A 72,089-nucleotide genomic window follows, 5' to 3' on the forward strand; every position below is an offset into this window, starting at 1 on the left:
CGACGACCCGACGGCTGGCCACCTCGGCTTTTCCCGCACGCTCGCGAGGATACAAGAAAGGTACTACTGGCCACACCTTATTGCCTACGTCACTTGCTACGTGAGGACATGCCGGGACTGTCAGCGACGCAAAACACCGCCGAAAAGGCCAGGACTTCTGCAGCCCATCGAACCACCTCGTCGACTGTTCTAGCAAATAGGTATGGACTTACTGAGACCGTTCCCGACGTCGACTGTCGGAATGAAGTGGATCATCATAGCTACCGACTACCTCAACCACTGCGCCAAAACAAGGGCCCTGCCCAAAGGCAGTGCCTCCGACGTAGCCAAGTTCTTCGTTGAGAACATCGTTCTGCGACATGGTGCCCAAGAAGTCCTCATCACCGACAGAGGTACGAGCTTTACTGCTGACCTTACTCAGGCGATCTTGCAATACAGCCAAACAAACCATCGCCGGACCACAGCCTACCACCCACATACAGTGCGCTCTGTCCTATCTGACTTCTTTTCTGAAACGTTTTGCGCACAAACAACGTGCTTTTCCTTTTAGAACCCACAGACCAATGACCTAACCGAGCGTCTAAATAAGACCATCGGCGAAATGCTAGCCATGTACGTCGAGGTCGAACACGAGACGTGGGATGCCATCCTTCCGTACGTGACCTTTGCATACAACACGCCTGTGTAAGAAACGACGCAGATGACGCCATACGTGTTCTTATACGGAAGGAACCCGGCAATGACGCTGGACGCCATGCTACCCAACGTCACCGACGAAGAAAACCTCACGTGAATGTCTACCTTCAGCATGCCGAAGTGCAACAACTCGCCCGTCTACGCATCAACAATCAGCCGACGACCGACAGCCGCCGTTACAATCTTCGACGACGCTTCGTGGAATACCAGCCCAGCGACCGTGCCTGGGTCTGGACGCCGATACGCCGACGTGGACTTAGTGAAAAACCTGTTCGGCGATACTTCGGGCCATACAAGGTGCTTCGACGTCTCGGCGCTCTAGACTACGAGGTCATCCCTGATGGCATCACGAACTCTCAGCGACGTCGCGCACGACGCGAAGTCGTCCATGTTGTGCGCCTTAAGCCGTTTTACACGCGTTAGCGAACCTTAGGACTGATTTTTCCTTTATCATTGTACTCTCTTTGTGTATGCACTTTTTTCCCATTCCATTTTCTGTTACGAGCATCGGGACCATGTTTTTTCAGAGGGGGGCAATGCCACGCGCGCTTCTATTATTATTTTTATGTTACTCCGTGCCCCGCCACGATGGTCTAGTGGTTATGACGCTCGACTGCTGACCCGAAGGTCGCGGGATCGAATCCCGGCCGCGGCGGCTGCATTTTCGATGGAGGCGAAAATGTCTGAGGCCCGTGTACTTAGATTAAGGTGCACGTTAAAGAACCCCAGGTGGTCAAAATTTCCGGAGCCCTCCACTACGGCGTCTCTCATAATCATATCGTGGTTTTGGGACGTTAAACCCCAGATATTATTAATGTTACTCCGTTGCACGCGTAGCCGCTGCCTTGTGCAAGGCACGCCCTAATGTCTGGGAACCTTCCAGATTATTTTAGAATCTTCTAATAGGCTGGAACTGCAAACACGAACAGTTGAGATTATTCTGGACCTAACGCGGCCACCAGCGATAAGGCTTGAGTATTCGATGCCGTATGTGTAATAGCCGCTATGTATAACTGAAAGATCAGATTATCGACGGCCGACGCTGTTTGCCGCTATCAGTATACAGCTTGCATTGCTTGCAGTTTGACTTTCCGTTTCCCGGCCACAAGTGCGGCCAAATAATCAGTTTGCGAATTCTGCTGGAGTCTTCTTCACCGTCACGACCACGTGACAATATAAACTGTGCATCACCTGTGGCTCATACTCCCATCTGCCGTGGTATGCGGGTATGTGTCACACGCGCCTTAGGGAAAGGAATTCGTGATGTACGCGAGAAGTGTTTCACACTATTCATGTAAATGACCTGTTAATTGTGTTCACTATACACTAATGTCATCCCATGCGAGTTTTGGTATGTGTTAAATTGAGGAGTCAACCACGAGAGCTCCCAGGCGTAGGCGGCAAGATCGATAGATAGATAAACAGATAGAAATCGTCAAAGTGGCTTTGGTTCGCTAAGAAAGGCTTCGCACTTAAAAAGCTAAAAGCCCTTCTCAATCAACTTCACCACACACCTGGTTCTGCCGGTGTTATCACTGGTGCCCGCTATTTAGCGGGACCCGCCACGGTGGTCTAGTGGTTATAGTGCTCAGCTGCTGACCCGCACGTCGCGGGATTGAATCCCGGCCGCGGCGGCATTTTCGATGGAGGTGGATAGGCTTGAGGCCCGTGTACTTAGAATTACGTGCACGTTAAAGAATCCCAGATGGTCGAAATTTCCGGAGCCCTCCACTATGGCGTCCCTCAGAATCATATCGTAGCTTTGGGACGTAAAACCCCAACAATTATGTACATATATACCGGGTGTCCCAGCTATCTATAGCCAAGGGGTAAAAATACATTATTAGAGGCAGGCGAGTGAAGTCAGTTGCAAATTACTGACAGTCACCTTGCGCACGGTAGGAAATGTTTCTGTTTTATAATTAATTTATTAATTAGAATTATTTAACTAAAATGCTAAATATTGACTTTAGGCAAGAAAGACGACTTGCAAAGGTCGAGAGCGTCTTCAGAAACCACCATTGCATTATATGCGGTAAGAAGGTCTCACGTATACCATTTTTTCCAAGCTAGCTACAAGGAAAGACCGCGAAATACAAAAAAAAAAAAAATAAAATAACCACGTGACTAGCGCATTTGCACGCAGCAAAAGCCGTGGTTTGAGCGAACGAAATCAGCTGTGGCCGCGACTCGCCCGCTCCGTTGCAGCGGTAGGCCGATAAGCTAACGGTGGTTTCTTGGCCCGCGCTCGCTACAACTTGCACCGTCACGCGCGCCAACTGGCTGTTGCGGGCTAAGAAACCACCGCCAACTTATCGACCTACCGCTGCAACGGAGCCGGCGAGTCGCGGCCGCAGCTGATTTCGCCCGCTCAAACCGCGGCTGGGAGCAACACCTTTGCTGCGTGCGAATGCGCTTGTCACGTGGCTTTTTTTTGTATTTCACGGGCTTTCTTTGCATATTGACGTGAACAGCGCGTGTAAACACAAGGACGAAGAAACGACGAGGACTAGCGCTGGAATACCAACTTGCCCGGTCACACACCTTGCTTTCTTTGCAGCTTGGAAAAAATGGTATACGTGAGACTTTCTTTATCGCAAAGAAGACGCTCTGTTTCTGAAGACGCTCTCGAACTTTGCAATTCGCATTTCTTGCCTAAAGTCAATATTTAGCATTTTAGTTACGTAATTATATTTAATAAATAATTACAAAAAAATATTCTGTAGTGCGCAAGGTGACTGTCAACAATTTGCGACTTATTTCACTCGCCTGCCTCCAATATTGTTTTTTTTTAACCCTTGGCTAAAGATAGCTGGGACACTCGGTATATCTAGCGGGCATCCGTAGCTCTAGAAAGCACTCATGTTTCTGAGGGCGCTTTGTTCTGGTACGGCAAACGTAGCCATAAATTATTCCGAACGTTTGAAAGCCTTCACAAAAATAGCTGCGGTTTATTTTGGTTTCGTTCCTTTCTTGGTTTCTTTTCTCTTTTCTTTCTTTCTTTGCCTTTTTGTTGTTCTCATTAACTGGAATGGTACAAGGCTTCGACAGTTTCCTGTAGGATTTTTTTTTCTGCCACAACATTTCTTTCGTGTTACACCACGGTACGAGGACAACGTATACACTTACAATTACAATGTTTCGAAAACCACACGCCACTGGATAAATAGCTCGTCACATACTGAATCACTGGTGAAAGATATTGTAATGATAAGACTAAGTTTCACACGGTAATTAATGAACGTAGCAGTAAACTCGTCCTGATTCAATACAAAACTTTCCGGATGAGGCACAAACGGTCTATGTAATTTCCTTCACTTAACAGGCACGAGCGACCAAAAGTCCCGCCGTGACAAACAGTGTGCAAGTGTTTTCGTGAGTGTCGTAATGTGTATAAAGAAGAGATGACAGCTGGACTTCATGCTTTTATTTCAAGAAAAGGTGGTAGCGGCCGAGCTTGCGCGTTTAGTCAACGTCGTTGAGAGAGGAGTCTAGATCGGAAGACAGCTGGTTGAACAAGTCACTGCCTGCCGGCTTGCCACCAAGATTCGCCTCCTCTTTTCCATCGTCATCATCACCCTGTAGGATGTGGATAATATACGCTATTTTCTCAGCGTACTCTGGAGGAAGTCCATATTTGGATGACGTAACCGCAAACGCTGTAGCGAAACTTTTCAAGGCCTTCACGGTGTCTCCATCGGATCTTGTGTGGTATGCCATACGGCTAACTCCATTCCCATCCGTGAGCTGCTTGGGGCTTCCCATATTGCCAGCACTCGAATCCTTTGGCCACTTGTCATGTCCAGCCTTTGACATTCCTGAAGGGCCTGGAATGGAATCGAGGTTATCGATGGATGAGAATGCGCCGCTGGTTGTGCGTTCAGACGTGAAATCCAGGGAAGTGCCGCTGCCGTTTCCTGGACGATGCTCGGGCATTGACGATGAAGCCGGGGACTCATGTTCGATGATCACTTCACTGCTGCTGCAGTTCTCGGAAGGAAGTTGTACAGGAGGAGTTATCGTGCCTCGGCGAAAACCTGAAGTGACCGGAAGCCCTCGCTGCATTAGTTCATTGCGTTCGAAACCCAAGCTATGCTCACGCGTGAAGCTGTCGTAAATCATTGGCTCGCAAGGGTTCTTTACGCCCAGCCGCTCCTCTTCGAGCCCGTGCATCATCCACCTAATCAGCCGTAGCAGATCTTTTGCTTCATACTCAATGTATGCGAGATTGCGCAAGTCACTGGTGTTCGTGTCGTCCATTTCGTTCTCGCAGACGGTCAGTAGTTCTACAAGCTTCTCCGCTTCGCTTTGTAGTTGTCTTTCCAGCATGATTCTCGCCTGGAGACTCTCGGGATGCTCATATGCTTGGGTCGCATTCACTAGAGTTCTTACGGCATCGGCTCGTTGGTTTAGGTGGAACTGCAGAGGGTGCGATGACACGTCCGCGGACATCACAGTGGGTCGATGCGGCCGATTGTCCAAGCCGCTCATCCTGCAGGATGCTGGCAGGCTTTTGGTGGTTGGCAAGCTGTTTGGATCTTGATCGCGTAGCTCAACCCACTACGGGGAATAGACCATGCCTCGGGAGGAAGAAGGTAGAAAAAGAAAACAGTTGAATAGAAATGTTTTAAATCAAGCAAGAATATGAGATTCGCAGTCTTGTTCTTATGGAATGGTTTTAGCGCTTTGGGCGTTTGATCAGTTTTGCGTGTTTTCGTCTCCTTACGGTGTCCGACCCACTTTAGATGATTGGCTAAGACTCGGCGAAAGATGAAAGGCTAACGCTGGGGGGGCTCATGCTACATGAAACTAAACATAAAGCTATACCTATTTGTATTAAAAACAGATGAATTGAATGTACGCATGGGCATTTATTTGTCAGGTCAACCACCGTTTTTTTTTTCGTTTTTTGCTGTCCGGAATATGGTTGAAAATTATCCCACATTGTTGCTGAAGTCGGAAAATAATTTTTTGCGTTTATTATCGAGCCAATAATTTTCTTACCTTGCGGTGATACTTCATTATTTTTAAGACGAGATCCTTACTTGCCTCATCAAACGCGAAAACTGACCGTCGGCGGCGTCGGCATCCCGCCTCGGCGGAATCAACACGAGTTATGAAAAATGTCATCACGTGATCACGTCACCATATGACACCATCATGACGTCACATATCGTCAAAATTTGTGGCGTCTTCATGACGTCACAGTCATCACATGACATCGTCGCCTTTCACTGCCTGAATGATCGGTGGGCCGACCAAGGAGGCATTGTAAAACCAGGTCCGGTGCAGACAGCTTGCAATGCCTCCAATCCTGGAGGCAGTGCAGTACCACGGTAGGTTGAGAATTATTAATTAATTGTTGGAGTTCAACGCCCCAAAACCATGATACGATTGTGAGGGCGGCTTTGCTGGCAAAGAGAAAAAAAAAGGACGAATTGACAATAACGTACAAAACTGGAATAGAAATCATGTTTATTTTCAGCACGCATGTTACAAGGTTAAAAGTTACCCATGGGTTTACAAGCAAAAACAAAAAAAAAGCTCTTTCAATACGACTTTTGGGGTGGAACATTTTTAGCGAACTCGCAAATAGTCGTATTTCCATTTATAATCTTTCTACCCCTTTTCATGGACCTGTGCAGAGAACGGAAGTGCAGACGTTGTCTGGCTAAGTGCGAAAAAAATTGGGGACAATGCCAACTGGAAGCGATCTTTCTTTGTTCCTGTTTATCCCCACTTGAAGTCAAAACTGCCATGTCGGCCTTCAGGTAGGAAGTGACATGGGGAGGGGTTCTGACGTGGCATAGAGTTAATATACTGACTCTAAAGAAAAAGCTCCCCATACGGCCCATGCATTGAAACCTATAACCGCATGGGTTCCGCCATGATGGAACAAAACGATCGTTGCCAGGGTTGCCAGATCCTGAGACGCTCGCTATATTTGACGGTGGTAATCAGTTTTAATCTACCAACCTAAGCCAGCTACGCGCTGTTCAGAGAACATTTTGATGCATGAAGCCGTGTGTTAGTGTACGCGGTTGTCTGTGCAGCTGGTCCGGTTGATAACAGCTAAAATTTCCACCTGTTTGTGCATGGTTTTTACTAGGCACTCCCTACCAAATTTTCACCGTTCGCTGGCACAAAGGTCACTCGACAGATTCGCAGCTCCAAGCAAAGTCCGTAGGCCGTGGTCGCGCGCTGATTCCAGTTGCAATGGCGAGACACCTGTATCCACGTTCTTTTTCAGCTCATTGCTGCCGTACTTCAGCGCACAGAGCCGTAAAGCAGAACAATCTCGATTGCAGCATGCAGCGGCGAATGTGAGTGAGACATCTCCCGAAAGCTTCAATCGAAACTAAAGTTACACGGCCCACGAAGCTTTATCGCCGTTAAAAAGTATTAAAAAAAATCGGTTGCGACTAGTTCGTACATAACTTTCAGGGCTTGTCTCATCTCTTCTTTGCCGTCCGTCCTGGTTTGCACTGATGCACTGAAGTTTCCAGCTCGAAAGGAAAAAGGGCTCTCACATGAAGTCGAGTGGTATGCGGCGACAGAAAACGCACACAACGGGACACTATGACAACTACGAGATACACGTCGCGAACGAAGTTTCAGGGGCTTTGACACGACGCGCAAACCGGCGCAATCGGCCGCAAGCACACGCTCGCGTACTCGCGAGTGTTGATATGGTGGTGCCATCTAGTTAACCAGCCTGCAAACGCTCCTTTCCGCGCGCAGTAAATTTCAGAAATAGCCGTCGTATTCTTTCGTAGAAGTATTCAATATAAACACAAAACAATATCCGCAAGTCTTTAATTGTGCAGATGCGTCTCTAAGATTGATATGTGATGGCAAGAATGACAACGTTCCAAGATGTCAGCGTTCTTGTGGTTATAGGTCTCGCGGCCCAGCTTTTCCTCTAGAGTCAGTATATTAACTCTATGTAACGTGGTGCCGGAGGCCACACAACACTGCCCCGCGAGTCGCATGCGGACCCCGTCCTAGGCTACTGCATAAGGTACCCGTTGAGTTTTTTTCCGGCTGAGCTATAGAGGTCAGTGGTCACCTAAAAATTTCACTGTATCTTGGAGTCGTGGAGATGGTTTGTTAGATGTCCATAAGCTGATATGCCTGGAAAAATAATCAATTATTTGAATATTTAATTACGTCAAGAGATTTTAGCATAAGCAATAAGTAGGCAAAATTAATCGCTTGAATGTTTTTGTGTGTAGAAAAAATAAAAAGTCAAATAAGTAAATATAAGTAACGGTAGCCAGGGCAATAGATTAGACGCTCGAAAGATTTGAATCGTTGAAGGTTCGGCAGGTCGTTAAAAAAACCTGTAAAACTGCATTTAGTTTGCGAAGAGCTCGGTATTCATAGTGAAAGAAATTTTGTTTTGTGGTGGGCGTAAAAATATGCGTGAACCACCATTGCATAACCCTAAGTCCCTTCTAAAGAACCGAGGAGTGAAAAGGAGGTTTCAGTTTTAAACTTTGAGGAATGAATTTTTGATATTAAGTGCGAATGCACTTTATAAGCGATCCTGAATCCGCCGTCCCATAGCAACGGCGCGAGGAGCGGAGAGGAGCGTCTGTAGCAACGGCGCAGCGACGTCACACCCCACGTGACTGCGCGCGCTCCGCCTCCTCAGCGCGGTTTGCGCGGGCGCGCGCCGGCTCCGCACCGCTCTTCTAGGTGGCATTGGGTGCAGTGCTTCGCCGCTCCTTCTCTCGCCGTTCGCTCTCTCTCCTCCCTGCGCCCCACTCTACCGTCCGCTGGCAGGGCGCCTCTCAAGAAGAAATGTGTGCTCGAGACGCCGCTGTGAAACGCCAACGGCGACCACAAGGCTGAGATTATGGCCGTCAGGTACAATGACAACACAAACAGGTGCTGATGAATGTGTAAATAAATGGTTACGGTACAAATCCTCGTCTCGTCATTAATTTACGCCATTAAAATTACTGCGCCGTGTACTCTCGGCGCAAGAAATGCATTCGCATTTCCTCACGATTCCCTTCGGGGTGGTGGGGGCATTTTTTTATTGTTTATATATCGTGAATAGCAGTCAGACATAAAATGCGGTACGAAGCCTCGATGTCCAGCCAGTGGGCATATAGCAAAAATCAGTTGTGAAGTGGTCTCCAAAATATATTCACCAGGCTTTGGCGTTGATTAACTTGGTTATTATACGAAAAGTAGTAAAGTGATTTGAAACGCCAGAGCCTTGAAATTTCTGAAATATAGAAGCCACCATATGTTACACGTGCCTTTTTCGACTGTAGATGATGGTACGAGGATGACAGAGCGAAAGCAACTCCCTTGGTTCAGGAAGCCGAATGCTTGCTGGAAAGAAAAATAAAGAATAAAGGCATCGAGGGCAGCGGAGATAGCGTTTTGAGTAACTTTCCGGCTCATCTCAGAGCACTGGGTCGTTGAATCTTGAACGATCAATTACATTTACAACCTGAGAAAAATAGGTATGGCGCAAAAAAAAAAAATGCCAGGCCTGCGCTGAAACCGCAGCACAGTCACAGCGAAAGCTGGAAGAGCGGCGTTTCTAGAGCCCGTTAAGCTCTCTTGGGGCTACAATACAAGTACACTAGAAAGGTACCCACTACGCCATAAATCACAATTTTTTTGAAGTTGGGAAGCACCTACTAAACCATTATTCGTCATTCTGCGGAGAAGCCAGGCACCAGCTACACGTCTGTAAGGAATTATGTGCACTTTGTTGACGCGACGACTGATGACGATGAAGAATTATGGCTCAGGCCTTTGTAATGGGTTGCAAACTTTAAACGGCCCACCAGTTATGTAATTGCATTGGGTGACACCTGGACGCTATTTCCCTCTCCCGTCATGATGTATAACATACGTTGACGTGGGAGAGCGACGGAAGGAGGGGGGGGGGGCGAAGAACTTTACTGAGACCCCGAGGAAATGGATCATGCGCTTATGGGCTTCCTTGGCAACCAATACAAGTGCACTTGCGAGGAACCCACTACGCTATAAATCATTGTAATTTTTGAGAAGTAGGGCAGCAGGCACTGTGCCATTTTTCGTCATTCTACGGAGAGCGTTGGTACCTGCTAAACGCATGTAAGGCATTATGCGCACTTTGTTGATGCTGTGCCTGATGACGATGAAGAATTATGGCAGAGCCCTTTGTAATGGGTTGGAAGCATTCAACAATCTACTCGTTGCGCAATTCGCATTGTGTGACTCCTGGTTACAGAATTCGCGGTCTGCGACGCTTGGTGCTTATTTTACTCCTCTACCACGCTATATTGCATATGCTAATGTGGTTCCTTCCCGACATGACGCCTGTATAGGACCCTTTTGCAAAGCATTTTCATGCACCGGCATGGCTCGAAGACGACGAAGACGACGGATCGAACGGATCCCCGATCGCTAAAGCGCCCTCGATCCCCTTTAGCTAAAAAAGGTACTACCCAATCAACTCAAAGACTAAAAAGTACCAGAAAGATACCCTGTCTAAAGCCGATTTTCTAAAAGAAAGTATCTTAAGCAAGGCAGTAGCCGAGTCCATCTTAGCGAAACCATAGGGTCACTTAAAATTCTTCACTGGAATTGCCGATCCATTCACTCAGCTGTAACTGATTTGATATATTTGGCATCGAAATTCACTCCAGATATCATTGCCCTACAAGAAACCTGGCTTTCAATGAATCAGTCTTTTCGATTAAATAGATTCAGATCTTTCCGGCTAGATCGCCCTTCGAAAGGCGGAGGTCTGGCATTTTTTATCAATAATAGAATAAGTCTCAAGGTGAAAATTGCATATAAGCATATGTCACCTGAAAGCGAAATTTTTGCTCTGGAAATAACGTTGCCAGGATGCCAGCCCCTCTTGTTAGTCAATGCGTACTTCCCTGCAGGTGTGCAAGAAACTCGTTGCTTGGACGCCGCAGTAACATCTATTTGTAAGGATAAAATTGTGGTGGGCGATTTTAACTCGCACCATACGTGCTGGGGTTTTCGCACTGATCGGTGTGGTAAACGATTGTGGGAGTGGACAGCAGATAACAATCTGCGTTGCCTGAATTCGCGAACGCCTACATTTATTTGTCATCGATCTCGCTCAGCCTTGGATGTAAGCTTTGTGAGTTCGTCACTCACTAATGCATCATGGACAGCCTTGGAGTGTGCCACCAACAGCGATCACTTGCCAGTGATGTTTGAGATTGTTTGCACAATAACACCGTCATGTTCTCAGACTCGAGTATTTATTAATTATAGCAAATTTAAAAAAGATCTAGAAACTGCTTTGACAACCCATTCCGAAGAACGAGAAGACACAAAAGCTATGAGACTAAGTGCATTGATAAAAAGAGCGTACAAAAAGGCAGAATTTGTTGTCGAAACTGTAAAGAGTACCGCCCATAGTCCTTGGTGGAATTCAGACTGTGCATGTGATTTCCGACGACGACAGGCAGCTTGGAAAAAACTTCTGTATAACCAGTGCCCCCAAAATTGGTCTGATTACAAGTTTTACGCTGCAAATTTTAAACGCACAGTTTCTTTAGCTAAAGAGGAATATGATAGGAAACACTATGATTACCTGTCAAAACCTAAGAATAAAAATGCGCTGTTTAGATTTATGAGATTACGTAAAATTCTGCCATCTCCAATTAACATAGATTATGAAATTATGTCGTCAGAGGAAATGAAGAAATTTTGGAAGTTATAGGTAGAGGACTGGAGTGTCGATTTACATCAACTAAGCCGTACAGTTTGCAAATACCAGCGTTAATGACAGATTTTGCCAAAGTTACATGGGAAGAATTGGCTCAGGTGATTCAAGATTTGCCCTCGTCAGCTCCAGGTCCGGACGGAATTACAGTTAATATGATAAAAATACTATTCAAATTGTCACCATGTGACCTCCTAAACACTGTGAATTATTCGTTAAATTACACCTGGATTCCATACGATTGGAAACTAGCTAAAATAATTCCGATAGAAAAACAACCAGGATTAGGCTATAACATAGAAAATATACGACCTATTTCTCTTACATCGAATATGGTAAAACTCAGAGAAAGGGTGTTACATAAAAGAATTACAGTCTGGCTGGCAGAAAACGTAGTACTAAATCCAAATCAAATTGGTTTTAGAGCAGAGTGCTCAATATGGTGCGCACACGCAGATTTAGAAAGCCGCATTCAACTTGCTCGAAAAAGAAGGTAACACGCTGCTCTAGTGACACTAGATATAGCCAAAGCATATGACAGTGTGGAACATTCAGTATTATTAGACATCTTACAGAGCCACAATCTACCACAATATATGATTACATGGCTGAGGGAATTTTGAAGGCTAGAGAATTTATTGTTTTAAGGATGGAAGCGCATCGTCAAAGTTTAAACAGACTCGCGGAGTCCCCCAAGGAGCAGTCTTGTCTCCTGTATTATTTAACATATTAATGAGCTCAATCCCCACTTGCCAGGACGTGCAAACATATATTTATGCAGACGATATGCATTCTTCGCGGCAGATAGTGACATTCATTCTTTATATAAAAAATTGCAGACATATATAAATATGCTAGAGATATGGCTAGAGGCAATTTGCATGACCTTAAATGTAAATAAAAGCGCACTGTTAATATTTCCATTAACACACCCCATCTCAATTTCAATATGTTATAAACAAGAGCCCATTCCACAGGTTGAGTCGCTTAAATATTTGGGGATAATTTATAATTGCAAGCTAAACTGGACTCCTCACATAGAAAGTATTGCAATCGTAGTGATCGCAACAATCCTAATAGTCACCGAGACAGGAGTGGTGAAGTTTTAAGTGGTATTATAGATAATGCAGGGCTCATTGACATCGGTACTTTCGGTCAAATAACTGCGTCTACTCGACTTCAGGGAAGCTCTTCTGCTCGCCTTGATCGAATTTACGTATCTTCATCACTCCTACCTCGGGAACTTTCGTGCAGCACTGAGCCAGTTTCATTTTCGGATCACTGTATTGTTATCGCAAAAATTGGTGCAAGCCGCCGAACTCACTTCCGACCACAGTGGGCACTTTGGAAGATGAACTCGGACCTCCTAAACGATCAGGAATTCAATAATAGAGTTAAAGAGGCAATGAGAAATTCTTTTTCTAAAGGATTACATGTATTCGCTGCTTGGGAGCTTTTTAAGCAAGAGGTTCGTGCACTAGCTATAGAATGTGGATCTGTCAAATCGTACTATCGAAAGAACGAGGAAAAGAGATTATTTGAAAGTCTATGTAACCTTTACGAGATTGAATGCGAAAAACCAGGCGCATACATTAATGAAATAGAAAGCATTAAATGCCAGCTACAAAATTATGATGCTGCTCGCTACAGAGGTGCACGTATTCGATCTCGGAACAGCAGGACTTTGAATTCTGAGCTACCGACACGTCAAGCTTTACTTGATGAGCGGCGCCACGCAATGTCCAAGCTTATTCCAGATCTGATTTCTAACGGTGCTGTTCTAACAGATACAGCAGACATTATCTTGCAATTCGAAAGGTACTACAAGGTGTTGTTTAGTGCTCTTCCTGATCACCATGGTGGCGAAAACAAAACAAATTTTGTTTCTCTGTTAAGCCCATTGAGCGAAGATGATTGCGCAATCATTAGTAGTCCCATCACGTTAGAGGAAATTAAGCAGGCCATTGAGCAACTACCTTTGTCAGAAACACCTGGCCCTGATGGGATTCCTGCTGAATTTTACAAATCATTCAAAACAACTCTCAGTACTATTCTGCTGGATATATTTAGACAAAGTTACGTCATGCAGACTCTCCCGCAGTCTTTTTGCAAAAGCCATACTGTTCTCATTCCAAAAAGTTCTGAAAAGGAAAAACTTCGTTCTGTTGAAGACTACAGGCCAATAGCGTTGACAAATGTTGACTACAAAATGTTTGCTAAGATATTATCAAATCGGTTACAGTTTGTGATGTCAATACTTATTGGTTCTCATTAGACATGTGGAATTAGGGGTCGCTCCATACAAACAAATATTCACATCGCTCGAACACTTCTTCAGTATTGCTACAGTTGTCAAGGGCAGCTTGCTATGCTACAGGTAGACCTTGCCAAAGCTTTTGACCGTGTTAGTCATACCTTTCTGTTTTCCCTTCTGCAACATGCAAATGTTGGCTCTGTTAAACTTTGTTACAATGACTGTTCAACGCAACTAATTATTAATGGCCATCTGTCAAAACCGGTATCTATTTGCTCTTCTGTAAAGCAAGGCTGCCCAATGTCCCCACTGCTGTTCGCACTTTATCTTGAACCGCTATGCCTGAGCGTAATACGATCGAATAGTATTCGCGGCTTCAATATATTAGGCAATGAAGTTAAGGTATTGGCTTATGCAGATGACGTAGCTTTCTTTTGCTCAGACAAACGAAGTATTGAGAATGTGGTATCTACAATAAATAAATTTGGCATTGTATCAGGTGCTCGTTTAAACACATCTAAAAGTTTAGGATTATGGTTTGGATCATGGGGTAGTACGCCGGAGAAGTTCGCAGGAATTAATTGGACTCGTATTCCACCAAAGTACCTCGGTGTGCCGCTAGATGCGTACAGATTCAGCGCACGATACTGGAAAGAACGTGTTTGAACGACAGGCCCAGACTTACGTTCCACATCGCCTTTCCATCTTTGGGAGAGCTAAAGCTTGCAATACATTTTTAGCCACAAAGCTATACTATGTATTGCAACTTATTCATTGCGCTCGATCTTACATACAGCGCTTTCATCGGACTTTCGCAACTTTCGTGTGGTCTTCGACGTTTGAACCAATGAGACGGGACAACCTATTCAGGCCAGTTAAGGAGGGAGGGCTGGGTTTAGTTCATTTATATCTATCGCAAATTGTTTCACGGTTCTACTTTTTTCGCGACAGTTCGCATCCCATTATTCGATCATTCTTGCAGATTACGTTTGTTAATGCTTTACCTGACTTGATTGTTTCCTCAGATTTCTCTGTACGCCCGTGTTTGTGGGGATTTATGCAGGAAGTTTTCATCGCTGTACGGTTTCTCAAGGTCCCGTTTTCCATAGAATATCTATACACAGTATCACGCAAGCGACTCTACAAGGATTTGTTATCCATGCTTTTTCCACCTCCACTTTACCGCTCAATATATTCTCACCTTCCAGGACATGATGTACTAAAACGAGTTCGGAAAATGCATCTTTCTCCTGATACAAAAACCTTCTTTTACAAACTCCATACTGATACACTGCCGGTGAAATCATGGTTGCAGAGGAAAGGTATTTTTGTTTCTTCAGTTAACTGTCGTCTCTGCGATGTACCAGAGACAGTAGAACACTGTTTTATTAGCTGCAAGGATGCCATTCTGTTTTGGGACATCCTTCAACGAACTGTTCAAAAATATTTTAACATTAACTCGCATACTATACGTTACCTTCTCCCAACGTCTCTTGATGAAGTGCCCTTTGACATGTTTTTCCTTATGGGACTGCACAGTCTGTGGAAAACGCGCATGCAAGACCGTAATGCAGAACCAACCGCTGCTTCAAGTATGCATTTCATGCGTATGGCTCTCCATCTAAAGGACATTTACGAAGAACTTGACATAAGACTGGACTGGCACCCCATCTTGATGAGGTGTTGATCCTTACCAGCCTCCACGTATAACAAGCTTTGAAGAGTGACTTTTCCTTCTTCTCTGGACTTGCACAGTATATATGCATGTAAGCTTTTGAATGCTTGTGCAGTGCTTGTGCGATTATTGTGCGATTATTGTCGCTAAGTGAATGCATCACTACGTCATAGCGTTTGTGATAATTTCAAATACGCATTATAATAAATACCATGAAAGAAAAAAAAAAGCACCGGCATGGCTCAGAGGTTGAATACTGGGCTCCCACGCAGAGGGCCCAGGTTCGAACCTCGTTTCATACTGGAATTTTTTTCTTATTTCGTTTTTTTTTCTTATTTCGAGCGATACTGGTTACGGACACCGGCGGCGGCGGCGGACAACTACTGCGCCAAAAACGGCCGGTGAAATGATCTCATAACAGCTTTCGCTGTAAAAAATGTCGCCAGGCCTTCGCAGAACATCAATTCAGCGACTTCGCACATCTAAGATTTGGCTGGAATAAGCAGTGGTGTGTATCACGGCAAGTAGAAATTACTTTCACCAGACTACGCTGCAGAATTCCGCAGTTGAATTATTATTTACACAAAGCTGGACCCAGCGCGTCTCCGTTATGTCAGTTTTGCGGTGAAATAGAAACAATAGAGCATTTCTTTTTATTCTGTCACCGGTATTCTAATCAGCGAAAAAGATGCCTCGTCGCTCCCCTTCAAAAGTTAGGATTACAAATCAATGTTCCGCAAATTTTATCATCTGGTGGCATTACGTTAGGTTATAGCCACAGGGAGGTCCACTCTGCAGTGTTTGCTTACATGCAGGAAACCAAAAGATTACCATGCTAGTTTATATTGGCTTATTTTCAGTACTAATTCCAACCGGTGTTACATCCGTCAAACATCACACCTGATAGACTGACTGTGTGCTCTGCAGAATTTTCAAGTATTAGCTCTGTTTTTTTTTTTAAATTACAACGTTTATCTTTAGCCTCAAGTATTTACCTCAAAATCCTGCCGCCCGGTTCTTGGCCCATCCCCCTTTGTGGGTAAGCGCCACTAGTAAGAGGTCATCATCATCATCATCATCATCACACGCAGCAGAGTCACAGCGAAAGCTGGAAGAGTGGCCTCTGTAGAGCCTGTTGTAGACTGTTGGGGCAACTAATGCATGCACACGTGTAAGGTACCCACTACGCCATAAATAATCGTAATTTTCATGAAGTAGGGAAGCCCCCACTATGCCATTATTCTGCGGAGAAGCGTGGTGCCCGCTACACGTCTGTAAGGCATTATGTGCACTTTGTTTGGGCTGTCGCTGATTACGATGAACATTTATAGCTGAGCCCTTTGTAAGGCTTGTAAGAATTGAACGACCCACTTGTAGAGCGATTTGCATTGTGTGACGCCTGGTTGTTAATCTACTCTCATGCGACGCTATGTTACACACATTAACACGATTCTTTGATCAACATGACGCCTGTATAGAGTATTTTTGCGAAGGAATTTCAAGCACCTACGTGGCTCTGTCGAGGGCCCAAGTTCAAATCCCGTCTTATCCTACACATTTCCTTCTCATTTAAATTTTTGTTATTTCGCGCGTTATAGTGGTTATGGACACCGGCGGCGGCGGATAACTACGGCGCCATAATCGACTGTTGTGATCTCATAACAGTTTCCGCTGGAAAAGGACGGTGACGAAGTGAAGACACGAACTGACAAACACATGTTTGTCACGACCCCATCTTTTTTGTGCCATACCTATTTTTCTCAAGGAATAAACCAACTAGGTCAGCACAAAGCCCTCCGGAACATTCACAACCACCTTAGACTTGTGCTCAAGTTCACTATGTCGCTATTATCATTATTAGTAAAGGAATACCTCTAGTACTTCTGTTTAAACGAATCAACGCCTTTTTAGAAATGATTCAGGTTTAAATAATTTCTCGTGCGTAAAAATCTCAATAGTTTTATATCCCACGAAGCGTTCTACCTTTATTGTTAGTTTGATAATTAATTAATTGCTTTCTTTACACGCTAACGTTTACTGCAATTAATTTGTTTCTATGCAGTCAGCAGTCACATGCAATGAATCACCGTAAACTGACGGAATAGCTGCAGCAGATGACGCATTCTTTCTACGTGAAGTGGGTGGGGTATATGATGAAATGAGCAGTCGTTCCACATTTTGCAGGTGAACGACCTGCCGAGCTGTTTAGCGCACTACACAGGATGTGACACATAATTTTGAACGAATGTACGGACTCATTTATTGTCTTGATTGGTGGTCATCATGACGAAAGGTACACACTCCTATTAATGTCTCGATGTCTGGATGTCTAATGACTTGAGCGGTGGTCGTCGCTTGCCTTGTTCGATGGGTCATTATTTTTTGGTCATAACTGTGACGACGGTGGCCTTGCGGTCGCTATGGTACACCCTGATCGGCTCGGGTGCAATCTTGTACACGTTCTTTGCCAGAGTCAATAGGGGATATTCATATTGCTTGGTGCGCAGGCAACACTGGGCGCGTCCGCCATTTTTTGTTGGGCGCCGTCGCCGAATCGTCTGCTAGCGTCTCCCGAAGGAGAGGCCACGGAGAGACTGAGCCGTAGTCGCTGGCGAAGCTTTCTGACCAAGAAAGTGCGGCTGTTTCTTTCATAACCCAGCGCCGAACGGTGAGCGGTACTGTGCTGCCACATATAGACGAGAACTCAATATCGGAGCTCTGCGCACTTAAAAATATATCCGGACGGCATGTGCAAGGGGCGCACCGCTTCTTAAAGCCGAACTGCTGTTCGCCCGTGACTCGCCGAACTGCCGAGTCACGGGCGATGGCCTGCTTGCTGGCCGACCTTGTCACCAAGGGGTGAAATGTGTAAGCGATAAATTCCGCGCATGTGGTGTTGGCTCCTGACACCGTGAATGAACACGCGTGGAAGAGAAAGTAGGAAAGCAGTGTTTCTCGGAATATCTGGGCTTTCCGTTTAGGCCCTGCCCGGTGGGCGGTGGCCAAGCAATACTTACGCTCTGGTTGGCCGCCGTGGTCAAGGGATGGACAAAGAGCGGCCACCGCCCATTTTTTTTTGTTCTTGGCAGGAGATATCGAGCTGCACGAGTGCGGCACGGGAGTCTGGGCTGTAATCAGCGTTGCTGATAGATCGGTGAGGCTCCGTACTATGTACTTAAGGCTAGCCTGGGCTGAAATCATGTGTTCATGTGTTAATAGATCAGTGAGGCTAGCGGCGAGCGCAACGTAAGACAGTCTGGGCTCTAACTTCTTCAATAAGTAGAAGAGTGAGACTGTGTGTTATTCCTGTTTAATCTTTTGTATATTTCTAGCTCATTTGTATCCATTATTTTACGTTCACATAAACTACTAAATTCATCTAACCACCACTGCTGCCTACGTGTGAGTGCATCATCGCTGCCGATCATCAACGAAGATCTCCGTGATCGACAACGAAGGACCATCAAAACTTTACTGGCGCAGTCGACAGGATCGGCAAGCCACACGAAGAGCAACTGCAAGGTGTCCATCGAGCCAGAGACGCACGACTGCAAGGAGGTGCCAGCGAGTCCCACCGCCATCGAAAGTCGTCGGGAGCCGAACCACAGCGGAGGCCCTCAGCAGAAACGGGTGATCGGGATTCCTTACGCTTTGTTTAAGTTGGCATGGCTGTTGCTCTGTGAGGCTAGAGATGATCACGCGCAGAGTGGCAAGCGCTGTGGGGTAAAGTGTGGGCGAGGGTGGTGCATCTGAGCAGAGAGAAAATCAGAGACAGCAGGAGCTACCGAACATCAGAGAGACTGAGTCTGAGCAGTCGGTCACCGGAGATGGTAGTGGGGCGCTAGGACGCTCTACAAGATCCGGATAGGTCAGATCCAGAGGGAATAGCAGTACGATGCCTGCAGCTCGAGCTAGAAAAAGTACGCCTACAGCTTGAATGTTAACGCGTAGCCCTACGCAGAGCAGAGATTGAGCAATCGAGTAGGTTGCCTTCGATGTCGGGAACGAACGACCGCCGCCATACCGGCATTGATGGAGTATCACAATGCGCTAAAATGCTGAAGGCATACAGGTTGCCGTGCGACGCGGATGTCCCGATGTGGTTCGATGAGGTGAAAAAACTGTTTTCATCCTTCCAGGTACCGGAGGGCAACCGAGTACATTTGATAATGCCTGCGCTGTCTTAGCGAGTCCGCTATATGCTGTGTAGCTTGAGTGAAGAGGAGTGTGTGGATTATGAGATCGTGAAACGTGCGGTACTAAATGAACTGAAGCTCACCCCAGCTCAGTACTTAGACAGGTTTCAAAAGGTCACGAAGAAAAGAGAGGAAACATGGGCTCAGTTCGCTTCTCGAGCCAGAACGTACTTCGCGTATTACCTGCAATCTCGTAATGCGGATACTAAGAAAGTGGTTGCTGAGATAATGGTCCCTGACAGAATGAAGGCGAGTTTGGGCCTGGAAGGTCTAGAGTATGTTCTTTTGCGGGAGGGCGAAGAGTGGTTCAAACCTGTAGAGGTCGCTAAAGTTCTCGAGACTTTTGAACAGGCGAAAGGAAAGGGTCGAGCAACTAAGACGGTTGGAGTGCCAACTGCTCCGCTGTTAGCCAGGAAGACCGGCATAGAAAAGGCCAATGTAAGGTGCTACATTTGTCGCGGTCAGGGTCACGTGGCTAGGGATTGTCCTCAGGCCTCAAGTAAGGAGCAGCAGGCGAAGTTGACCACTGTGCCTAAACAGGGAGTCCATAATGTCGCCATTGTTGGTAAGTTACCGCCACCCGAGCAGGAAAGGGTGCTGAGTGCGAGGGTGGAAGTAGTCGAGCGAAGTGCTGGCTCGGGCCGGTCGAAACTGGAACTTATCCCGATCACGTGCGGTGGCATAACTACTGAAGCTGTGCTGGACACAGGCAGTGAAACAACGGGGATGCGTGAAGGGATACTTCCGCAAAGGTTAAAGGATTCATCGGGCGCAGTAAGGCTCCAGTCGGCGTTTGGAAAAACCATCCAAGCAACTTTGGCTACATTGCCAATAGCTTTAAACTACCCGGGAGGGGTGGGACAACAACAGAAGGTTGATCTGGTGTCTGCTATTACTGACCAGCTCGCGGATGGAGTTAACTGTGTGCTGTCAAAAGAGGATTGGGAGTTACTGCATGCACAAAAATACAATGGGAGTGAACGGGAAAATGTTACGCATGTCGTCAGTGCAGTGGGACTTCGATCAGGTGAAATGAAAGACAGCGATACAGTAGTTTTAAACTGTGGCTGCGGTGAAACGGTTGATGAGGTTCAAGAATCGGGAGAAAGTGGTCCCGCTTTTGCCGATCAGGTCACTACTCAGCGAGAGCAATTTAGAGCTGAGCAGCTTTCAGATGATAGTCTTCGAAGGTCATGGGAGGATGCAAGGAAAAAGAAAGCTGGCATGTTTGTGGCAAATGGGCTCTTATACCATCAGGACCCTTTAGCGGGAGTCAAGGTCAGACAGTTAGTCCTGCCGGTTGAAAGGCGCGCGAGGTGTTGGAGCTGGCGCATGAGTCCTTATGGGGTGGACACTTGGGGTCAAAAAAGACCAGGCAACGCATAAAGTATAGTTTCTTTTGTCCAGGAATGGAAAGGGATATTGTTGAGCATTGTAAGACATGCCATCAGTGCCAGACGCGGTCTGATAGAAGGCAAAGTGACAAGATACCCATTACGCCACTCACGCGGCCGGAACACCATTCCAGGTGGTTAATGTAGATGTCATCGGCCCTATCGATGTGCCGTCGACGAGAGGCCACAGATATGCCCTGTGCCTCGTTGATCTGTGCACTAGATGGCCTGAGGTGGTGCCACTCCGATCGTTGACTGCAAAGGCCACATGCGAGGCATTACTGGAAATTTTTAGTCGCACCGGTGTTCCGGAAATGGTCTGTTCTGATCAGGGCACAAACTTTAAATCACAAATGACACAGTTGATGTTGGAAAAATTGGGCTGTTCACCCAGGTTTTCCACCCCTGAACACCCCGAGAGCAATGGCGTGGTGGAAAGATGGAACATGGTTCTCAAAAATATGCTGTATCATGTAATAGAACGTGACCAAAAGAATTGGGACAAGCTTGTCCCATTTGTGCTGTGGGCGTACTGCGAAGTGCCACATGACACCACAGGGGTGTCGCCATTCAGGCTGCTGTATGGCAGAAACCCGACCGGGCCTCTATCAATTTTGCAACAGACTTGGACGAGTGAAGTAATTGTGCCGGACTCTAAGAGAGAAACCATCGAAGTATTTGCAACAACTGCGTGAGCAACTAGATCTTGCCGCGAGTGTAGCGGAGTTGACAAGCACTGCAAACCAGGGCAGACATGCTGAAGTGTACAATAGGAGGGCGCGAAGTAAAAAATTTAATGTTGGAGACCAAGTGCTGCTGTTTGATACAGCTAGGGCAACAAAGATGGCGGCCAGGTGGTTGGGGCCGTTCACGATAACAGGTAAAGAGCGGGAACACTCTTATCGCCTACAAATGAATGACGGAAAGTCCTCGGTGGTGCATGCAAATCGGCTCAGTCCCTACTATGCTAGAGTAAGCCACGTTGGGGTGGTTTTTGAGGAGGACGAAGAGTTTGGTGACGTGGAGTACGCGCCACAGGCGGTGCCTACTGCAGATAGAGAGAGTGTGACACCCCCCGAAAAGCTGGATCATTTGCGTCCTGACGCGCGGAAGGAGATTGAGAGGGTACTTCAGAAACATCGCTGTGTTTTTGATGGAAAGCCTGGGATGGCTCAGGTCGGCATCGTATTGAGTTGGAGGAGAGTTGTAAGCCCAAAAGGACATTCCCTTACCGAGCTCCAGAGCTGTTAAGGAAAGAGGTTAGTCGGCAGGTTGGAGAACTTCTTGATCTGGGGCTTATATACCCAGTGGAAAGTGAATTCGCACACCCGGTTGTGTGTGTGGATAAGAAAGACGGGTCAATGCGCATGTGCATTGATTATAGGACGTTGAATGCTCTCACGCGCGTGGATGCCTTTCCAATGACTAATCCGCGAGAGCTAATTTTTGAGAGTGGGTCGCGCAAATTTCATAACTGTAGTCGACCTCAGGACAGGGTACTGGCAGGTGCCAATGGATCCCCAAAGTGAATATCTCACGGCGTTCGCGACACACGACGGGCAGTACGCATGGAGGGTAATGCCCTTCGGTTTGAAGAACTCAGCAGCTACCTTTCAGCGGATGGTTAATGCATTGCTGTCAGCACATCAGGCTTGTGCATTCGCGTATCTTGATGACATAGCAATTTTTTCAGACACATGGGAGGAAGACCTTCGCCATGTGTACACCGTGCTTAGGATTCTTGGTGATGCCGGTCTGAGGGCAAGCTCTGAAAAATGCCAGGTAGCGCAGACACATATCCGTTATCTCGGACGACATCTGGTTGGCTCGCGAACTCACGGCCCAGACCCAGAAAAAATAGCTGCTATCAAAGGCCTTGTACCGCCGCGCGCAAAGAAGGAAGTGAGAAGCCTCTTAGGGCTTTGTGCGTATTACCGCGAGTGTGTCGAACTACGCGGACGTCACGGGCCCGCTCATAGCGTTAACTAGGCGGGGGGTGCCAAATGAAATCCCATGGGGAGAGGATGCCCAGTAGGCGTTCGATAGCTTAAAGACCTCGTTGTGCCAGGCTGTCGCCATGAACACTCCTGACCCTCATCAGCCATATTGGCTCTTCACGGATGCGTCAGCCACGGCAGCCGGAGCCTGTTTGGCTCAAATGTCGGCAGACGGGAAAGAAAAGCCGATAGCGTTCGCTAGCCATCGATTTAAGCCGACACAGGAGCGCTGGTCAACGATGGAAAGGGAGGCGTTTGCAATAATAAGGGCGCCCAAGAAATTTGACTAATGGCTCTTTGGAGCAGTGGTGAATGTATTCTCTGATCATAACCCTCTGTCCTACCTGACCACCAGCACTCCGCAGGGAGCTAGGCTAGCTAGGTGGGCACTTTCATTGCAGCGATACAATGTCACGGTGCGCCATCGGAAAGGCGCGCATAATGCCAATGCGGATGCACTGTCAAGGCTTCAGAATGGCTCATAGGAGCCAGCTCAATAACGAGCCATGCTGGCTTGGACGGGCGTGAATGTTCCCGTTTACCTCAAGTGTGGTGTGTGCTGAACTATCGAACTGCACGGAACTCTTCGTGGTGAATTGGACTCTTTGTAGATATATATATATATATAGCTGTATCTAGAGCGCTTGTGCCACGTGCATAGAATATTTCCTTTTGTTTCTTTGCAAGTGTTGTGCTTTATAGTGAAATGAAATATGTCATGTTACCTTGCCTGTATAAGCCCAATTTTACATGTATGCTTTTTTGAGTGTATCATTCTCAGCGTTATTCTGCATGGAAAGGCTGCTTTTCATTGATCTGTAAATAATTTTTCATGGAGCCCAGACTTAATGCTCCAGCGGCTTTTGTTTAATTTATATTATAGCTGAGCACGTTTAGAGCCCAGTGGAGGGGCGTGTAAGGCCGCTTATGGCTGCGAGCCGTTCAGGAGAGAGGGCAGGGGCCCTTTTAGCACGCCGATGGTGGCCGCGGTTTCGCTCCAAGGAACGAACCGCGAGTTCGCGGAAGGCCGGGAGGGGTCGGCGCCGTCTCCCACTGTGTTCGGGAGAGTTCAGAACGGTCGAGCCGTCTGCGGTGGCGCCATGCAGGCAAGTGCGTGCTGCCTCCCGTTTGGGTGTGACATCTGGCCCAGAGCCGCGGCGGTCTGGTTTTCGAGCTCCGGGAATTCCGGTCAAAACACGGACTGGGTCTGAGGCGCTGGCCGCGCTGTTTGAGGGCATCTGCCGGAGACGGGGACACACTGCAGAACACCCCCTGTAGTCGCGTTCGCGCCGAGTCACGGGCGATGGCCTGTTTGCTGGCTGACCTTGTCGCCGAGGAGTGGAATGTGTAAGCGATAAATTCCGCGCACGTGGTGTTGGCTCCTGACACCGTGAATGAACACGCGTGGAAGAGAAAGGAGGAAAGCAGTGTTTCTCGGAATATCTGGGCTTTCCGTTTAGGCCCTGCCCGGTGGGCGGTGGCCAAGAAATACTTACGCTCTGGTTGGCCGCCGTGGTCAAGGGATGGACAAAGTGCGGCCACCACCCATTTTCTTTGTTCTTGGCAGGAGATATCGAGCTGCACGAGTGAGGCACGGGAGTCTGGGCTGTAATCAGCGTTGCTTATAGATCGGTGAGGCGCCGTACTATATACTTATGGCTAGCCTGGGCTGAAATCATGTGTTGATAGATCAGTGAGGCTAGCGGCGAGCGCAACGTAAGACAGCCTGGGCTCTAACTTCTTCAGTAAGTAGAAGAGTGAACTGTGTGTTATTCCTGTTTAATCTTTTGTATATTTCTAGCTCAGTTGTATTCATTATTTTACGTTCACATAAACTACTAAATTCATCTAACCACCACTGCTGCCCACGTGGGAGTGCGTCATCGCTGCCGATCATCAACGAAGATCTCCGTGATCGACGACGAAGGACCATCAAAACTTTACTACATCCTTCCGTACGTGACCTTCGCATACAACACGGCTGTGCAAGAAACGACGCAGATGACGCCATACAAGTTGTTATACGGAAGGAACTCGGCAATGACGCTCGACGCCATGCTACTTAACGTCACTGACGAAGAAAACCTCACGTGAATGTCTACCTTCAGCATGCCCAAGCGCAACAACTCGCCCGTCTACGTATCAACAACCAGCCAACGACCGACAGCCGCCGTTACAATCTTCGACGACGCTTCGTGGAATACTAGCCCGGCGACCGTGTCTTGGTCTGGACGCCGATACGCCGACGTGGACTTAGTGAAAACTTCTTCGGCGATACTTCTGACCATACAAGGTGCTTCGACGTCTCGGCGCTCTAGACTACGAGGTCATCCCTGATGCCATCATGAACTCTCAGCGACGTCGCGCACGACGCGAAGTCGTCCATGTCGTGCGCCTTAAGCCGTTTTACACGCGTTAGCGAACCTTAGGACTGATTTTTCCTTTATCATTGTACTCTGTTTGTGTATGCACTTTTTTCCCCTTCCATTTTCTGTTACGAGCATCGGGACGATGCTTTTTCAGAGGGGGGCAATGCCACGCGCGCTTCTATTAATATTTTTATGTTACTCCGTTGCACGCGTTGCCGCTGCCCTGTGCAAGGCGCACCCTAATGTCTGGGAACATTCCAGAATATTTTAGAATCTTCTTATAGGCTTGAAATGCAAACACGAACAGTTGAGATTATTGTGGACTTAACGCAGCCACCAGCGATAAGGCTCGAGTGTTCGATGCCGTATGTATAATAGCCGCTGTGCCTTACTGCAGATCAGATTATCGACGGCCGACGCTCTGTTTGCCGCTATCAGTATACAGCTTGCATTGCTTGCAGTTTGACTTTCCGTTTCCCGGCCACAAGTGCGGCCAAATAAACAGTTACGTATTTCCGAGTTCTGCTGGAGTCTTCTTCACCGTCGCGACCACGTGACAATATAAACTGTGCATCACCTGTGGCTCATACTCCCATCTGCCGTGGTATGCGGGTATGTGTCACACGTGCCTTAGGGAAAGGGATTCGTGACGTACGCGAGAAGTATTTCGCACTATTCATGTAAATGACCTGTTAATTGTGTTCACTATACACTAATGTCATCCCATGCGAGTTTTGGTATGTGTTAAATTGAGGAGTCGACCACGAGAGCTCCCAGGCGTAGGCGGCAAGATCGATAGATAGATAAACAGATAGAAATGGTCAAAGTGGCTTTGGTTCGCTAAGAAAGGCTTCGCATTCAAAAAGCTAAAAGCCCTTCTCAATGAACTTCACCACACACCTGGTTCTGCCGGTGTTATCACTGGTGCCCGCTATTTAGCGGGACCCGCCACGGTGGCCTAGTGGATATGGTGCTCGACTGCTGACCCGCAGGTCGCGGGATTGAATCCCGGCCGCGGCGTCATTTTTGATGGAGGTGGATATGCTTGAGGCCCGTGTACTTAGAATTACGTGCACGTTAAAGAACCCCAGATGGTCGAAATTTCCGGAGCCCTCCACTATGGCGTCCCTCAGAATCATATCGTAGCTTTGGGACGTAAAACCCCAACAATTATATACATATATACCGGGTGTCCCAGCTATCTTAGCGAAGGGGTAAAAATACATTATTAGAGGCAGGCGAGTGAAGTCAGTTGGAAATTGCTGACAGTCACCTTGCGCACTGCAGGAAATGTTTTTGTTTTATAATTAATTTATTAATTAGAATTATTTACTAAAATGCTAAATATTGACTTTAGGCAAGAAATGCGACTTGCAAAGTTCGAGAGCGTCTTCAGAAACACCCATTGCATTATTTGCGGTAAAGAAAGTCTCACGTATACCATTTTTTCCAAGCTACAAGGGAAGCCCGCGAAATACGAAAAGAAAGCCACGTGACTAGCGCATTCGCACTCAGCAAAGGTGTTGCTCTCAGCCGTGGTTTGAGCGAACGAAATCAGCTGCGGCCAGGACTCGCCCGCTCCGTTGCAGCGGTAGGCCGATAAGCTAACGGTGGTTTCTTGGCCCGCGCTCTCTACAACTTGCACCGTCACGCGCGCCAGCTGGCTGATGCGGGCTAAGAAACCACCGCCAACTTATCGGTTTACCGCTGCAACGGAGCCGGCGAGTCGCGGCCGCAGCTGATTTCGTTCGCTCAAACCACGGCTGAGAGCAACACCTTTGCTGAGTGCGAATGCGCTAGTCACGTGGCTTTTTTTGTATTTCACGGGCTTTCTTTGCAGCCTGGAAAAAAATAGTCGCAGTTCCGCCGCAACGGCGAAGCAATGAATGCGATAGCAACACATTGGAATGTAACGCGAAGAACGGAAAGCAGCTCGAAATTGCCAGCGCGTCGTTCGAGCCCAAAGGACGCACGAAAAGAACGCACACAAGACGAGCACGAACTATCATGCGTCACGACACGATACTTGAAGTGCACTGCTGAAACATAAAGCAGGACGCACAAAACGAACGAACAGGTATACACATGACGAGCGCGAACTAAACGTCGCAGTTGTTACTTATTTCTGTTTGAACAGCGCGCTCCTTTCGCAAACGCGGCTGCTGGAGCGAGCGAAGTGACTTTCGTACGCTCTGTGACTTCAGCGCGGACATCGCGGGGAAAGCACAAGACATACAACCCCCCGCTCTACCCCGCGACTGCCCCCCTTCTTTCCTTGAGATAAGCGCACGAAGGCGACCACGCCCTGTAGGGCAAAGAGCATCGGCGTTCGCAGGAGCGGTGCGGCGACCTTTAAAGCCAGCGCGCTCCTCGCGCCATCTTGCTAGTAATGAAGAAACGCTTATAAGTGCCTACCGTCTCTGAGTCCGGCCAGCGGTAAAGGGTGTGTATATAACGCTCGCCGTTAGCTGCGTGGACAAGCTGCGTTTTCGTCGCGTAGTGGCTAGCGCCACGCGCTACCGAGCGAGAGGTCCCTGGTTCGATTCCGCGCTTCGGAAACATTTTTCTGACTTATTTTTCTGTGGGGCTTTCATATATATATATATATATATATATATATATATATATATATATATATATACATATACGGTGCATGACGACGGCGGCGACGGGGACGGACAAAAACCAGCCGAGACCGTTCATATAATTGCTATCGCAATAAAATGGTATACGTGAGACTTTCTTTATCGCAAATAATGCAATGGGTGTTTCTGAAGACGCTCTCGAACTTTGCAAGTCGCATTTCTTGCCTAAAGTCAATATTTAGCATTTTAGTTAAATGATTTTAATTAATAAATTAATTATAAAACAAAAAAAATTCTATAGTGCGCAAGGTGACTATAAACAATTTGCACCTTATTTCACTCGCCTGCCTCTAATATTGATTTTTTAACCCTTGGCTAAAGATAGCTGGGACACTCGGTATATCTAGCGGGCATCCATAGCTCTAGAAAGCACTCATGTTTCTGAGGGCGCTTTGTTTTGGTACGGCAAACGTAGCCATAAATGATTCCGGACGTTTGAAAGCCTTCACAAAAATAGCCACGGTTTATTTTGGTTTCGTTCCTTTCTTGCTTTCTTTTCTCTTTTCTTTCTTTATTTACTTTTTTGTTGTTCTCGTTAACTGGAATGGTACAAGGCTTCGACAGATTCCTGTAAGATATTTTTTTTGCCACAACATCTCATTCATGTTACACCATGGTACGAGGACAACGTATACACTTACAATTAGAATGTTTCGAAAACCACAAGCCACTGGATAAATAGCTCGTCACATACTGAATCACTGGTGAAAAATATTGAAATGGTAAGACCAAGTTTCACATGGTAATTAATGAACGTAGCAGTAAACTCGTCCCGACTCAATGAAAAACTTTCCGGATGAGGCACAAACGGCCTATGCAAATCCCTTCACTTAACAAGCACGGGCGACCAAAAGTCCCGCCGCAACAAACAGTGTACAAGTGTTTTCGTGAGTGTGGTAATGTGTATAAAAAAGACATGACAGCGGGACTTCGTGCTTTTATTTCAAGAAAAGGCTGTAGCGGCCGACCTTGCGCGTTTAGTCAACATCGTTGAGAGAGGAGTCTAGTTCGAAAGACAGCTGGTTGAACAAGTCACTGCCTGCCGGCTTGTCACCAAGATTCGCCTCCTCTTTTCCATCGTCATCATCATCCAGTAGCATCTGGATAATATTCGCTACTTTCTCCGCGTACTCTGGAGGAAATCGATATTTGGATGACGTAGACGCAAACGATGTAGCGAGACTTTTCAAGGCCTTCACCGTGTCTCCATTGAGTCTTGTGTTGTATGCCATACGGCTGACTCCATTCCCATCCGGGAGCTGCTTGGGGCTTCCCATATTGCTAGCACTCGAATCCTTTGGCCACTTGTCATGTCCAGCCTTTGACATTCCTGAAGGGCCTGGAATGGAATCGAGGTTATCGATGGATGAGAATGCGCCGCTAGTTGTGCGTTCAGACGTGAAATCCAGGGAAGTGCCGCTGCCGTTTCCTGGACAATGCTCGGACATTGACGATGAAGCCGGGGACTCATGCTCGATGATCACTTCATTGCTGCTGCAGTTCTCGGAAGGAAGTTGTACAGGAGGAGTTATCGTGCCTCGGCGAAAACCTGAAGTGACCGGAAACCCTCGCTGCATTAGTTCCTTGCGTTCGAAACCCAAACTATGCTCACGCGTGAAGCTGTCGTAAATCATTGGCTCGCAAGGGTTCTGTACGCCCAGCCGCTCCTCTTTGAGCCCGTGCATCATCCACCTAATCAGCCGTAGCAGCTCTTTTGCTTCATGCTCAATGTATGCGAGATTGCGGAACTCACTGATGTTCGTGCCGTCCATTTCGTTTTCGCAGGCAGTCAGTAGTTCGACAAGCTTCTCCGCTTCGCTTTGTAGTTGTCTTTCCAGCACGCTTCTCGCCTGGAGACTCTCGGGATACTCATATGCTTGGGTCGCATTCACTAGAGTTCTTACGGCATCGGCTCGTTGGTTTAGGTGGACCTGCAGAGGGTGCGATGACACGTCCGCGGGCATCACAGTGGGTCGATGCGGCCCATTGTCCAAGCCACTCATCCTGCAGGATGCTGGCAGGCTTTTGGTGGTTGGCAAGCTGTTTGGATCTTGATGGCGTAGCTCAACCCACTACGGGGAATAGACCATGCCTCGGGAGGAAGAAGGTAGAAGAAGAAAACAGTTGAATAGAAATGTTTTAAATCAAGTAAGAATATGACATTCGCAGTCTTGTTCTTATGGAATGGTTTTAGCGCTTTGGGCGTTTGATCAGTTTTGCGTGTTTTCGTCTCCTTACGGTGTCCGACCCACTTTAGATGATTGGCTAAGACTCGGCGAAAGATCAAAGGCTAACGCTGGGGTGGCTCATGCTACATGAAACTAAGCATAAAGCTATACCTATTTGTTTTAAAAACAGATGAATTGAATTGTACGCATGGGCATTTATTTGTCAGGTCAACCACCGTTTTTTTTTCGTTTTTTGCTGTCCGGAATATGGTTGAAAATTATCCCACATTGTTGCTGAAGTCGAAAAATAATTTTTTGCGTTTATTATCGAGCCAATAATTTTCTTACCTTGCGGTGATACTTCATTATTTTTAAGACGAGAGCCTTACTTGCCTCATCAAACGCGAAAACTGACCGTCGGCGGCGTCGGCATCCCGCCTCGGCGGAATCAAAGCGAGTCATGAAAAATGTCATCACGTGATTACGTCACCATATGACACCATCATGACGTCACATATCGGCAAAATTTGTGGCGTCATCATGACGTCACAGTCATCACATGACATCTTCACTTTTCACTGCCTCAATGATCGGTTGGCCGACCAAGGAGGCATTGTAAAACCAGGTCCGGTGCAGACAGCTTGCAATGCCTCCAATCCTGGAGGCAGTGCAGTACCACGGTAGGTTGAGAATTAATAATTAATTGTTGGAGTTCAACGCCCCAACACCATGATATGATTGTGAGGGCGGCATTGCTGGCAAAGAGAAAAAAAAGGGGGCGAATTGACAATAACGTACAAAACTGGAATAGAAATCATGTTTATTTTCAGCGCGCATGTTACAAGGTTGAAAGTTTCAATGCGACTTTTGGGGTTGAACATTTTTAGCCAACTCGCAAATAGTAGTATTTCCACTTATAATCTTTGTTCCCCCTTTTCATGGACCTGTGCAAAGAACGGAAGTGCAGACGTTGTCTGGCTAAGTGCGAAAAAAATCGGGGACAATGCCAACTGGAAGCGATCTTTCCTTGTTCCTGTCTATCCCCCCTTGAAGTCAAAACTGCCATGTCGGCCTTCAAGTAGGAAGCGACATGGGGAGGGGTTCTGACGTGGTGCCGGAGGCCACACAACAGTGCCCCGCGTGTCGCATGCGGACCCCGTCCTAGGCTACTGCATAAGGTACCCGGTGAGTTTTTTTCCGGCTGAGCTATAGAGGTCAGTGGTCACCTAAACATCTCACTGTATGTTGGAGTCGTGGAAATGGTTTGTCAGATGTCCATAAGCTGATATGCCTGGAAAAATAATCAATTATTTGCATATTTAAATACTTTAAGGGATTTTAGCATAAGCAATAAGTAGGCAAAATTAATCGCTTGAATGTCTTTGTATGTAGAAAAAATAACAAGTCAAATAAGTAAATATAAGTAACGGTAGCCAGGGCGATAGATTAGACGCTCGAAAGATTTGAATCGTAGAAGGTTCGGTAGGTGGTTAAAAAACCTGTAAAACTGCATTTATTTTGCAAAGGGCTCGGTATTCATAGTGAAAGAAATTTTGTTTTGTGGTGGGCGTAAAAATATGCGTGAACCACCATTGCATAACCCTAAGTCCCTTCTAAAGAACCGAGGAGTGAAAAGGAGGTTTCAGTTTTAAAACTCGAGGAATGAATTTTTGATATTATTGTTTATATATCGTGAATAGCAGTCAGACATAAAATGCGGTACGAAGCCTCGATGTCCAGCCAGTGGGCATATAGCAAAAATCAGTAGTGAAGTGGCCTCGAAAAGTTATTCACCAGGCTTTGGCGTTGATTAACTTGGTTATTATACGAAAAGTAGTAAAAGTGATTTGAAACGCCAGAGCCTTGAAATTTCTGAAATATACAAGCCTCCATATGTTACACGTGCCTTTTTCGACTGTAGAAGTTGGTACGAGGATGACAGAGCGAAAGCAACTCCCTTGGTTCAGGAAGCCCAATGCTTGTTGGAAAGAAAAATGAAAAAATAAAGGCATCGAGGGCAGCGGAGATAGCGTTTTTAGTAACTTTCCGGCTCATCTCAGAGCACTGGGCCGTTGAATCTTGAACGATCAATTACATTTACAACCTGAGAAAAATAGGTATGGCGCAAAAAAAAAAACAATGTCGTCAGGCCTTCGCAGAACACGCAGCAGAGTCACAGCGAAAGCTGGAAGAGTGGCCTTTGTAGAGCCTATTGTAGACTGTTGGGGCAACTAATACAAGCACACGTGTAAGGTGCCCACTACGCCATCAATAATCGTAATTTTCATGAAGTAGGGAAGCCCCCACTATGCCATTATTCTGCGGAGAAGCGTGGTGCGCGCTACACGTCTGTAAGGCATTATGTGCACTTTGTTTGGGCTGTCGCTGATTACGATGAACAATTATAGCTGAGCCCTTTGTAATGGCTTGTAAGCATTCAACGACCCACTGGTAGAGCGATTTGCATTGTGTGACGCCTGGTTGTTAATTTACTCTCCTGCGACGCTATGTTACACACATTAACACGATTCCTTGATCAACATGACGCCTGTATAGAGTATTTTTGCGAAGGGATTTCAAGCACCTACGTGGCTCTGTCGAGCGCCCAAGTTCAAATCCCGTCTTATCCTACACATTTTTTTCTCATTTAATTTTTTCGTATTTCGCGCGTTATAGCGGTTATGGACACCGGCGGCGGCGGATAACTACGGCGCCATAATCGGTTGTTGTGATCTCATAACAGTTTCTGCTGGAAAAGGACGGGGACGAAGTGAAGACACGAACTGACAAACACATGTTTGTCACGACCCCATATTTTTTGTGCCATACCTATTTTTCTCAAGGAATAAACCAACTAGGTCAGCAAAAAGCCCTCTGGAACATTAACAACCACCTTGGACTTGTGCTCAAGTCCACTATGTCGCTATTATCATTATTAGTAAAGGAATACCTCTAGTACTTCTGTTTAAACGAATCAACGCCTTTTTAGAAAAGATTCAGGTTTAAATAATTTCTCGTGCGTAAAAATCTCAATAGTTTTATATCCCTTGAAGCGTTCTACCTTTATTGTTAGTTTGATAATTAATTAATTGCTTTCTTTACACGCTAACGTTTACTGCAATTAATTTGCTTCTATGCAGTCAGCAGTCACATGCAATGAATCACCGTAAACTGACGGAATAGCTGCAGCAGATGACGCATTCTTTCTACGTGAAGTGGGTGGGGTATATGATGAAATGAGCAGTCGTTCCACATTGTGTAGGTGAACGACCTGCCGAGCTGTTTAGTGCAATACACAGGATGTGACACATAATTTTGAACGAATGTACGGACTCATTTATTGTCTTGATTGGTGGTCATCATGACGAAAGGTACACACGCCTATTAATGTCTCGATGTCTGGATGTCTAATGACTTGAACGGTGGTCGTCGCTTGCCTTGTTCGATGGTTCATTATTTTTTGGTCATAACTGTGACGACGGTGGCCTTGCGGTCGCTATGGTACACCCTGATCGGCTCGGGTGCAATCTTGTACACGTTCTTTGCCAGAGTCAATAGGGGATATTCATATTGCTTGGTGCGCAGGCAACACTGGGCGCGTCCGCCATTTTTTGTTGGGCGCCGTCGCGGAATCGTCTGCTAGCGTCTCCCTAAGGAGAGGCCACGGAGAGACTGAGCCGTAGTCGCTGGCGAAGCTTTCTGACCAAGAAAGTGCGGCTGTTTCTTTCATAACCCAGCGCCGAACGGTCAGCGGACCTTACTGTGCTGCCACATATAGACGAGAACTCAATATCGGAGCTCTGCGCGCTTAAAAATATATCCGGACGGCAAGTGCAAGGGGCGCACCGCTTCTTAAAGCCGAACTGCTGTTCGCCCGTGACTCGCCGAACTGCCGAGTCACGGGCGATGGCCTGCTTGCTGGCCGACCTTGTCGCCGAGGAGTGAAGTGTGTAAGCGATAGATTCCGCGCATGTGGTGTTGGCTCCTGACACCGTGAATGAACACGCGTGGAAGAGGAAGGAGGAAAGCAGTGTTTCTCGGAATATCTGGGCTTTCCGTTTAGGCCCTGCCCGGTGGGCGGTGGCCAAGAAATACTTACGCTCCGGTTGGCCGCCGTGGTCAAGGGATGGACAAAGAGCGGCCGCCGCCCATTTTTTTTTTGTTCTCGGCAGGAGATATTGAGCTGCACGAGTGCGGCACGGGAGTCTGGGCTGTAATCAGCGTTGCTGATAGATCGGTGAGGCTCCGTACTATGTACGTAAGGCTAGCCTGGGCTGAAATCATGTGTTGATAGATCAGTGAGGCTAGCGGTGAGCGCAACGTAAGAAAGTCTGGGCTCTAACTTCTTCAATAAGTAGAAGAGTGAGACTGTGTGTTATTCCTGTTTAATCTTTTGTATATTTCTAGCTCAGTTGTATCCATTATTTTACGTTCACATAAACTACTAAATTCATCTAACCACCACTCCTGCCTACGTGTGAGTGCATCATCGCTGCCGATCATCAACGGAGATCTCCGCGATCGACAACGAAGGACCATCAAAACTTTACTGGCGCAGTCGACAGGATCGGCAAGCCACACGAAGAGCAACTGCAAGGTTTCAATCGAGCCAGAGACGCACGACTGCAAGGAGGTGCCAGCGAGTCCCACCGCCATCGAAAGTCGTCGGGAGCCGAACCACAGCGGAGGCCCTCAGCAGAAACGGGTGATCGGGATTCCTTACGCTTTGTCTAAGTTGGCATGGCTGTTGCTCTGTGAGGCTAAAGATGGTCACGCGCAGAATGGCAAGCGCTGTGGGGTAAAGTGTGGGCGAGGATGGTGCAGTGCATCTGAGCAGAGAGAAAATCAGAGACAGCAGGAGCTACCGAACTTCAGAGAGACTGAGTCTGAGCAGTCGGTCACCGGAGGTGGTAGTGGGGCGCTAGGCGCTCTACAAGATCCGGATAGGTCAGATCCAGAGGGAATGACAGTACGATGCCTGCAGCTCGAGCTAGAAAAAGTACGCCTACAGCTTGAATGTGAACGCGTAACCCTACGCAGAACAGAGATTGAGCAATCGAGTAGGTTGCCTTCGATGTCGGGAACGAACGACCGCCGCCATACCGGCATTGACGGAGTATCACAATGCGCTAAAATGCTGAAGGTATACAGGTTGCCGTGCGACGCGGATGTCCCGATGTGGTTGGATGAGGTGGAAAAACTGTTTTCATCCTTCCAGGTACCGGAGGGCAACCGAGTACACATGATAATGCCTGCGCTGTCTGAGCAAGTCCGCTATATGCTGTGTAGCTTGAGTGAAGAGTGTGTGGATTATGAGATCGTGAAACGTGCGGTACTAAATGAACTTAAGCTCACCCCAGCTGAGTACTTAGACAGGTTTCAAAAGGTCACGAAGAAAAGAGAGGAAACATGGGCTCAGTTCGCTTCTCGAGCCAGAACGTACTTCGCGTATTACCTGCAATCTCGTAATGCGGATAATAAGAAAGTGGTTGCTGAGATAATGGTCCCTGACAGAATGAAGGCGAGTTTGGGCCTGGAAGGTCTAGAGTATGTTCTTTTGCGGGAGGGCGAAGAGTGGTTCAAACCTGTAGAGGTCGCTAAAGTTCTCGAGACTTTTGAACAGGCGAAAGGAAAGGGTCGAGTAACTAAGACGGTTGGAGTGCCAACTGCTCCGCTGTTAGCCAGGCAGACCGGCATAGAAAAGGCCAATGTAAGGTGCTATATTTGTCGCGGTCAGGGTCACGTGGCTAGGGATTGTCCTCAGGCCTCAAGTAAGGAGCAGCAGGCGAAGTTGACCACTGTGCCTAAACAGGGAGTCCATAATGTCGCCATTGTTGGTAAGTTACCGCCACCCGAGCAGGAAAGGGTGCTGAGTGCGAGGGTGGAAGTAGTCGAGCGAAGTACTGGCTCGGGCCGGTCGAAACTGGAACTTATCCCGATCACGTTCGGTGGCATAATTACTGAAGCTGTGCTGGACACAGGCAGCGAAACAACGGTGATACGTGAAGGGATACTTCCGCAAAGGGTAAAGGATTCATCGGGCGCAGTAAGGCTCCAGTCGGCGTTTGGAAAAACCATCCAAGCAACTTTGGCTACATTGCCAATAGCTTTAAACTACCCGGGAGGGGTGGGACAACCACAGAAGGTTGATCTGGTGTGTGCTATTACTGACCAGCTCGCGGATGGAGCTAACTGTGTGCTGTCAAAAGAGGATTGGGAGTTACTGCATGCACAAAAAGACAATGGGAGTGAACGGGAAAGTGTTACGCATGTCGTCAGTGCAGTGGGACTTCGATCAGGTGAAATGAAAGACAGCGATACAGTAGTTTTAAACTGTGGCTGCGGTGAAACGGTTGATGAGGTTCAAGAATCGGGAGAAAGTGGTCCCGCTTTTGCCGATCAGGTCACTACTCAGCGAGAGCAATTTAGAGCTGAGCAGCTTTCAGATGATAGTCTTCGAAGGTCATGGGAGGATGCAAGGAAAAAGAAAGCTGGCATGTTTGTGGCAGATGGGCTCTTATACCATCAGGACCCTTTAGCGGGAGTCAAGGTCAGACAGTTAGCCCTGCCGGTTGAAAGGCGCAGCGAGGTGTTGGAGCTGGCGCATGAGTCCTTATGGGGTGGACACTTGGGGTCGAAAAAGACCAGGCAACGCATAAAGTATAGTTTCTTTTGTCCAAGAATGGAAAGGGATATTGTTGAGCATTGTAAGACATGCCACCAGTGCCAGACGCGGTCTGATAGAAGGCAAAGTGACAAGATACCCATTACGCCACTCACGCGGCCGGAACACCCATTCCAGGTGGTTAATGTAGATGTCATCGGCCCTATCGATGTGCCGTCGACGAGAGGCCACAGATATGCCCTGTGCCTCGTTGATCTGTGCACTAGATGGCCTGAGGTGGTGCCACTCCGATCGTTGACTGCAAAGGCCACATGCGAGGCATTACTGGAAATTTTTAGTCGCACCGGTGTTCCGGAAATGGTCTGTTCTGATCAGGGCACAAACTTTAAATCACAAATGACACAGTTGATGTTGGAAAAATTGGGCTGTTCACCCAGCTTTTCCACCCCTGAACACCCCGAGAGCAATGGCGTGGTGGAAAGATGGAACATGGTTCTCAAAAATATGCTGTATCATGTAATAGAACGTGACCAAAAGAATTGGGACAAGCTTGTCCCATTTGTGCTGTGGGCGTACTGCGAAGTGCCACATGACACCACAGGGGTGTCGCCATTCAGGCTGCTGTATGGCAGAAACCCGACCGGGCCTCTATCAATTTTGCAACAGACTTGGACGAGTGAAGTAATTGTGCCGGACTCTAAGAGAGAAACCATCGAAGTATTTGCAACAACTGCGTGAGCAACTAGATCTTGCCGCGAGTGTAGCGGAGTTGACAAGCACTGCAAACCAGGGCAGACATGCTGAAGTGTACAATAGGAGGGCGCGAAGTAAAAAATTTAATGTTGGAGACCAAGTGCTGCTGTTTGATACAGCTAGGGCAACAAAGATGGCGGCCAGATGGTTGGGGCCGTTCACGATAACAGGTAAAGAGCGGGAACACTCTTATCGCCTACAAATGAATGACGGAAAGTCCTCGGTGGTGCATGCAAATCGGCTCAGTCCCTACTATGCTAGAGTAAGCCACGTTGGGGTGGTTTTTGAGGAGGACGAAGAGTTTGGTGACGTGGAGTACGCGCCACAGGCGGTGCCTACTGCAGATAGAGAGAGTGTGACACCCCCGAAAAGCTGGATCATTTGCGTCCTGACGCGCGGAAGGAGATTGAGAGGGTATTTCAGAAACATCGCTGTGTTTTTGATGGAAAGCCTGGGATGGCTCAGGTCGGCATCGTATTGAGTTGGAGGAGAGTTGTAAGCCCAAAAGGACATTCCCTTACCGGGTTCCAGAGCTGTTAAGGAAAGAGGTTAGTCGGCAGGTTGGAGAACTTCTTGATCTGGGGCTCATATACCCAGTGGAAAGTGAATTCGCACACCCGGTTGTGTGTGTGGGTAAGAAAGACGGGTCAATGCGCATGTGAATTGATTATAGGACGTTGAATGCTCTCACGCGCGTGGATGCCTTTCCCATGGCCAATCCGCGAGAGCTAATTTTGAGAGTGGGTCGCGCAAATTTCATAACTGTAGTCGACCTCAGGAGAGGGTACTGGCAGGTGCCAATGGATCCCCAAAGTGAATATCTCACGGCGTTCGCGACACACGATGGGCAGTACGCGTGGAGGGTAATGCCCTTCGGTTTGAAGAACTCAGCAGCTACCTTTCAGCGGATGGTTATGCATTGCTCTCAACCAGTGTTGTAGGCGTTACTGAAAAAAAGTAACTAAATACGTTACTCGTTACACTATAAAAAAAGGAACGCGTTACCGCCCTGCATTACCAACAAAAAAATGTAACGCGTTACCGTTACCGTTACCGAAAAAAAGTAACGGACGTTACCTCTGCCGTTACTCCGCAATCATAAATTTTAATCAACGCGTGATTGCTGCAGGAACCCACAATAAGAATTTTTTAAACCTCAAATTTATGTTTCACATAAATCTTCTAACCCAAACAACGATTACACCCAAAATGCTGATTTAAGGAGAGAGAGAGAATAAACATATTTCATTCGGTAATATTTAAGCGTCGTCTTCGGGGTGGCCTCCCCCTTCCAGGAAACCATAGGCTTTCGCCGCGTCGACAGCCCTCGCTAACAGCTGGCGCAGGTCTTCGAGGGTGGGGATGGCTAAGGCTCACTCCCAAAGCTCAGGCGTCTAGTCTGGGTTGGATTATGTGCACAAATGTACCAGGCCTTAGCAATGTTATAGTGGCTTAAAGTTGCTTGTAGAGTTACGTGTGATGGCTTCTGATTCTGGCACATGGTGAAGCCATTTTTCTCAATTAGAGATTATACACAATATGAGATTCAATCATCAACGCTATCCGCAAAGAAATCATGACTGAACTCTCAAGAAATTTCCAGTAATTCTAACGGCGTGTTTCTAGTAGCAAAGTATATGCGAAAATTTTGTAGTAGTAAAGAAATGCTTCAATGGCTTAGTCACGGGAAAAAATATCTGTGCATAAACATTTTTTGTTCACTTTAACCTGTATAATTACCGAAAAAATTGCGAGCGTTTATGTGAAGGTGTTCAAGATCAGCCTCGCTCGCAAAACTTAGCTGCAGTTGCGGATAGAAAGAAGCAAAACTTATTTTCAAAAGGTTGATAAGCTTTATCAACTTTGTAGCAGCTATAATACGATTTCGCACATCTAGACATTTAAAAAAAATAGTTTCCTTCGCTCTACAAGATTCAAACAAAGTTACTTTACTATTTGTTGCGCACTAATTTCATACACAAAATGTCTTCTTTTTAACGGCAATATTTGTGTTTTACGTCGCCGTGAACTTTCGAGAACGACAGGTAATGAAATTGGTCCCTCCATAAGTTCGACATTTTCTCCCTCGCAAATTATGCAGTTAATAAGAAAACTAAGTCCCTTTCCGGGCTGTTGAGTGGTATGTGCACAAGATGTAAAATACCCAATCAAATCTAAAATATCCATTTTCGGATCCGTGTTGATTTCTCGTGGAACCACTTGTTTGCGATAACCATGATTGGGAGTCTAACTGCGGTTATGTCTGCCGTGTAGCTACCTGTAACCGTGGTTAGCCCGTAACCGTAGTTTGCTTAACCGCGGTTAAGGCTGTTCGTGTGACAGCGGTATTAATGGGCTTTAGTTGAAACAGAGGGACGCCAACCAAGGTAAGGAGTAAAAATATTTTTTTTTTTTTGCGTAACAAGAAAAATCGGACGTTTCGCGTCCCACTCACATTTTTTTTCAGGGTTTTCTTCCTGCCATGCGGTCACGCCTATTCTCCATGCTGTGAAGAATTCCGTTGAGGCAGACTCTCGATCTGCAGCGCACCTGTAGACCAGTTGACATTACCGGCTGTCTCCTGGATGGGCCAGGATTCCACAAAAAGCCGCTTATAGTAATTGGCCTCTAAGTCGACGACACGGGAGTTGTCAAATTCGATGCGGTGTTCGTTCACCACGCTGTGCTCGGCGAGTGTACTCTGTCACTCGAACTTGCGGACGTCGTTTTTATGTTGTCGCAGCCTCTCGGGGAAAGTCTTTGTTTCCCCCACGTACGAAGCGTCACGATCAGCACATGGTATGGTCTAGACCAGCCCTTGCGCTTTCTCTTCGGGTGGCCTGTCTTTTGGGCACGAAAAGGCGCAGGTGCCAGCAAGCAATCCACCTGCTACAATCCACTTCCACGAAAAGCAGTTTCTCATGGCGGATTCCGCGGCTTTCTTCAAGCTTTGTGTGGCGACAAGCGATTCCGCCCGGGCATGCTTTGTCAATGCCCGGCAAGCCGAACGCAGTCCGACGCTGCGACAAAAGAATTCGTCGGGGCGAGCTCTAGGAAAATGGCACCTGCAGGATGAAAAAGTAACGAGTAACGTGACCCCACACGTTACCAAAAAATGTTAACGTAAGTACGTTACCCGTTACAGTTTTGAAATTGTAACGAGTACGTTACTAAGTTACCGAAAAAAGTAACGCGTTACCGGTAACGCCGTTACTTGTAACGCGTTACCGCCAACACTGCTGTCAACACACCAGGCTTATGCATTCGCGTACCTTGATGACATAGCAATTTTTTCAGACACATGGGAGGAACACCTTCGCCATGTGTACACCGTGCTTAGGATTCTTGGTGATGCCGGTCTGAGGGCAAGCTCTGAAAAATACCAGGCAGCGCAGACACATATCCGTTATCTCGGACATCTGGTTGGCTCGGGAACTCACGGCCCAGACCCAGAAAAGATAGCTGCTATCAAAGGCCTTGTACCGCCGCGCGCAAAGAAGGAAGTGAGAAGCCTCTTAGGGCTTTGTGGGTATTACCGCGAGTGTGTCGAACTACGCGGACGTCACGGGCCCGCTCATAGCGTTAACTAGGCGGGGGGTGCCAAATGAAATCCCACGGGGAGAGGATGCCCAGTAGGCGTTCGATAGCTTAAAGACCTCGTTGTGCCAGGCCGTCGCCATGAACACTCCTGACCCTCATCAGCCATATTGGCTCTTCACGGATGCGTCAGCCACGGCAGCCGGAGCCTGTTTGGCTCAAATATCGGCAGACGGGAAAGAAAAGCCCATAGCGTTCGCTAGCCATCGATTTAAGCCGACACAGGGGCGCTGGTCAACGATAGAAAGGGAGGCGTTTGCAATAATATGGGCGCCCAAGAAATTTAACTATTGGCTCTTTGGAGCAGTGGTGAATGTAGTCTCTGATCATAGCCCTCTGTCCTACCTGACCACCAGCACTCCGCAGGGAGCAAAGCTAGCTAGGTGGGCACTTTCATTGCAGCGATACAATGTCACGGTGCGCCATCGGAAAGGCGCGCATAATGCCAATGCGGATGCACTGTCAAGGCTTCAGAATGGCTCATAGGAGCCAGCTCAATAACGAGCCATGCTGGCTTGGACGGGCGTGAATGTTCCCGTTCACCTCAAGTGTGGTGTGTGCTGAACTATAGAACTGCACGGAACTCTTCGTGGTGAATTGGACTATTTGTAGATATATATAGCTGTATCTAGAGCGCTTGTGCCACGTGCATACAATATTTCCTTTTGTTTCTTTGCAAGTGTTGTGCTTTATAGTGAAATGAAATATGTCATGTTACCTTGCCTGTATAAGCCCAATTTTACATGTATGCTTTATTGAGTGTATCATTCTCAGCGTTATTCTGCATGGAAAGGCTGCTTTTCATTGATCTGTAAATAATTTTTCATGGAGCGCAGACGTAATGCTCCAGCGGCCTTTGTTTAATTTATATTATAGCTGAGCACGTTTAGAGCCCAGTGTACCCTTTAGGAGGGGCGTGTAAGGCCGCTTATGGCTGCGAGCCGTTCAGGAGAGAGGGCAGGGGCCCTTTTAGCACGCCGATGGTGGCCGCGGTTTCGCTCCAAGGAACGAACCGCGAGTTAGCGGAACGCCGGGAGGGGTCGGCGCCGTCTCCCGCTGGGTTCGGGAGCGTTCAGAACGGTCGAGCCGTCTGCGGTGGCGCCATGCAGGCAAGTGCGTGCTGCCTCCCGTTTGGGTGTGACATCTGGCCCAGAGCCGCGGCGGTCTGGTTTTCGAGCTCCGGGAATTCCGGTCAAAACACGGACTGGGTCTGAGGCGCTGGCCGCGCTGTTTGAGGGCATCTGCCGGAGACGGGGACACACTGCAAACACCCCTTGTGGTCGCGTTCGCGCCGAGTCACGGGCGATGGCCTGCTTGCTGGCTGACCTTGTCGCCGAGGAGTGGAATGTGTTAGCGATAAATTCCGCGCACGTGGTGTTGGCTCCTGACACCGTGAATGAACACGCGTGGAAGAGAAAGGAGGAAAGCAGTGTTTCTCGGAATATCTGGGCTTTCCGTTTAGGCCCTGCCCGGTGGGCGGTGGCCAAGAAATACTTACGCTCTGGTTGGCCGCCGTGGTCAAGGGATGGACAAAGAGCGGCCCCCGCCTATTTTCTTTGTTCTTGGCAGGAGATATCGAGCTGCACGAGTGAGGCACGGGAGTCTGGGCTGTAATCAGCGTTGCTGATAGATCGGTGAGGCTCCGTACTATATACTTAAGGCTAGCCTGGGCTGAAATCATGTGTTGATAAATCAGTGAGGCTAGCGGCGAGCCCAACGTAAAACAGCCTGGGCTCTAACTTCTTCAGTAAGTAGAAGAATGAACTGTGTGTTATTCCTGTTTAATCTTTTGTATATTTCTAGCTCAGTTGTATTCATTATTTTACGTTCACATAAACTACTAAATTCATCTAACCACCACTGCTGCCCACGTGGGAGTGCGTCATCGCTGCCGATCATCAACGAAGATCTCCGTGATCGACGACGAAGGACCATCAAAACTTTACTACATCCTTCCGTACGTGACCTTCGCATACAAGACGGCTGTGCAAGAAACGACGCAGATGACGCCATACAAGTTGTTATACGGAAGGAACCCGGCACTGACGCTCGACGCCATGCTACTTAACGTCACCGACGAAGAAAACCTCACGTGAATGTCTACCTTCAGCATGCCGAAGCGCAACAACTCGCCCGTCTACGTATCAACAACCAGCCAACGACCGACAGCCGCCGTTACAATCTTCGACGACGCTTCGTGGAATACTAGCCCGGCGACCGTGTCTTGGTCTGGACGCCGATACGCCGACGTGGACTTAGTGAAAACTTCTTCGGCGATACTTCTGACCATACAAGGTGCTTCGACGTCTCGGCGCTCTAGACTACGAGGTCATCCCTGATGCCATCACGAACTCTCAGCGACGTCGCGCACGACGCGAAGTCGTCCATATCGTGCGCCTTAAGCCGTTTTACACGCGTTAGCAAACCTTAGGACTGATTTTTCCTTTATCATTGTACTCTGTTTGTGTATGCACTTTTTTCCCCTTTCATTTTCTGTTACGAGCATCGGGACGATGCTTTTTCAGAGGGGGGCAATGCCACGCGCGCTTCTATTAATATTTTTATGTTACTCCGTTGCACGCATAGCCGCTGCCCTGTGCAAGGCGCACCTTATAGTGTCTGGGAACATTCCAGAATATTTTAGAATCTTCTTATAGGCTTGAAATGCAAACACGAACAGTTGAGATTATTGTGGACTTAACGCAGCCACCAGCGATAAGGCGCGAGTGTTCGATGCCGTATGCATAATAGCCGCTGTTCCTTACTGCAGATCAGATTATCGACGGCCGACGCTCTGTTTGCCGCTATCAGTATACAGCTTGCATTGCTTGCAGTTTGACTTTCCGTTTCCCGGCCACAAGTGCGGCCAAATAAACAGTTACGTATTTCCGAGTTCTGCTGGAGTCTTCTTCACCGTCGCGACCACGTGACAATATAAACTGTGCATCACCTGACAATATAAACTGTGCATCAACTGTCCATCACGCGAGAAGTATTTCACACTATTCATGTAAATGACCTGTTAATTGTGTTCAATTGTGACACTAATGTCATCCCATGCGAGTTTTGGTATGTGGTAATTAAGAAGTCGACCACGAGAGCTCCCAGGCGTAGGCGGCAAGATCGATAGATAGATAAACAGATAGAAATGGTCAAAGTGGCTTTGGTTCGCTAAGAAAGGCTTCGCATTTAAAAAGCTAAAAGCCCTTCTCAATGAACTTCACCACACACCTGGTTCTTCCGGTGTTATCACTGGTGCCCGCTATTTAGCGGTACCCGCCACGGTGGCCTAGTGGATATGGTGCTCGACTGCTGACCCGCAGGTCGCGGGATTGAATCCCGGCCACGGCGTCATTTTTGATGGAGGTGGATATGCTTGAGGCCCGTGTACTTAGAATTACGTGCAAGTTAAAGAACCCCAGATGGTCGAAATTTCCGGAGCCCTCCGCTAGGCGTCCCTCAGAATCATATCGTAGCTTTGGGACGTAAAACCCCAACAATTATATAAATATATACTGGGTGTCCCAGCTATCTACAGCCAAGGGGTAAAAATACAATATTAGAGGAAGGCGAGTGAAGTCAGTTGCAAATTGCTGACAGTCACCTTGCGCACTGCAGGAAATGTTTTTGTTTTATAATTAATTTATTAATTAGAAATATTTAATTAAAATGCTAAATATTGATTTTAGGCAAGAAATGCTACTTGCAAAGTTCGAGAGCGTCTTCAGAAACACCCATTGCATTATTTGCGGTAAAGAAAGTCTCACGTATACCATTTTTTCCAAGCTACAAGGGAAGCCCGCGAAATACGAAAAGAAAGCCACGTGACTAGCACATTCTCACTCAGCAAAGGTGTTGCTCTCAGCCGTGGTTTGAGCGAACGAAATCAGCTGCGGCCAGGACTCGCCCGCTCCGTTGCAGCGGTAGGCCGATAAGCTAACGGTGGTTTCTTGGCCCGCGCTCGCTACAACTTGCACCGTCACGCGCGCCAGCTGGCTGACGCGGGCTAAGAAACCACCGCCAACTTATCGGTTTACCGCTGCAACGGAGCCGGCGAGTCGCGGCCGCAGCTGATTTCGTTCGCTCAAACCACGGCTGAGAGCAACACCTTTGCTGAGTGCGAATGCGCTAGTCACGTGGCTTTTTTTGTATTTCACGGGCTTTCTTTGCAGCCTGGAAAAAAATAGTCGCAGTTCCGCCGCAACGGCGAAGCAATGAATGCGATAGCAACACATTGGAATGTAACGCGAAGAACGGAAAGCAGCTCGAAATTGCCAGCGCGTCGTTCGAGCCCAAAGGACGCACGAAAAGAACGCACACAAGACGAACACGAACTATCATGCGTCACGACACGATACTTGAAGTGCACTGCTGAAACATAAAGCAGGACGCACAAACGAACGAACAGGTATACACATGACGAGCGCGAACTAAACGTCGCAGTTGTTACTTATTTCTGTTTGAACAGCGCGCTCCTTTCGCAAACGCGGCTGCTGGAGCGAGCGAAGTGACTTTCGTACGCTCTGTGACTTCAGCGCGGACATCGCGAGGAAAGCACAAGACATACAACCCCCCGCTCTACCCCGCGACTGCCCCCCTTCTTTCCTTGAGATAAGCGCACGAAGGCGACCACGCCCTGTAGGGCAAAGAGCATCGGCGTTCGCAGGAGCAGTGCGGCGACCTTTAAAGCCAGCGCGCTCCTCGCGCCATCTTGCTGGTAATGAAGAAACGCTTATAAGTGCCTACCGTCTCTGAGTCCGGCCAGCGGTAAAGGGTGTGTATATAGCGCTCGCCGTTAGCTGGTGGACAAGCTGCGTTTTCGTCGCGTAGTGGCTAGCGCCACGCGCTACCGAGCGAGAGGTCCCTGGTTCGATTCCGCGCTTCGGAAACATTTTTCTGACTTATTTTTCTGTGGGGCTTTTATATATATATATATATATATATATATATATATATATATATATATATACATATACATATATATATATACATATACATATACGGTGCATGACGACGGCGGCGACGGGGACGGACAAAAACCAGCCGAGACCGTTCATATAATTGCTATCGCAATAAAATGGTATACGTGAGACTTTCTTTATCGCAAATAATGCAATGGGTGTTTCTGAAGACGCTCTCGAACTTTGCAAGTCGCATTTCTTGCCTAAAGTCAATATTTAGCATTTTAGTTAAATGATTTTAATTAATAAATTAATTATAAAACAAAAAAATTCTATAGTGCGCAAGGTGACTATATACAATTTGCACCTTATTTCACTCGCCTGCCTCTAATATTGATTTTTTAACCCTTGGCTAAAGATAGCTGGGACACTCGGTATATCTAGCGGGCATCCATAGCTCTAGAAAGCACTCATGTTTCTGAGGGCGCTTTGTTTTGGTACGGCAAACGTAGCCATAAATGATTCCGGACGTTTGAAAGCCTTCACAAAAATAGCCCGGTTTATTTTGGTTTCGTTCCTTTCTTGCTTTCTTTTCTCTTTTCTTCTTTATTTACTTTTTTGTTGTTCTCGTTAACTGGAATGGTACAAGGCTTCGACAGATTCCTGTAAGATATTTTTTGCCACATCTCATTCATGTTACACCATGGTACGAGGCAACGTATACACTTACAATTAGAATGTTTCGAAAACCACAAGCCACTGGATAAATAGCTCGTAACATACTGAATCACTGGTGAAAAATATTGAAATGGTAAGACCAAGTTTCACATGGTAATTAATGAACGTAGCAGTAAACTCGTCCCGACTCAATGAAAAACTTTCCGGATGAGGCACAAACGGCCTATGCAAAGTCCCTTCACTTAACAAGGCACGGGCGACCAAAAGTCCCGCCGCAACAAACAGTGTACAAGTGTTTTCGTGAGTGTGGTAATGTGTATAAAAAGACATGACAGCGGGACTTCGTGCTTTTATTTCAAGAAAAGGCTGGTAGCGGCCGACCTTGCGCGTTTAGTCAACGTCGTTGAGAGAGGAGTCTAGTTCGAAAGACAGCTGGTTGAACAAGTCACTGCCTGCCGGCTTGTCACCAAGATTCGCCTCCTCTTTTCCATCGTCATCATCATCCAGTAGCATCTGGATAATATTCGCTACTTTCTCCGCGTACTCTGGAGGAAATCCATATTTGGATGACGTAGACGCAAACGATGTAGCGAGACTTTTCAAGGCCTTCACCGTGTCTCCATTGAGTCTTGTGTTGTATGCCATACGGCTGACTCCATTCCCATCCGGGAGCTGCTTGGGGCTTCCCATATTGCTAGCACTCGAATCCTTTGGCCACTTGTCATGTCCAGCCTTTGACATTCCTGAAGGGCCTGGAATGGAATCGAGGTTATCGATGGATGAGAATGCGCCGCTAGTTGTGCGTTCAGACGTGAAATCCAGGGAAGTGCCGCTGCCGTTTCCTGGACAATGCTCGGACATTGACGATGAAGCCGGGGACTCATGCTCGATGATCACTTCATTGCTGCTGCAGTTCTCGGAAGGAAGTTGTACAGGAGGAGTTATCGTGCCTCGGCGAAAACCTGAAGTGACCGGAAACCCTCGCTGCATTAGTTCCTTGCGTTCGAAACCCAAACTATGCTCACGCGTGAAGCTGTCGTAAATCATTGGCTCGCAAGGGTTCTGTACGCCCAGCCGCTCCTCTTTGAGCCCGTGCATCATCCACCTAATCAGCCGTAGCAGCTCTTTTGCTTCATGCTCAATGTATGCGAGATTGCGGAACTCACTGATGTTCGTGCCGTCCATTTCGTTTTCGCAGGCAGTCAGTAGTTCGACAAGCTTCTCCGCTTCGCTTTGTAGTTGTCTTTCCAGCACGCTTCTCGCCTGGAGACTCTCGGGATACTCATATGCTTGGGTCGCATTCACTAGAGTTCTTACGGCATCGGCTCGTTGGTTTAGGTGGACCTGCAGAGGGTGCGATGACACGTCCGCGGGCATCACAGTGGGTCGATGCGGCCCATTGTCCAAGCCACTCATCCTGCAGGATGCTGGCAGGCTTTTGGTGGTTGGCAAGCTGTTTGGATCTTGATGGCGTAGCTCAACCCACTACGGGGAATAGACCATGCCTCGGGAGGAAGAAGGTAGAAGAAGAAAACAGTTGAATAGAAATGTTTTAAATCAAGTAAGAATATGACATTCGCAGTCTTGTTCTTATGGAATGGTTTTAGCGCTTTGGGCGTTTGATCAGTTTTGCGTGTTTTCGTCTCCTTACGGTGTCCGACCCACTTTAGATGATTGGCTAAGACTCGGCGAAAGATCAAAGGCTAACGCTGGGGTGGCTCATGCTACATGAAACTAAACATAAAGCTATACCTATTTGTTTTAAAAACAGATGAATTGAATTGTACGCATGGGCATTTATTTGTCAGGTCAACCACCGTTTTTTTTTCGTTTTTTGCTGTCCGGAATATGGTTGAAAATTATCCCACATTGTTGCTGAAGTCGAAAAATAATTTTTTGCGTTTATTATCGAGCCAATAATTTTCTTACCTTGCGGTGATACTTCATTATTTTTAAGACGAGAGCCTTACTTGCCTCATCAAACGCGAAAACTGACCGTCGGCGGCGTCGGCATCCCGCCTCGGCGGAATCAACACGAGTCATGAAAAATGTCATCACGTGATTACGTCACCATGTGACACCATCATGACGTCACATATCGGCAAAATTTGTGGCGTCATTATGACGTCACAGTCATCACATGACATCTTCACTTTTCACTGCCTCAATGATCGGTTGGCCGACCAAGGAGGCATTGTAAAACCAGGTCCGGTGCAGACAGCTTGCAATGCCTCCAATCCTGGAGGCAGTGCAGTACCACGGTAGGTTGAGAATTAATAATTAATTGTTGGAGTTCAACGCCCCAACACCATGATATGATTGTGAGGGCGGCATTGCTGGCAAAGAGAAAAAAAAGGGGGCGAATTGACAATAACGTACAAAACTGGAATAGAAATCATGTTTATTTTCAGCGCGCATGTTACAAGGTTGAAAGTTTCAATGCGACTTTTGGGGTTGAACATTTTTAGCCAACTCGCAAATAGTAGTATTTCCACTTATAATCTTTGTTCCCCCTTTTCATGGACCTGTGCAAAGAACGGAAGTGCAGTCGTTGTCTGGCTAAGTGCGAAAAAAATCGGGGACAATGCCAACTGGAAGCGATCTTTCCTTGTTCCTGTCTATCCCCACTTGAAGTCAAAACTGCCATGTCGGCCTTCAAGTAGGAAGCGACATGGGGAGGGGTTCTGACGTGGTGCCGGAGGCCACACAACAGTGCCCCGCGAGTCGCATGCGGACCCCGTCCTAGGCTACTGCATAAGGTACCCGGTGAGTTTTTTTCCGGCTGAGCTATAGAGGTCAGTGGTCACCAAAACATTTCACTGTATGTTGGAGTCGTGGAGTGGTTTGTTAGATGTCCATAAGCTGATATGCCTGGAAAAATAATCAATTATTTGAATATTTAAATACTTCAAGGGATTTTAGCATAAGCAATAAGTAGGCAAAATTAATCGCTTGAATGTCTTTGTATGTAGAAAAAATAACAAGTCAAATAAGTAAATATAAGTAACGGTAGCCAGGGCGATAGATTAGACGCTCGAAAGATTTGAATCGTAGAAGGTTCGGTAGGTGGTTAAAAAACCTGTAAAACTGCATTTATTTTGCAAAGGGCTCGGTATTCATAGTGAAAGAAATTTTGTTTTGTGGTAGGGCGTAAAAATATGCGTGAACCACCATTGCATAACCCTAAGTCCCTTCTAAAGAACCGAGGAGTGAAAAGGAGGTTTCAGTTTTCAAACTCGAGGAATGAATTTTTGATATTATTGCTTCATATATCGTGAATAGCACTCAGACATAAAATGCGGTACGAAGCCTCGATGTCCAGCCAGTGGGCATATAGCAAAAATCAGTAGTGAAGTGGCCTCGAAAAGTTATTCACCAGGCTTTGGCGTTGATTAACTTGGTTATTATACGAAAAGTAGTAAAAGTGATTTGAAACGCCAGAGCCTTGAAATTTCTGAAATATACAAGCCTCCATATGTTACACGTGCCTTTTTCGACTGTAGAAGTTGGTACGAGGATGACAGAGCGAAAGCAACTCCCTTGGTTCAGGAAGCCCAATGCTTGTTGGAAAGAAAAATGAAAAAATAAAGGCATCGAGGGCAGCGGAGATAGCGTTTTTAGTAACTTTCCGGCTCATCTCAGAGCACTGGGCCGTTGAATCTTGAACGATCAATTACATTTACAACCTGAGAAAAATAGGTATGGCGCAAAAAAAAAAAACAATGTCGTCAGCCCTTGGCAGAACACGCAGCAGAGTCACAGCGAAAGCTGGAAGAGTGGCCTTTGTAGAGCCTATTGTAGACTGTTGGGGCAACTAATACAAGCACACGTGTAAGGTGCCCACTACGCCATCAATAATCGTAATTTTCATGAAGTAGGGAAGCCCCCACTATGCCATTATTCTGCGGAGAAGCGTGGTGCGCGCTACACGTCTGTAAGGCATTATGTGCACTTTGTTTGGGCTGTCGCTGATTACGATGAACAATTATAGCTGAGCCCTTTGTAATGGCTTGTAAGCATTCAACGACCCACTGGTAGAGCGATTTGCATTGTGTGACGCCTGGTTGTTAATTTACTCTCCTGCGACGCTATGTTACACACATTAACACGATTCCTTGATCAACATGACGCCTGTATAGAGTATTTTTGCGAAGGGAATTTCAAGCACCTACGTGGCTCTGTCGAGGCGCCCAAGTTCAAATCCCGTCTTATCCTACACATTTTTTTCTCATTTAATTTTTTCGTATTTCGCGCGTTATAGCGGTTATGGACACCGGCGGCGGCGGATAACTACGGCGCCATAATCGGTTGTTGTGATCTCATAACAGTTTCTGCTGGAAAAGGACGGGGACGAAGTGAAGACACGAACTGACAAACACATGTTTGTCACGACCCCATATTTTTGTGCCATACCTATTTTTCTCAAGGAATAAACCAACTAGGTCAGCACAAAGCCCTCTGGAACATTAACAACCACCTTGGACTTGTGCTCAAGTCCACTATGTCGCTATTATCATTATTAGTAAAGGAATACCTCTAGTACTTCTGTTTAAACGAATCAACGCCTTTTTAGAAAAGATTCAGGTTTAAATAATTTCTCGTGCGTAAAAATCTCAATAGTTTTATATCCCTTGAAGCGTTCTACCTTTATTGTTAGTTTGATAATTAATTAATTGCTTTCTTTACACGCTAACGTTTACTGCAATTAATTTGCTTCTATGCAGTCAGCAGTCACATGCAATGAATCACCGTAAACTGACGGAATAGCTGCAGCAGATGACGCATTCTTTCTACGTGAAGTGGGTGGGGTATATGATGAAATGAGCAGTCGTTCCACATTGTGTAGGTGAACGACCTGCCGAGCTTGTTTAGTGCAATACACAGGATGTGACACATAATTTTGAACGAATGTACGGACTCATTTATTGTCTTGATTGGTAGTCATCATGACGAAAGGTACACACGCCTATTAATGTCTCGATGTCTGGATGTCTAATGACTTGAACGGTGGTCGTCGCTTGCCTTGTTCGATGGGTCATTATTTTTTGGTCATAACTGTGACGACGGTGGCCTTGCGGTCGCTATGGTACACCCTGATCGGCTCGGGTGCAATCTTGTACACGTTCTTTGCCAGAGTCAATAGGGGATATTCATATTGCTTGGTGCGCAGGCAACACTGGGCGCGTCCGCCATTTTTTGTTGGGCGCCGTCGCGGAATCGTCTGCTAGCGTCTCCCTAAGGAGAGGCCACGGAGAGACTGAGCCGTAGTCGCTGGCGAAGCTTTCTGACCAAGAAAGTGCGGCTGTTTCTTTCATAACCCAGCGCCGAACGGTCAGCGGACCTTACTGTGCTGCCACATATAGACGAGAACTCAATATCGGAGCTCTGCGCGCTTAAAAATATATCCGGACGGCAATGTGCAAGGGGCGCACCGCTTCTTAAAGCCGAACTGCTGTTCGCCCGTGACTCGCCGAACTGCCGAGTCACGGGCGATGGCCTGCTTGCTGGCCGACCTTGTCACCAAGGGTGAATGTGTAAGCGATAATTCCGCGCATGTGGTGTTGGCTCCTGACACCGTGAATGAACACACGTGGAAGAGAAAGTAGGAAAGCAGTGTTTCTCGGAATATCTGGGCTTTCCGTTTAGGCCCTGCCCGGTGGGCGGTGGCCAAGAAATACTTACGCTCTGGTTGGCCGCCGTGGTCAAGGGATGGACAAAGAGCGGCCACCGCCCATTTTTTTTTTGTTCTTGGCAGGAGATATCGAGCTGCACGAGTGCGGCACGGGAGTCTGGGCTGTAATCAGCGTTGCTGATAGATCGGTGAGGCTCCGTACTATGTACTTAAGGCTAGCCTGGGCTGAAATCATGTGTTCATGTGTTAATAGATCAGTGAGGCTAGCGGCGAGAGCAACGTAAGACAGTCTGGGCTCTAACTTCTTCAATAAGTAGAAGAGTGAGACTGTGTGTTATTCCTGTTTAATCTTTTGTATATTTCTAGCTCAGTTGTATCCATTATTTACGTTCACATAAACTACTAAATTTCATCTAACCACCACTGCTGCCTACGTGTGAGTGCATCATCGCTGCCGATCATCAACGGAAGATCTCCGTGATCGACAACGAAGGACCATCAAAACTTTACTGGCGCAGTCGACAGGATCGGCAAGCCACACGAAGAGCAACTGCAAGGTGTCCATCGAGCCAGAGACGCACGACTGCAAGGAGGTGCCGGCGAGTCCCACCGCCATCGAAAGTCGTCGGGAGCCGAACCACAGCGGAGGCCCTCAGCAGAAACGGGTGATCGGGATTCCTTACGCTTTGTTTAAGTTGGCATGGCTGTTGCTCTGTGAGGCTAGAGATGATCACGCGCAGAAGTGGCAAGCGCTGTGGGGTAAAGTGTGGGCGAGGTATGGTGCATCTGAGCAGAGAGAAAATCAGAGACAGCAGGAGCTACCGAATTCAGAGAGACTGAGTCTGAGCAGTCGGTCACCGGAGATGGTAGTGGGGCGCTAGGCGCTCTACAAGATCCGGATAGGTCAGATCCAGAGGGAATGGCAGTACGATGCCTGCAGCTCGAGCTAGAAAAAGTACGCCTACAGCTTGAATGTTAACGCGTAGCCCTACGCAGAGCAGAGATTGAGCAATCGAGTAGGTTGCCTTCGATGTCGGGAACGAACGACCGCCGCCATACCGGCATTGATGGAGTATCACAATGCGCTAAAATGCTGAAGGCATACAGGTTGCCGTGCGACGCGGATGTCCCGATGTGGTTGGATGAGGTGAAAAAACTGTTTTCATCCTTCCAGGTACCGGGGGGCAACCGAGTACACATGATAATGCCTGCGCTGTCTTAGCGAGTCCGCTATATGCTGTGTAGCTTGAGTGAAGAGGAGTGTGTGGATTATGAGATCGTGAAACGTGCGGTACTAAATGAACTTAAGCTCACCCCAGCTGAGTACTTAGACAGGTTTCAAAAGGTCACGAAGAAAAGAGAGGAAACATGGGCTCAGTTCGCTTCTCGAGCCAGAACGTACTTCGCGTATTACCTGCAATCTCGTAATGCGGATAATAAGAACGTGGTTGCTGAGATAATGGTCCCTGACAGAATGAAGGCGAGTTTGGGCCTGGAAGGTCTAGAGTATGTTCTTTTGCGGGAGGGCGAAGAGTGGTTCAAACCTGTAGAGGTCGCTAAAGTTCTCGAGACTTTTGAACAGGCGAAAGGAAAGGGTCGAGTAACTAAGACGGTTGGAGTGCCAACTGCTCCGCTGTTAGCCAGGCAGACCGGCATAGAAAAGGCCAATGTAAGGTGCTATATTTGTTGCGGTCAGGGTCACGTGGCTAGGGATTGTCCTCAGGCCTCAAGTAAGGAGCAGCAGGCGAAGTTGACCACTGTGCCTAAACAGGGAGTCCATAATGTCGCCATTGTTGGTAAGTTACCGCCACCCGAGCAGGAAAGGGTGCTGAGTGCGAGGGTGGAAGTAGTCGAGCGAAGTACTGGCTCGGGCCGGTCGAAACTGGAACTTATCCCGATCACGTTCGGTGGCATAACTACTGAAGCTGTGCTGGACACAGGCAGCGAAACAACGGTGATACGTGAAGGGATACTTCCGCAAAGGGTAAAGGATTCATCGGGCGCAGTAAGGCTCCAGTCGGCGTTTGGAAAAACCATCCAAGCAACTTTGGCTACATTGCCAATAGCTTTAAACTACCCGGGAGGGGTGGGACAACCACAGAAGGTTGATCTGGTGTGTGCTATTACTGACCAGCTCGCGGATGGAGCTAACTGTGTGCTGTCAAAAGAGGATTGGGAGTTACTGCATGCACAAAAAGACAATGGGAGTGAACGGGAAAGTGTTACGCATGTCGTCAGTGCAGTGGGACTTCGATCAGGTGAAATGAAAGACAGCGATACAGTAGTTTTAAACTGTGGCTGCGGTGAAACGGTTGATGAGGTTCAAGAATCGGGAGAAAGTGGTCCCGCTTTTGCCGATCAGGTCACTACTCAGCGAGAGCAATTTAGAGCTGAGCAGCTTTCAGATGATAGTCTTCGAAGGTCATGGGAGGATGCAAGGAAAAAGAAAGCTGGCATGTTTGTGGCAGATGGGCTCTTATACCATCAGGACCCTTTAGCGGGAGTCAAGGTCAGACAGTTAGCCCTGCCGGTTGAAAGGCGCAGCGAGGTGTTGGAGCTGGCGCATGAGTCCTTATGGGGTGGACACTTGGGGTCGAAAAAGACCAGGCAAAGCATAAAGTATAGTTTCTTTTGTCCAAGAATGGAAAGGGATATTGTTGAGCATTGTAAGACATGCCACCAGTGCCAGACGCGGTCTGATAGAAGGCAAAGTGACAAGATACCCATTACGCCACTCACGCGGCCGGAACACCCATTCCAGGTGGTTAATGTAGATGTCATCGGCCCTATCGATGTGCCGTCGACGAGAGGCCACAGATATGCCCTGTGCCTCGTTGATCTGTGCACTAGATGGCCTGAGGTGGTGCCACTCCGATCGTTGACTGCAAAGGCCACATGCGAGGCATTACTGGAAATTTTTAGTCGCACCGGTGTTCCGGAAATGGTCTGTTCTGATCAGGGCACAAACTTTAAATCACAAATGACACAGTTGATGTTGGAAAAATTGGGCTGTTCACCCAGCTTTTCCACCCCTGAACACCCCGAGAGCAATGGCGTGGTGGAAAGATGGAACATGGTTCTCAAAAATATGCTGTATCATGTAATAGAACGTGACCAAAAGAAGTGGGACAAGCTTGTCCCATTTGTGCTGTGGGCGTACTGCGAAGTGCCACATGACACCACAGGGGTGTCGCCATTCAGGCTGCTGTATGGCAGAAACCCGACCGGGCCTCTATCAATTTTGCAACAGACTTGGACGAGTGAAGTAATTGTGCCGGACTCTAAGAGAGAAACCATCGAAGTATTTGCAACAACTGCGTGAGCAACTAGATCTTGCCGCGAGTGTAGCGGAGTTGACAAGCACTGCAAACCAGGGCAGACATGCTGAAGTGTACAATAGGAGGGCGCGAAGTAAAAAATTTAATGTTGGAGACCAAGTGCTGCTGTTTGATACAGCTAGGGCAACAAAGATGGCGGCCAGGTGGTTGGGGTCGTTCACGATAACAGGTAAAGAGCGGGAACACTCTTATCGCCTACAAATGAATGACGGAAAGTCCTCGGTGGTGCATGCAAATCGGCTCAGTCCCTACTATGCTAGAGTAAGCCACGTTGGGGTGGTTTTGAGGAGGACGAAGAGTTTGGTGACGTGGAGTACGCGCCACAGGCGGTGCCTACTGCAGATAGAGAGAGTGTGACACCCCCGAAAAGCTGGATCATTTGCGTCCTGACGCGCGGAAGGAGATTGAGAGGGTATTCAGAAACATCGCTGTGTTTTTGATGGAAAGCCTGGGATGGCTCAGGTCGGCATCGTATTGAGTTGGAGGAGAGTTGTAAGCCCAAAAGGACATTCCCTTACCGGGTTCCAGAGCTGTTAAGGAAAGAGGTTAGTCGGCAGGTTGGAGAACTTCTTGATCTGGGGCTCATATACCCAGTGGAAAGTGAATTCGCACACCCGGTTGTGTGTGTGGGTAAGAAAGACGGGTCAATGCACATGTGAATTGATTATAGGACGTTGAATGCTCTCACGCGCGTGGATGCCTTTCCCATGGCCAATCCGCGAGAGCTAATTTTGAGAGTGGGTCGCGCAAATTTCATAACTGTAGTCGACCTCAGGAGAGGGTACTGGCAGGTGCCAATGGATCCCCAAAGTGAATATCTCACGGCGTTCGCGACACACGATGGGCAGTACGCGTGGAGGGTAATGCCCTTCGGTTTGAAGAACTCAGCAGCTACCTTTCAGCGGATGGTTAATGCATTGCTGTCAACCAGTGTTGTAGGCGTTACTGAAAAAAAGTAACTAAATACGTTACTCGTTACACTATAAAAAAAGGAACGCGTTACCGCCCTGCGTTACCAACAAAAAATGTAACGCGTTACCGTTACCGTTACCGAAAAAAAGTAACGGACGTTACCTCTGCCGTTACTCCGCAATCATAAATTTTAATCAACGCGTGATTGCTGCAGGAACCCACAATAAGAATTTTTTAAACCTCAAATTTATGTTTCACATAAATCTTCTAACCCAAACAACGATTACACGCAAAATGCTGATTTAAGGAGAGAGAGAGAATAAACATATTTCATTCGGTAATATTTAAGCGTCGTCTTCGGGGTGGCCTCCCCCTTCCAGGAAACCATAGGCTTTCGCCGCGTCGACAGCCCTCGCTAACAGCTGGCGCAGGTCTTCGAGGGTGGGGCTGGCTAAGGCTCACTCCCAAAGCTCAGGCGTCTAGTCTGGGTTGGATTATGTGCACAAATGTACCAGGCCTTAGCAATGTTATAGTGGCTTAAAGTTGCTTGTAGAGTTACGTGTGATGGCTTCTGATTCTGGCACATGGTGAAGCCATTTTTCTCAATTAGAGATTATACACAATATGAGATTCAATCATCAACGCTATCCGCAAAGAAATCATGACTGAACTCTCAAGAAATTTCCAGTAATTCTAACGGCGTGTTTCTAGTAGCAAAGTATATGCGAAAATTTTGTAGTAGTAAAGAAATGCTTCAATGGCTTAGTCACGGGAAAAAATATCTGTGCATAAACATTTTTTGTTCACTTTAACCTGTATAATTACCGAAAAAATTGCGAGCGTTTATGTGAAGGTGTTCAAGATCAGCCTCGCTCGCAAAACTTAGCTGCAGTTGCGGATAGAAAGAAGCAAAACTTATTTTCAAAAGGTTGATAAGCTTTATCAACTTTGTAGCAGCTATAATACGATTTCGCACATCTAGACATTTAAAAAAAATAGTTTCCTTCGCTCTACAAGATTCAAACAAAGTTACTTTACTATTTGTTGCGCACTAATTTCATACACAAAATGTCTTCTTTTTAACGGCAATATTTGTGTTTTACGTCGCCGTGAACTTTCGAGAACGACAGGTAATGAAATTGGTCCCTCCATAAGTTCGACATTTTCTCCCTCGCAAATTATGCAGTTAATAAGAAAACTAAGTCCCTTTCCGGGCTGTTGAGTGGTATGTGCACAAGATGTAAAATACCCAATCAAATCTAAAATATCCATTTTCGGATCCGTGTTGATTTCTCGTGGAACCACTTGTTTGCGATAACCATGATTGGGAGTCTAACTGCGGTTATGTCTGCCGTGTAGCTACCTGTAACCGTGGTTAGCCCGTAACCGTAGTTTGCTTAACCGCGGTTAAGGCTGTTCGTGTGACAGCGGTATTAATGGGCTTTAGTTGAAACAGAGGGACGCCAACCAAGGTAAGGAGTAAAAATATTTTTTTTTGCGTAACAAGAAAAATCGGACGTTTCGCGTCCCACTCACATTTTTTTTCAGGGTTTTCTTCCTGCCATGCGGTCACGCCTATTCTCCATGCTGTGAAGAATTCCGTTGAGGCAGACTCTCGATCTGCAGCGCACCTGTAGACCAGTTGACATTACCGGCTGTCTCCTGGATGGGCCAGGATTCCACAAAAAGCCGCTTATAGTAATTGGCCTCTAAGTCGACGACACGGGAGTTGTCAAATTCGATGCGGTGTTCGTTCACCACGCTGTGCTCGGCGAGTGTACTCTGTCACTCGAACTTGCGGACGTCGTTTTTATGTTGTCGCAGCCTCTCGGGGAAAGTCTTTGTTTCCCCCACGTACGAAGCGTCACGATCAGCACATGCTATGGTCTAGACCAGCCCTTGCGCTTTCTCTTCGGGTGGCCTGTCTTTTGGGCACGAAAAGGCGCAGGTGCCAGCAAGCAATCCACCTGCTACAATCCACTTCCACGAAAAGCAGTTTCTCATGGCGGATTCCGCGGCTTTCTTCAAGCTTTGTGTGGCGACAAGCGATTCCGCCCGGGCATGCTTTGTCAATGCCCGGCAAGCCGAACGCAGTCCGACGCTGCGGCAAAAGAATTCGTCGGGGCGAGCTCTAGGAAAATGGCACCTGCAGGATGAAAAAGTAACGAGTAACGTGACCCCACACGTTACCAAAAAATGTTAACGTAAGTACGTTACCCGTTACAGTTTTGAAATTGTAACGAGTACGTTACTAAGTTACCGAAAAAAGTAACGCGTTACCGGTAACGCCGTTACTTGTAACGCGTTACCGCCAACACTGCTGTCAACACACCAGGCTTATGCATTCGCGTACCTTGATGACATAGCAATTTTTTCAGACACATGGGAGGAACACCTTCGCCATGTGTACACCGTGCTTAGGATTCTTGGTGATGCCGGTCTGAGGGCAAGCTCTGAAAAATACCAGGCAGCGCAGACACATATCCGTTATCTCGGACATCTGGTTGGCTCGGGAACTCACGGCCCAGACCCAGAAAAGATAGCTGCTATCAAAGGCCTTGTACCGCCGCGCGCAAAGAAGGAAGTGAGAAGCCTCTTAGGGCTTTGTGGGTATTACCGCGAGTGTGTCGAACTACGCGGACGTCACGGCCCGCTCATAGCGTTAACTAGGCGGGGGGTGCCAAATGAAATCCCACGGGGAGAGGATGCCCAGTAGGCGTTCGATAGCTTAAAGACCTCGTTGTGCCAGGCCGTCGCCATGAACACTCCTGACCCTCATCAGCCATATTGGCTCTTCACGGATGCGTCAGCCACGGCAGCCGGAGCCTGTTTGGCTCAAATATCGGCAGACGGGAAAGAAAAGCCCATAGCGTTCGCTAGCCATCGATTTAAGCCGACACAGGGGCGCTGGTCAACGATAGAAAGGGAGGCGTTTGCAATAATATGGGCGCCCAAGAAATTTAACTATTGGCTCTTTGGAGCAGTGGTGAATGTAGTCTCTGATCATAGCCCTCTGTCCTACCTGACCACCAGCACTCCGCAGGGAGCAAAGCTAGCTAGGTGGGCACTTTCATTGCAGCGATACAATGTCACGGTGCGCCATCGGAAAGGCGCGCATAATGCCAATGCGGATGCACTGTCAAGGCTTCAGAATGGCTCATAGGAGCCAGCTCAATAACGAGCCATGCTGGCTTGGACGGGCGTGAATGTTCCCGTTCACCTCAAGTGTGGTGTGTGCTGAACTATAGAACTGCACGGAACTCTTCGTGGTGAATTGGACTATTTGTAGATATATATAGCTGTATCTAGAGCGCTTGTGCCACGTGCATACAATATTTCCTTTTGTTTCTTTGCAAGTGTTGTGCTTTATAGTGAAATGAAATATGTCATGTTACCTTGCCTGTATAAGCCCAATTTTACATGTATGCTTTATTGAGTGTATCATTCTCAGCGTTATTCTGCATGGAAAGGCTGCTTTTCATTGATCTGTAAATAATTTTTCATGGAGCGCAGACGTAATGCTCCAGCGGCCTTTGTTTAATTTATATTATAGCTGAGCACGTTTAGAGCCCAGTGTACCCTTTAGGAGGGGCGTGTAAGGCCGCTTATGGCTGCGAGCCGTTCAGGAGAGAGGGCAGGGGCCCTTTTAGCACGCCGATGGTGGCCGCGGTTTCGCTCCAAGGAACGAACCGCGAGTTAGCGGAAGGCCGGGAGGGGTCGGCGCCGTCTCCCGCTGGGTTCGGGAGCGTTCAGAACGGTCGAGCCGTCTGCGGTGGCGCCATGCAGGCAAGTGCGTGCTGCCTCCCGTTTGGGTGTGACATCTGGCCCAGAGCCGCGGCGGTCTGGTTTTCGAGCTCCGGGAATTCCGGTCAAAACACGGACTGGGTCTGAGGCGCTGGCCGCGCTGTTTGAGGGCATCTGCCGGAGACGGGGACACACTGCAAACACCCCTTGTGGTCGCGTTCGCGCCGAGTCACGGGCGATGGCCTGCTTGCTGGCTGACCTTGTCGCCGAGGAGTGGAATGTGTTAGCGATAAATTCCGCGCACGTGGTGTTGGCTCCTGACACCGTGAATGAACACGCGAGGAAGAGAAAGGAGGAAAGCAGTGTTTCTCGGAATATCTGGGCTTTCCGTTTAGGCCCTGCCCGGTGGGCGGTGGCCAAGAAATACTTACGCTCTGGTTGGCCGCCGTGGTCAAGGGATGGACAAAGAGCGGCCACCGCCTATTTTCTTTGTTCTTGGCAGGAGATATCGAGCTGCACGAGTGAGGCACGGGAGTCTGGGCTGTAATCAGCGTTGCTGATAGATCGGTGAGGCTCCGTACTATATACTTAAGGCTAGCCTTGGCTGAAATCATGTGTTGATAAATCAGTGAGGCTAGCGGCGAGCCCAACGTAAAACAGCCTGGGCTCTAACTTCTTCAGTAAGTAGAAGAATGAACTGTGTGTTATTCCTGTTTAATCTTTTGTATATTTCTAGCTCAGTTGTATTCATTATTTTACGTTCACATAAACTACTAAATTCATCTAACCACCACTGCTGCCCACGTGGGAGTGCGTCATCGCTGCCGATCATCAACGAAGATCTCCGTGATCGACGACGAAGGACCATCAAAACTTTACTACATCCTTCCGTACGTGACCTTCGCATACAAGACGGCTGTGCAAGAAACGACGCAGATGACGCCATACAAGTTGTTATACGGATGGAACCCGGAAGGAACCTTCAGCATGCCGAAGCGCAACAACTCGCCCGTCTACTTATCAACAACCAGCCAACGACCGACAGCCGCCGTTACAATCTTCGACGACGCTTCGTGGAATACTAGCCCGGCGACCGTGTCTTGGTCTGGACGCCGATACGCCGACGTGTACTTAGTGAAAACTTCTTCGGCGATACTTCTGACCATACAAGGTGCTTCGACGTCTCGGCGCTCTAGACTACGAGGTCATCCCTGATGCCATCACGAACTCTTAGGACTGATTTTTCCTTTATCATTGTACTCTGTTTGTGTATGCACTTTTTTCCCCTTCCATTTTCTGTTACGAGCATCGGGACGATGCTTTTTCAGAGGGGGGCAATGCCACGCGCGCTTCTATTAATATTTTTATGTTACTCCGTTGCACGCATAGCCGCTGCCCTGTGCAAGGCGCACCTTATAGTGTCTGGGAACATTCCAGAATATTTTAGAATCTTCTTATAGGCTTGAAATGCAAACACGAACAGTTGAGATTATTGTGGACTTAACGCAGCCACCAGCGATAAGGCTCGAGTGTTCGATGCCGTATGCATAATAGCCGCTGTTCCTTACTGCAGATCAGATTATCGACGGCCGACGCTCTGTTTGCCGCTATCAGTATACAGCTTGCATTGCTTGCAGTTTGACTTTCCGTTTCCCGGCCACAAGTGCGGCCAAATAAACAGTTACGTATTTCCGAGTTCTGCTGGAGTCTTCTTCACCGTCGCGACCACGGGACAATATAAACTGTGCATCACCTGACAATATAAACTGTGCATCAACTGTCCATCACGCGAGAAGTATTTCACACTATTCATGTAAATGACCTGTTAATTGTGTTCACTATACACTAATGTCATCCCATGCGAGTTTTGGTATGTGGTAATTAAGAAGTCGACCACGAGAGCTCCCAGGCGTAGGCGGCAAGATCGATAGATAGATAAACAGATAGAAATGGTCAAAGTGGCTTTGGTTCGCTAAGAAAGGCTTCGCATTTAAAAAGCGAAAAGCCCTTCTCAATGAACTTCACCACACACCTGGTTCTTCCGGTGTTATCACTGGTGCCCGCTATTTAGCGGTACCCGCCACGGTGGCCTAGTGGATATGGTGCTCGACTGCTGACCCACAGGTCGCGGGATTGAATCCCGGCCACGGCGTCATTTTTGATGGAGGTGGATATGCTTGAGGCCCGTGTACTTAGAATTACGTGCACGTTAAAGAACCCCAGATGGTCGAAATTTCCGGAGCCCTCCGCTAGGCGTCCCTCAGAATCATATCGTAGCTTTGGGACTTAAAACCCCAACACTTATATAAATATATACTGGGTGTCCCAGCTATCTACAGCCAAGGGGTAAAAATACAATATTAGAGGAAGGCGAGTGAAGTCAGTTGCAAATTGCTGACAGTCACCTTGCGCACTGCAGGAAATGTTTTTGTTTTATAATTAATTTATTAATTAGAATTATTTAATTAAAATGCTAAATATTGATTTTAGGCAAGAAATGCTACTTGCAAAGTTCGAGAGCGTCTTCAGAAACACCCATTGCATTATTTGCGGTAAAGAAAGTCTCACGTATACCATTTTTTCCAAGCTACAAGGGAAGCCCGCGAAATACGAAAAGAAAGCCACGTGACTAGCGCATTCTCACTCAGCAAAGGTGTTGCTCTCAGCCGTGGTTTGAGCGAACGAAATCAGCTGCGGCCAGGACTCGCCCGCTCCGTTGCAGCGGTAGGCCGATAAGCTAACGGTGGTTTCTTGGCCCGCGCTCGCTACAACTTGCACCGTCACGCGCGCCAGCTGGCTGACGCGGGCTAAGAAACCACCGCCAACTTATCGGTTTACCGCTGCAACGGAGCCGGCGAGTCGCGGCCGCAGCTGATTTCGTTCGCTCAAACCACGGCTGAGAGCAACACCTTTGCTGAGTGCGAATGCGCTAGTCACGTGGCTTTTTTTGTATTTCACGGGCTTTCTTTGCAGCCTGGAAAAAAATAGTCGCAGTTCCGCCGCAACGGCGAAGCAATGAATGCGATAGCAACACATTGGAATGTAACGCGAAGAACGGAAAGCAGCTCGAAATTGCCAGCGCGTCGTTCGAGCCCAAAGGACGCACGAAAAGAACGCACACAAGACGAGCACGAACTATCATGCGTCACGACACGATACTTGAAGTGCACTGCTGAAACATAAAGCAGGACGCACAAAACGAACGAACAGGTATACACATGACGAGCGCGAACTAAACGTCGCAGTTGTTACTTATTTCTGTTTGAACAGCGCGCTCCTTTCGCAAACGCGGCTGCTGGAGCGAGCGAAGTGACTTTCGTACGCTCTGTGACTTCAGCGCGGACATCGCGGGGAAAGCACAAGACATACAACCCCTCGATCTACCCCGCGACTGCCCCCCTTCTTTCCTTGAGATAAGCGCACGAAGGCGACCACGCCCTGTAGGGCAAAGAGCATCGGCGTTCGCAGGAGCGGTGCGGCGACCTTTAAAGCCAGCGCGCTCCTCGCGCCATCTTGCTGGTAATGAAGAAACGCTTATAAGTGCCTACCGTCTCTGAGTCCGGCCAGCGGTAAAGGGTGTGTATATAGCGCTCGCCGTTAGCTGCGTGGACAAGCTGCGTTTTCGTCGCGTAGTGGCTAGCGCCACGCGCTACCGAGCGAGAGGTCCCTGGTTCGATTCCGCGCTTCGGAAACATTTTTCTGACTTATTTTTCTGTGGGGCTTTTATATATATATATATATATATATATATATATATATATATATATATATATATATATATATATATATATATATATATATATATATATATATATATATATACATATACATATACGGTGCATGACGACGGCGGCGACGGGGACGGACAAAAACCAGCCGAGACCGTTCATATAATTGCTATCGCAATAAAATGGTATACATGAGACTTTCTTTATCGCAAATAATGCAATGGGTGTTTCTGAAGACGCTCTCGAACTTTGCAAGTCGCATTTCTTGCCTAAAGTCAATATTTAGCATTTTAGTTAAATGATTTTAATTAATAAATTAATTATAAAACAAAAAAATTCTATAGTGCGCAAGGTGACTATAAACAATTTGCACCTTATTTCACTCGCCTGCCTCTAATATTGATTTTTTAACCCTTGGCTAAAGATAGCTGGGACACTCGGTATATCTAGCGGGCATCCATAGCTCTAGAAAGCACTCATGTTTCTGAGGGCGCTTTGTTTTGGTACGGCAAACGTAGCCATAAATGATTCCGGACGTTTGAAAGCCTTCACAAAAATAGCCACGGTTTATTTTGGTTTCGTTCCTTTCTTGCTTTCTTTTCTCTTTTCTTTCTTTATTTACTTTTTTGTTGTTCTCGTTAACTGGAATGGTACAAGGCTTCGACAGATTCCTGTAAGATATTTTTTTTGCCACAACATCTCATTCATGTTACACCATGGTACGAGGACAACGTATACACTTACAATTAGAATGTTTCGAAAACCACAAGCCACTGGATAAATAGCTCGTCACATACTGAATCACTGGTGAAAAATATTGAAATGGTAAGACCAAGTTTCAGATGGTAATTAATGAACGTAGCAGTAAACTCGTCCCGACTCAATGAAAAACTTTCCGGATGAGGCACAAACGGCCTATGCAAATCCCTTCACTTAACAAGCACGGGCGACCAAAAGTCCCGCCGCAACAAACAGTGTACAAGTGTTTTCGTGAGTGTGGTAATGTGTATACAAAAGACATGACAGCGGGACTTCGTGCTTTTATTTCAAGAAAAGGCTGTAGCGGCCGACCTTGCGCGTTTAGTCAACATCGTTGAGAGAGGAGTCTAGTTCGAAAGACAGCTGGTTGAACAAGTCACTGCCTGCCGGCTTGTCACCAAGATTCGCCTCCTCTTTTCCATCGTCATCATCATCCAGTAGCATCTGGATAATATTCGCTACTTTCTCCGCGTACTCTGGAGGAAATCGATATTTGGATGACGTAGACGCAAACGATGTAGCGAGACTTTTCAAGGCCTTCACCGTGTCTCCATTGAGTCTTGTGTTGTATGCCATACGGCTGACTCCATTCCCATCCGGGAGCTGCTTGGGGCTTCCCATATTGCTAGCACTCGAATCCTTTGGCCACTTGTCATGTCCAGCCTTTGACATTCCTGAAGGGCCTGGAATGGAATCGAGGTTATTGATGGATGAGAATGCGCCGCTAGTTGTGCGTTCAGACGTGAAATCCAGGGAAGTGCCGCTGCCGTTTCCTGGACAATGCTCGGACATTGACGATGAAGCCGGGGACTCATGCTCGATGATCACTTCATTGCTGCTGCAGTTCTCGGAAGGAAGTTGTACAGGAGGAGTTATCGTGCCTCGGCGAAAACCTGAAGTGACCGGAAACCCTCGCTGCATTAGTTCCTTGCGTTCGAAACCCAAACTATGCTCACGCGTGAAGCTGTCGTAAATCATTGGCTCGCAAGGGTTCTGTACGCCCAGCCGCTCCTCTTTGAGCCCGTGCATCATCCACCTAATCAGCCGTAGCAGCTCTTTTGCTTCATGCTCAATGTATGCGAGATTGCGGAACTCACTGATGTTCGTGCCGTCCATTTCGTTTTCGCAGGCAGTCAGTAGTTCGACAAGCTTCTCCGCTTCGCTTTGTAGTTGTCTTTCCAGCACGCTTCTCGCCTGGAGACTCTCGGGATACTCATATGCTTGGGTCGCATTCACTAGAGTTCTTACGGCATCGGCTCGTTGGTTTAGGTGGACCTGCAGAGGGTGCGATGACACGTCCGCGGGCATCACAGTGGGTCGATGCGGCCCATTGTCCAAGCCACTCATCCTGCAGGATGCTGGCAGGCTTTTGGTGGTTGGCAAGCTGTTTGGATCTTGATGGCGTAGCTCAACCCACTACGGGGAATAGACCATGCCTCGGGAGGAAGAAGGTAGAAGAAGAAAACAGTTGAATAGAAATGTTTTAAATCAAGTAAGAATATGACATTCGCAGTCTTGTTCTTATGGAATGGTTTTAGCGCTTTGGGCGTTTGGTCAGTTTTGCGTGTTTTCGTCTCCTTACGGTGTCCGACCCACTTTAGATGATTGGCTAAGACTCGGCGAAAGATCAAAGGCTAACGCTGGGGTGGCTCATGCTACATGAAACTAAACATAAAGCTATACCTATTTGTTTTAAAAACAGATGAATTGAATTGTACGCATGGGCATTTATTTGTCAGGTCAACCACCGTTTTTTTTTTTCGTTTTTTGCTGTCCGGAATATGGTTGAAAATATCCCACATTGTTGCTGAAGTCGAAAAATAATTTTTTGCGTTTATTATCGAGCCAATAATTTTCTTACCTTGCGGTGATACTTCATTATTTTTAAGACGAGAGCCTTACTTGCCTCATCAAACGCGAAAACTGACCGTCGGCGGCGTCGGCATCCCGCCTCGGCGGAATCAACACGAGTCATGAAAAATGTCATCACGTGATTACGTCACCATATGACACCATCATGACGTCACATATCGGCAAAATTTGTGGCGTCATCATGACGTCACAGTCATCACATGACATCTTCACTTTTCACTGCCTCAATGATCGGTTGGCCGACCAAGGAGGCATTGTAAAACCAGGTCCGGTGCAGACAGCTTGCAATGCCTCCAATCCTGGAGGCAGTGCAGTACCACGGTAGGTTGAGAATTAATAATTAATTGTTGGAGTTCAACGCCCCAACACCATGATATGATTGTGAGGGCGGCATTGCTGGCAAAGAGAAAAAAAAAGGGGGCGAATTGACAATAACGTGCAAAACTGGAATAGAAATCATGTTTATTTTCAGCGCGCATGTTACAAGGTTGAAAGTTTCAATGCGACTTTTGGGGTTGAACATTTTTAGCCAACTCGCAAATAGTAGTATTTCCACTTATAATCTTTGTTCCCCCTTTTTCATGGACCTGTGCAAAGAACGGAAGTGCAGACGTTGTCTGGCTAAGTGCGAAAAAAATCGGGGACAATGCCAACTGGAAGCGATCTTTCCTTGTTCCTGTCTATCCCCCCTTGAAGTCAAAACTGCCATGTCGGCCTTCAAGTAGGAAGCGACATGGGGAGGGGTTCTGACGTGGTGCCGGAGGCCACACAACAGTGCCCCGCGAGTCGCATGCGGACCCCGTCCTAGGCTACTGCATAAGGTACCCGGTGAGTTTTTTTCCGGCTGAGCTATAGAGGTCAGTGGTCACCTAAACATCTCACTGTATGTTGGTGTCGTGGAAATGGTTTGTTAGATGTCCATAAGCTGATATGCCTGGAAAAATAATAAATTATTTGCATATTTAAATACTTCAAGGGATTTTAGCATAAGCAATAAGTAGGCAAAATTAATCGCTTGAATGTCTTTGTATGTAGAAAAAATAACAAGTCAAATAAGTAAATATAAGTAACGGTAGCCAGGGCGATAGATTAGACGCTCGAAAGATTTGAATCGTAGAAGGTTCGGTAGGTGGTTAAAAAACCTGTAAAACTGCATTTATTTTGCAAAGGGCTCGGTATTCATAGTGAAAGAATTTGTTTTGTGGTAGGCGTAAAATATGCGTGAACCACCATTACATAACCCTAAGTCCCTTCGAAAGAACCGAGGAGTGAAAAGGAGGTTTCAGTTTTCAATTCGAGGAATGAATTTTTCATATTATTGCTCATATATCGTGAATAGCACTCACACATAAAATGCCGTATGACGCCTCGATGTCCACCCAGTGGGCATATAGCAAAAATCAGTAGTGAAATGGTCTCGGAAAAGTTATTCACCAGGCTTTGGCGTTGATTAACTTGGTTACTATACGAAAAGTAGTAAAAGTGATTTGAACGCCAGAGCCTTGAAATTTCTGAAATATACAGCCACCATATGTTACACGTGCCTTTTTCGACTGTAGATGATGGTACGAGGATGACAGAGCGAAAGCAACTCCCTTGGTTCAGGAAACGCAATGCTTGTTGGAAAGAAAAATGAAAAAATAAAGGGATCAAGGGCAGCGGAGATAGCGTTTTTAGTAACTTTCCGGCCTATATATAGGTACGGCGTAAAAAATCGTCAGGCCTTCGCAGAACACGCAGCAGAGTCACAGCGAAAGCTGAAGAGTGCCCTTTCTAGAGCCCGTTGTAGACTGTTGGGGTAGCTAATACAAGTACACGTGCAAGGTACCCACTACGCCAGAAATAATCGTAATTTTCATGAAGTAGAGAAGCCCCCACTATGCCATTATTCGTCGTTCTCCGGAGAAGCGTGGTGCCCGCTACACATCTTTAAGGCATTATGTGAACTTTTTTTTGGTGCTGTGGCTGATGACGATGAACAATTAGAGCTGAGCCCTTTGTAATGGCTTGGAAGCTTTTAAACGACCCACTTGTTGATCGATTTGCATTGTGTGACGCCTGGTTGTAATTTACTCTTCTGCGACGCTATATTACACACGTTGATCAAAATGACGCATGTATAGAGTATTTTTGCGAAGCAGTTTCAAGCGTCTACGTGGCTCTGTCGAGGGCCCGAGTTCAAATCCCGTCTTATCCTACACATATTTTTTTCTCATTTCATTTTTTTCTTACTTCGCGCGATATAGCGGTTATGGACACCGGCGGCGGCGGACAACTACGGCGCCATAATCGGCTGTTGTGATCTCATAACTGTTTCCGCTGAAAAAAGACGGGGACGAAGTGAAGACACGAACTGACAAACACTTGTTTGTCACGACCCCACCCTTTTTGCGCCATACCTATTTTTCTCAAGGAATGAAGCAACTAGCTCAGCAACAAGCCCTCTTGAACATTTACAACCACCTTGGACTTGTGCTCAAGTCCACTATGTCGCTGTTATCATTATTAGTAAAGGAATACCTCTAGTACTTCTGTTTAAAACGAATCAGTGCCTTTTAGAAAAGACTCAGGTTTTAAAATTCGGCAGATCCCACGTTCCGTGGGAATCGATGTTATGCGAAGCATGCGCGTGATGGTGACTGGCGTGACTTTTCACATTGAGTGAAACGTTACGGAATGACGCTAGACAAATGTGGAAGTGGTATACGCACAGTCATATGTTGAAGAGTATATGTATTATACAACCAGTTGTTTACTGTTGCGTAACGATGCCAACATGGGTGTTAACAACACCAGACACGGTAAGCTTACATGTATAGTGCTTATAATCTTCAATACTGGATAGCGCGTATCCGAACAGGACAAAGAAGAAACAGAGATGCACAGGACAGCCGTTACTCGCAACTAAGCTTCATTCATAGTTTTTCTAGGTATATACACAGCCGAGTCACACGCGCAGGCGCACTGTTCTTACGTTACAGTCACATTTACAGTTTTATGCTTATAGTTGCCCTTTATGACGGAGAACGCAGGCACGTTTCACGAACCCGTGTGTATGTGTAGAAGGGTTCTTGACAGTTCTTGAACAAGGCCATCATCACCGTGATCAGTGAGCACCAGCAGCTGGATCAGACTTGTTAATCGGATCCGTTTGTGATCGCGGCTACGATGAGTCTAAGTGTAGTGAAATGCGAGGTGTAGCACAGCTGGTGTAAATCCTGGAAGCCTCTTACGATGAAATGATCTATGATGTTTCCTGTTCTGGGCGTGGCAGCGACGTTCTTGATGCCCTGTCCTCATTCAAGCCGTCTTTCACGCAGTATAAAGACCAGGCGTTGTTGGGTCTTGATAAATCAATGTTGAAGTCACTGGTAATGATGAGAGGCCTGGTTCTCTGAGCAGAATTATTGTAGGAAGCATTGACCCCCGGTTTTTTGCGTAATTGACGTGGTCCACGTTGCGGACCACGTGAACGAGTGCATGGCAGTTCAGCGTCTTCCAGGGGTGTTATGTTTTCAGCTTCCTTACTTTGCTTGCGTCCGCCGCGGTGGTGTAGCGGTTACGGTGCTCGGCTGCTGACCACGAAGGTCGTGGGTTCGATCCCGGCCGCGGCGGTCGCATTTCGATCAAGGCAAAATGCTAGATGCCCGTGTACTGTGCGATCTCGGTTCACGTTAAAGAATGCCAGATGGTCAAAATTTCCGGAGCCCTTTGCTACGGCGTCTCTCTTAATCATATTGTGGTTTTGGGACACAAAACCCCAAAAATATTAATGTTATCACTTTCCTTGCGTGTCAATGTGTGTGTTCGCGGTTACTGTGTTGGTTGAGACTTTGCATCACCTGTGGCACATACCCGCATAACATGAACTCTGCTATGCGGGTATGTGTCACACGTGACTGAGAGACAGGGTTTCATAACGTAAGCGCAGGTATTTTGCGTTATTCATGTCATGACCAGTGAATGGTGTTCGTCACACACTGATCCCCTGCTGTGCCAATTTTGGTATATTGCAAGTTATGGGGACGACCAGGAGAGCGCCTAGACCTAGGCGGCTAGATAGATAGATAGATAGATACGTAGATAGAAACGCCCAACTGCCTGAGGTTTGCTAAGAAATGCTTCGCATTTAATAATTTCTCGTGCGTAAAAATCTCAATAGTGTTATATCCCACGAAGCGTTCTGCCTTTATTGTTAGTTTGATAATTAATTAATTGCTTTCTTTAAACGCTAACGTTTACTACAATTATTTTGCTTCTATGCAGTCAGCAGTCACATGCAATGAATCACCGTAAACTGACGGAATAGCTGCAGCAGACGATGCATTCTTTCTACGTGAAGTGGTGGGGGTATATGATAAAATGAGCAGTAGTTCCACTTTGTGCAGGTGAACGACCTGCGAAGCTGTTTAGCGCACTGCACAAGATGTGACTCACATTTTGAACGAATGTACGCACTCATTTATTGTCTTGATTGGTGGTCATTATGAGCAAGGTACAATACGCCTATTAATGTCTCGATGTCTTGATGTCTAATGACTTGATCCGTGGTCGTCGCTTGTCTTGTTCGATGGTGATTATTTTTTTGTCATAACTGTGGGGACGGTGGCCTTGTGGTCGCTATGGTACACACTGATCGGCTCGGTACAATTTTGTACACGTTCTCTGCCAGAGTCAACAGGGGATATTCATATTGCTTGGTGCTCCGGCGACACTGGGCGCGTCCGCCATTTCTTGTTGGGTGCCGTCGCCGAATCGTCTACTAGCGTCTCCATACAGAGAGGCCACGGAGAGGCTAAGCCGTAGTCGTTGGCGAAGCTTTCTGACCAAGAAAATGCGGCTGTTTCTTTCGTCATCCAGCGCCGAACGGCCAGCGGACCTCACTCTGCTGCCATAAATCGACAAGAACCTCAATATCGGAGCTCTGCGCACTTAAAAAGACATCCGGACGGCAGCTGAAAGAGGCGCACCGCTTCTTAAAGCCGACCTGCTGTTCTCTAGTGGCGTGCGCTTTCGATCTGAGGTACACGTTTGAAGAAAAGTTTAATTGAAGAGGAGATGTGACTGTCAAACTTCTAAGATAACCTTGCAACTGCAATAAATCTTCATTGTATTTCCCACTGTGATTTTATTCACGCGTCATGAACACTCGTCCGGTATCGATACCAAGCTGCTTCTGCGCGACCTGTGCAACGCTGTGCTGCTTTTCTCGGCTCATGTTTTTGGGCACACGCATCTGTACACCCTCCGCAGTAGCGTGTGTTGTAGTTTTTTTTTAAACAAACAAGGCATGACATTTGCTTTCGTGTGCCACGGAGGTGTGCATAACCGCGCCTCCGTGGTAATGCATGGAGGCGCGCGACGGTCCTCGATCAGCGGAACGATGAGTGCGGCGATCTACCGGACAGATCCATCTACTGTACGGCTTCGTAAGTC

General features: G+C 47.3%; 1 protein-coding gene and 2 pseudogenes across 1 annotated transcript; all 3 read left to right on the plus strand.

Moving 5' to 3' along the window:
* The first annotated feature begins 18,169 nt into the window (after window positions 1-18,169).
* LOC125758994 (uncharacterized) lies at window positions 18,170-24,283 on the plus strand (annotated as a pseudogene).
* Window positions 24,284-35,077: 10,794 nt separating this feature from the next.
* LOC125759007 (uncharacterized) lies at window positions 35,078-37,014 on the plus strand. Its single transcript, XM_049416897.1, has 2 exons — window positions 35,078-36,664; window positions 37,006-37,014. The coding sequence occupies exons 1-2, from the start codon at window positions 35,078-35,080 to the stop codon at window positions 37,012-37,014; spliced, it is 1,596 nt and encodes a 531-aa protein (XP_049272854.1).
* A 16,205-nt stretch (window positions 37,015-53,219) lies between these two features.
* Window positions 53,220-55,159, plus strand: LOC125759014 (uncharacterized; annotated as a pseudogene).
* Window positions 55,160-72,089: the final 16,930 nt, after the last annotated feature.

This window comes from Rhipicephalus sanguineus, chromosome 1, assembly GCF_013339695.2.
Source record: "Rhipicephalus sanguineus isolate Rsan-2018 chromosome 1, BIME_Rsan_1.4, whole genome shotgun sequence".
NCBI lineage: Eukaryota > Metazoa > Arthropoda > Arachnida > Ixodida > Ixodidae > Rhipicephalus > Rhipicephalus sanguineus.

Coding starts and splice junctions, on each gene's coding strand:
- LOC125759007 (XM_049416897.1), top strand. CDS start 35,078: ATGACAGTACGATGCCTGCAGCTCGAGCTAGAAAAAGTACGCCTACAG.